Source organism: Momordica charantia (assembly GCF_013281855.1).
Source record: "Momordica charantia cultivar OHB3-1 chromosome 4 unlocalized genomic scaffold, Mcharantia_2.0 BLBB01000004.1, whole genome shotgun sequence".
In the NCBI taxonomy this organism is placed as follows: domain Eukaryota; kingdom Viridiplantae; phylum Streptophyta; class Magnoliopsida; order Cucurbitales; family Cucurbitaceae; genus Momordica; species Momordica charantia.
This window is the reverse complement of record NW_028275162.1, coordinates 7,024,419-7,096,507: the sequence shown is the minus strand read 5'-3', so window position 1 is coordinate 7,096,507 and position 72,089 is coordinate 7,024,419. Positions and strand designations below refer to the sequence as shown.

The window sequence follows — 72,089 nt, the reverse complement described above, 5'->3', positions numbered from 1 at the left end:
TTGACTCGCATTAATGATCGTATATCCATGGACACGAAAACATTCTGCAGTGAGAAGAGTGCAACTGCGGGTCTTTAGTGGAATGACCCGTAGTTAACGAATCTTGATTAACTCGGTCAATGAGTTTGACCGATTAATCTTGCATCGTTGGCGCTTCTGATCTGTAGGTCCATTAGATCCCCTTGCTAGCTCATAACGGGTAAAACGAGGATCAAGTTTTTGGAAGAATTTGAATTGTTCAAATTACTTAAGGGATTATATGTATATTGATACGTTATAATATATAGTTAATTATAAATTAAAACTATATATTATGAGAGAAATTATTTGAATGAGATTCAAATAAAATTAATATGAATATGATTCATATTAAAACTATAGGTTAAAAATAATGTGCTTAAGATGTACATTACAACTATAGGTTATGCGAGAGAAATGTTTTAGAATATGATTCTAATTTTATAATAAATAATTAAGTGTTAATTATTTATTTGATTTATATATATATTTATTTTAATTGGATTAATAATTAATTATATTTATTAATTAATTTGATTAATTAATAAATTAATATATAAATTAATAATTAACTCTGCCACGTCACTGCTTTTTGTTCTCCTTCCTTTTGCAGTTCTGCAAAACACAGAAGAACAGAACAGAAAGATAGAACTCCCACCCAACTCTCTCAATTTGATCTCTCTCAACTCTCCCTCACATTCCAAATCGGTGCTCCCACAAGCACGCTCTCGAGACCCAAGAGGATAGCGAGGAAAACACGGTGGTGGTGTTCGGGTGGAAACCGTTGAAGAAAAGTTCTTCAAAGGTATGGTTTTCCTCTGTATTTTCATCTTTACACATTTTGATTTTGTTTCCCAAATTTCACGAACAACGGTCCGCTTCCGCTCCGGGATTCACATCCCTTCAAGGCTATATATTATTTAAGTAAGAAGTTCACCAATTGCGAGACTAGATACTCTCAAGTATAAAAAACTTGTTGTGCTCTAGTTTGGGCTGCCCGACGTCTAAGACAATACATGTTGTATTATACCACATGGCTCATTTCAAAGATGGATCACATGAAGTACATTTTTTAAAAGCCGTCTCTCTCGGGTCGAATTGCAAGGTGGCAGGTTCTCTTGTCCAAATATGATATTGTCTATGTGACTCAAAAGGCCATTAAGGGGAGTGCTTTGGTCGACTACCTAGCTCAACAACCTATAAATGACTACGTACCGGTAAATTTCGACTTTCCAGATGAGTATATCTCCACCATAACCGCAAGTGAGGAAAGTTTAGACCCACAAACTTGGACCATGATGTTTGATGGTGCCTCTAACGAGTTAGGTCATGGGATAGGGGCTATTTTGATATCACCCAAAGGGGAACTATACCCTCTTACCGCCAGTTTATGTTTTGACTGCACGCATAATATGGCCAAGTATGAAGCATGCTTGATGGGCGTCCAAGCTGCTATTGATATGAAGGTTAAGAAACTTAAAGTTTTTGGGGATTCTATGCTAGTAATTCATCAGCTAAGAGGAGAATGGGAAACAAGAGACGTTAAGTTATTGCCTTACAAACAACTCATAACAGAATTGTCACAAGAATTTGGTGAAATCTCATTTGATTATTTGCCAAGAGAAAATAATCAAGTAGTAGATGCATTGGCCACATTAGCAGTGATGTTCAATTTAGAACTCAATACAGATGTCCGTCCGATTAAAGTTGGGAGGAGAGATGCCCCAGCTTTTTGTATGAGCATTGAGGAAGAACCCGACGGTAACCCCTGGTTTTATGACATCAAGCAGTATATCAAGAGTAAAGAATACCCACCAAATGCTTCAGAAAATGATAAGTCACCCTCCGCAAGTTAGCAATGAAGTTTTTCTTAAACGGAGAGATACTGTACAAGAGAGACCATGACATGGTTCTCCTAAGGTGCGTCGAAGGAAGAGATGCCAATAGGATTATGGAGGAAATTCATGAAGGAGTTTGTGGCACTCATGCAAATTGACACATGATGGCTAGACAAATTTTAAGAGTTGGCTATTACTGGCTGACTATAGACACAAATTGTATTAAATATGCAAGAAAATATCACAAATGTCAAATTTACTCGGACAAGACTCATGCTCCTGCTTCTCATTTGCATACTTTGACAGCTCCTTGGCCTTTTTCTATGTAGGGTGATTACGCTTGTTTACATGCGTAAAAATAAGGTTTTAGATGCTGTTTTTACTATGTTTTAACTTTGTTTCGGACTTTTTCTCGGTCGTTTGAGTTCCAATTCATGCAAAATTCATATATGATAGTTTGTGGTTGACTTATATTGTATTTATGACATTTTAGGACCATTTGGGAGTGCAAATTAATCGAAAGAAGTAAAAAGACGGAAAAAACTTCATTGGAGGCGCCAGGCGCCTGGTAGGCTGCAGAAATCCTGGTTTTCTTCCAACTTTGCCCTTAATGAAACGCGTCTTCCAATGCGTTTTGGTGGTTCCAACCGATGCATACGTGTAAAATAAGTGTTCCACTATCAGTTTGAGCATGATTTGGTCAGTCAAAGGAGTTGGAAATGGGTGATCCACCAGCGTTTTAGGACCTACCTAACCAATTCTCCACAACTATAAATTCCAGCAGCTTCTCCACCAATTTCATCAAGTCTTGCTTTCTTCTCTTGATCATTCTTAGTGTTTCTTTGTTGCTTTCTAAGTACTTTTGAGTTGCTTTCATTAGTTGCTTTTAGTTTTTAAATCCCGAGCACTTTACATTCCTTTATTGAGCTTTGTTTTGTTTCCGTTGTTACTTAGTTATTTTCTACCTATTCAAATTTATAAAAATTCAGCACTTAGCTTATCTTTACTTAGCCTTTACTTTATTTTTAGTTAAGAAAATTGTGTTTTTGGAGAAAAGAGCACGTGACACTCCCCCTTGCTTGAAAGAGAAGGGCGAAGCTCTCAATCCCAAGCAAAACTCTCCGTTAGTTAACTTTTGTTTTTCACACATGCATTTCAATTTCAACCATTTTACTTGCTGTATTTTCTTCAATATGTCTTTCTAAATTCCCGTCTCTAGCCCGGGCTTTTATTTCTAAAAAGGGTTGCTAAGAAGTGTTTTTGCTTTCCACTCATTGCTCAACATGTTTTCCCAAAAAGTTAGGATTTAGAGAAGGCCACTGTAAGTCTTAACAAGTCAATACTGAAAAGGTTGCTTATTTGCATTGTTGAGTGGTTAAACCGAGGAGAGGAGCGCCTTAGACATAAGGGTTCTGGTTAAGTAGCCTAGACATAGGACCTTAACCCGAGGTTGCGACTATTTCCATCCTAAAACTAAGATATCTCTCATAATAGACATATTAGGGAATGTCTTAGGACTTTGAACTTGCTTAGACATAAGTCAAGTGAAAAGCGTAGTCGTTGGTTCCTAAAGTAAAATGCATATCGTCCTTAGCGTATCCTTGATTCTTTGTTGGCTAACTTGAAGTAATTCGGGCTAGGTTTTACCATTATAAGACCAAATCCCAAATCCAAAACCATTATTTGTGACCACTTCCCATTTTACAAGAATCACTCATTTCAACGTTCACTATTTATTAAAACTTTAGAGTTTGGAAATTATTTAGAAGTCCTTGAGGATCGATACTTGGATACTCCATCCATTTTATATTACTCTGATAGGTGTGCGCTTGCATCTATAGAATTGTTATCACGCTTAGTGCGTGCGTTCAGCATAACCTCAGTCATGGGGCATGGATGTGATAGGACCTATCGAACCTAAAGCATCAAATGGGCACCGATTCATTTTGGTAGCCATAAATTATTTTACTAAATGGGTAGAAGCAGCTTCTTACTGAGATGTGACAAAAGGAGTTGTAGTCAAATTCATCAAGAAGGAAATTATTTGTCGTTATGGTCTTCCTGAAACCATAATTTCCGATAATGCAAGGAATTTGAACAACAAATTGATGAGTGAGTTCTGTGAGCAGTTTAAAATCAAACATCTCAACTCAACCCCTTATCGACCTAAGATGAATGGTGCAGTGGAAGCCGTCAACAAAAACATAAAAAATAGTTGAAAAGATGACTGTAACTTACAGAGACTGGCATGAAATGCTTCCGTTTGCCTTACATGGTTACCGCACCTCAATCCGTACTTCAACTGGGGCAACGCCATTTTCTTTAGTTTATGGTATGAAAGTTGTTCTCCCTATTGAAGTAGAAATTCCATCATTGAGAGTTATCATGGAAGCTAAGTTACAAGAGGCTGAGTGGGTCCAAAGGCGTTATGAGCAGCTGAATTTTGTCGAAGAAAAGAGGTTGACGGCATTATGCAGAGGACAACTTTACTAAAGAAGAATGATGAAAGCCTATGACAAGAAGGTGCGCCCAAGAAGGTTTAGAGAAGGAGATTTAGTTCTAAAAAGAATTCTCCCATTACAGAAATATCATCGAGGCAAGTGGACCCCGAATTATGAAGGACCATTTATGGTGAAAAAAGCTTTCTCTCGAGGAGCACTAGTTCGAGCTAACATGGATGGCAGCGAGTTTTTAAATCCAATCAATTCAGATCATGTTCGAAAGTATTATGCATAACTTCCCGTGTATCTCGAAAATTTCACATTGATATAAGTATTTCACTTGAAAGGCATTTTGTGTATTCATTTTCTATTATAGCCTACAAATTTGAACCACATTTTTTAGATGTGTGTCCTTTGTCATAACTGGAAATCTTATTTATAAAGTCTGGTCTCCATTCATCTCTTTCTATTTACAAAGGACGATAGCTTTTATATTCACTTCTCTAAGGCTTTGTGTTACTCGAAGCATAAGGGCACAGGAAACCAAAAAATAGGAACATTTGTTCTCTGGAACATTGGGGCAAATATGACATTACAAAGTTATCAGGGGCAAATTCGTCGTACCATTTGTTCTGGTTACTCTCGATCCAGTTAAAAGAATTTTTGAAGGAAAGCGAAATGCAGTGATCGGGCTATCTGAACAATCCCAAGTTTTTATAAAAGCAAGTGCTTTCACTCTATTTTTGCATTCAAGACAAATTTTCCTGTTATCATCATGTGTCAAACGCACATTTCATGCATCGTTTCATGCGTCATTTCATGCATTTGCCTTGGAAAAGTCTCCAAAAAGCCCTATGGCAGAGAATTTCATGACGACTCATTTTTGCTCAAGCAAGCTTGTTTAGTTTTTGTTGGTTAAATCGAACTCGATAGATCATGGTCGAAGCCTGTGTCAAGCAGGTCCGCTGCTTTTTTTTTTTTTTTTAATCTCGCCTTCCCAATACTCTGTTTTTTGTCTTTGTCTACATTTTTCTGAAATGATACACAAAGGGGGCAAGCTGTAGACACCGTATTTTGTCTGGCTCGCTTTCGTTTTTTTTAAAAAAATTATTACTGATTTATTTATTATTTTATTATGTTTCTTGATTTAGTTTAAAATAACATAATTTACTTTATTATAAAATTTAATGTAAAGTTTTAACTAAATCAAATTAACTTTTAAAATTAGATTTTATTTGAAAATAATTGGTTTTTTTTAATTGATTTTAAGATTTAAAAAAACAGTTTTTTTCTCCCCTTTGATTTTTTCCTTCATACGTGTATCCCCTCCCCTTCTCCTCCTTCCTCTTTTTCTCTCTTCTCTTGCCCCTTTTTCTTTTTTATCGTTATTTTTAGGTGTATTTAGGGAGGACTGCAGTGGGGAGGAGAAGGCAGACAGAACACCCATACAGAAAGACGAAGAAAAATTCACTTCCTTCTTTCTCTCTACCATCACCTTCTCTTCTTCTTCACCCAGACCGGTGACCCCGACGATACACAGACTGCACACGTCCCCCAGTGATCACAAGTTCAGATAACTTGCACCACAGTAGTCCGGCGCAAAGCTCTATAATCCCGATGGACAACAATAATATAACGAACAACTTCTACAACCGACGCACGGATCACCGACAACCTGACTCCGACCTCGAGTGCTCCTTCACGGTTTCAGATCCGCGGGCACACCAAGGATTTCCTCACTGCAGTACGTGATATAGAAAACAAATTGTTTTAGAAATGATTTGATTTGTTTTAATAAATTTGTTTTAAATTTGATATATATATATATATATATATATATTAAAATAAATTTGTTTAAATATGATTTTGATTATTTTTAAAATAAGTTTGTTTTAAGTATGATTTGATTTTTTTTTAAAAAAAACAAGTTTGTTTTAAATGTTTTTTTTTAGTTTTAAGGAAGTTTGTTAGAGGAATTTCAAATCTATAACAAAATAAATTTATTTTATTATTATTATTATTATTATTATTATTATTATTATTATTATTATTTCGGTTTTAGTTTTATTATTTTTTTTAAACAATTTTTTTAAAATAAAGATTTGTATGATAAGAATTAAAGCTAAGTAATATGATGTGGTGTTGGCATAGCGGTAGGTAACTTATGAGTAATTCACATGTCTTAGGTTTGAGTCTTTGTTTGTCTAAATTAATTTTTTTTATATCATTATTTTTACAAAACAGCTATTTTAGATAAAATGTTTTTTTAAAATAAAAAAAACTTTCGTTTTTATAGGATTTCAAATCTTAAAACATTTATATAAAATATTAAATAAAATCTTAAGATATTGACACATTGGTAAGAAGTTTGCACATTGGTAGGAGATGACGTCGGCCGCTCCGCGTCTCGTTGACATTGCGACGATATCAATATATCGAAAAATATCAAGCAATGATAAGCTTTACAATCTCTTTCTATCTCTCAGTTCCACTATCTCCATCCATTGCTCTTTACCTATCTCTCTACTTTAATGACTGATCTTCCCATATGTAGTTTCTTTTAATTATTAGTTGTTGTTTTAGGGGCCGTTTGTTTCGTAGGAATCTGAGATTCCAATGAGATGGGCATCCAGATTCCCATGTTTGTTTGATAGGAATGTTGGATACCCGGACATCTAAGATATTAAAAATAAATTGTTCAGATACCCATCCAGATTTCGGGTATCTGAACAATTTTATACGTCCTCATGTAACATGGATTTTTAAGATTCCTGTGTTGAAGGCATCTTCTTTTGACAATTTTGTCTCTCATCATTTTTGTTTTATAATATTTTTCATCAATAATATTTATTTCTCATTTATTTTATTTTATTTTAAAAATAAATGATAAATGTATGCACTAATTCATTGATGAATGTCTAAATACAATTTTATTTATATTCTAGATTTAGATCTAAAATAAACCTTAGTCAATATAATAATATCTTAATTTATTTTTAATTCAAATCTAGGGTGTAATCTTTTGTTTATTTTACTATTCCAATAGTCACCAAACATAAACTAAAATTGGCATAAAATATAATATTAAATTAATAAAAGTAATTTTTTATATGAATTCAAATAATATTAAATTTAACATATAAATTATATGATGACCGGTAAGGACATTTTTGAAACATAACATAAAATTTACAATATTCTCACGAATAAATCCTGCAAAACAAACGTGGCTATCAAAATATTTTCAAACATCCTCGTAAATTTTCCTACAAAATAAACGTGACTATCTAAAAATTTCGGACATCTAAAATTTCGGGCATATAAGATTCTAGGCATCTGAAGATGTCGAGCATCTACGTTCCAAAAAACAAACGGCCCCTTAGTTTATTGCAATATTATGGAGTTGAGTGTGACTTAACCAAGTTTCGTATTAAGTTTGCGATATTGATTTATTTAATACAATTTTAATTTTATTTAATGATTAAATTTCTTAACAATAATTTGTCATATACATATATATATATATATATATATATATATATATATATATATCAAGATTTGATATATACCATTAAATTTCTTAAAAATGATTTATATAATAATTAAATTATAATTATAGTCTAATTAATTAACTCAAAACATTTTCATTAATTTCCATGTTTTCCATGATGTTTCCAATTTTTTTTATTTCGTTGAAATCAACATTTCTATACAAATATTACTTAGTATTTTTAGATATGATAATTAAAAATAGACCATTATAACCTTAGCCTAAGTCACAATTAAAAGTTTGATTTATTAATTCAAATAATTTCTACGATGTCCATAATTTTTTTTGAAAGTTTCGTTAACATCGATATTTTTATCGATATTTCCATAAAATGAAAACCTCAACACTACCTGACATCAATATTTCAAACTTTAGTTGTGTGATCGTTTATTCCATCCCCTGCCATTTATTTATACCATAGTCATTGGTTAATTAAACTTAAAAGATTAAATTCATAACTAATGTCATAGTTGATATTAGTCACGTCTTACATTTTTAAAGGAGATAATTAATTATACCATGAAACGTTGGCCATTTGGATTTGTTTGTTGTTTTCCGATTCACTCAATCAATTTAATCAAGTGAAAATATGCATATACCAGATTTGTTTTTTAAAATTATTTTTAAATTTTGTATTTCATTTTTATGTTTTCAATATCTTCTTATTTTGAATTTGAAACTTTAAAATCGAAGAATTATATTAAAAATATTAAAAATATATTATTTGATATTAGACACTCATATCATTTTTTTAAACCAAACTTATATATTTTTGTTAAAATTAAAACATAGGTAAAATATAATATATTATACAAATATAATATTATTAATTAATTAATAATATTTTAGATTGAAGTAAATGTGAGTTGGTAAACCATAGTTTACAGATATATTATTAAACAAATTTTTAAATTGAGATTCTTCAAATTTGCTATCAAACAGTATCCGAAAACATGGTTCAAATTTTTAAATTGAAATTCAATTTTCAAACTTGCTACCAAACACAATTTGAAAATATTGAAAACATGCAATAATTTCTATTTTCATATCAACAACCAAACGCGCCATTCTTTTTTTTCTTTTCTTTTTTTCTTTTTAAAAATATGACATTGTAAAATTCAAATTTTTTTTAGTAAAATATGTGGGGTTGAGAATTCGAACTCAGTATCTTTTAATTGTAATAGATATATTAATCAGTTGAGCTATATTTAGGTTGGTCACAAGTTCAAACTTACCGTTTTTGGTATTGACAAAAATCAAGTATGTTTATCGAAAGACGGGAACTGAAAAGTTTGCACGTGTCACAATGGATATCCAAAATGTAAGCCATGCATAGGCATGGGAGGAGAGGAAAACAAAGTTGGTAGATCCTTCTAAATTCCAGCTAATCATCATAACTTAAGTTGAAAATATATGGAAGGTGGAAGAATTTTTGTTGAATACTCAACTGTGAAATTTGAATGAATACCCCTGTATTTTTAAATCTTAAATTACAAATTTAGCTTTATGCTGTAAAAAGTTTCAAATTAGGTCCATTTTAGATTGATTTGACTGAAATAATTATTTGATATATGGTGGCAAAAGAGAGCAGGCTAATTGATGAAATAAATATGAGCAACTTAAAAATTTTTTGAGGGAATGAACGAGTTGAATATATTTCAAACTAATATTTTTGGGTCCATTTGCTCTTGATTATTTTTTCCCAACCTATTTTTTTATTTGTATCAATATCATGTCAAATTATTATTGGTTAGTCTATATCGACAATGTCACGTCAATGTTTGAGTGACGATGTTAAAAGTGAAGTTATTAGAATTCAAAAACGTAATTAAAATCTTTTTGGAGTTATCAAATAGATTATAGAGGTCATCTTCAAAGATATTAAACCTTTAAGAAAACATTAATTCAAGATGGGTCTTAGAAAAGAAAAAGAAAAAATAGAATATTTTTATGATTCTAAACTTGGCACGGTTAAGAATCTCACATCGAAAATATAAGAGACCTAACAAAGATTTATAATAGATATGAGCTAATTTTCTCATTGTTAATTGGTTTTGAGATGGAACACTATGAATAATTATGAATAATTATATCTGAACAAAATCGATAAGTCAAAAGAACCACGATCTAAATCCAAACTACAGAATGTTGATGAATTTCCTTCTCAAAATCAATTGAATGTCTAGTTTAAGTTTGACGGATGAATGAAAAACGGTGGCAAAAATAAAGAAGCTCCGCGTGAAGGGCACTATAATAGGGACAGATGGCGGTTTGACCACTTCAACTTTAGATCTTAGAATAGAACCAAAGAAGAGTTCAATTTCAATTTTCTTTGTGTTGGTTTGGTTGCGTCTTTGTTAAGACAACGATCCCTTAAAACAAGCACGCACCACCCCACGGATTCAAATTCCACTTTTTTCTTTTCTATTTTTTCACACAAAATGCCATTTTCCCATGCCCATCCCATTCAAAAATACATACTACATTTAATGGATCGACAAATAAATGAGGTACCAAATGTATTTGTAAATTATAAAAACTAAATCGCTACTTGACGAGGATTTAATTTTCATTCTAGAGACTAAATTATTATGAATTTCAAATACAAGGATAAAATTGTTACGTACAAGTTTAAAAGCTAAATTGTTATCAATTTAAAAGTATTAGATTAAGACTTTATGAACTAAAGTTTCGAGACTAATTGTAACTTCAATAAAAGTATAGGGACTAAAAGTGTTTTTTAACCGTAAATATATAGTGTAGTCCTTCATGGTTATGAATATTTTTTTTGGCAATTTAATCTCTTATATTTTAATATTTTTCAATTATATTTTCTATGTACTCTCAACGGGCAACTTTGGTGGCAAGGACTTGAGGTCTCTTAGTCATATCGATTTAAAAGTCTCAAATCCGAATCGTCTGGTAAACTTAATATAAAATATTTTTTTTTTTAAACAATAAGAAACTCTTAATGTCTTTTAAATCTAGGCCTTGAGGTGCCCCTAAATATAGGGGAGCAAAACTCTATGCTTCAGTTATTAAAAAATATTATATTTTGTCGGTTAAATTTGGATGAATGTCACTTATATCTTAATTCTAAATGGATTGGTGTAAATTTTGGTTTTTCTTCCATTAATCGACTTAATACTTTTTTTAAAAGTATTTGGTAACTCAATAAAAAGAATCACATATTACTTACCACCAACCAATTTTAACGAATAAGAAATATATAATTAAAAATATTAAAATATAAAAGATTAAATTAAAAAAAATTTTAGGGATTAAAGGAAATTTTTAAATCATAGAGATTGAATGGAGAAACGGCTCAAACATGTATTTGTCCTTATATTTTCACTAAAGGCCAAGGGAGAAAAAGCCAAGTCCACCACTTTTCTAATTTATTCAATTCACAGTCATTGAATTTCTCAAAACTTTTTATTTGGTTGGCCGGATAGAAACAAAATATAAAAAAAGAAAAAATAACTATAAATATAGGAAAAAAGAAAAAAATAAGTTGGTCATTGTGAGAGGAAAAAACCAATATTTAATTTAATTGTTTAATTTCATAAAATGAAAACAAAACCAAAATATTGTATTTGTGATTATTTTAGAAAAACACATATATGTAAATATTTTATAAAATATAGCTACCCATTTTGAATTTCCTTTTCTTTTTTTTTTTTTTTCAATGGGCTCCTTTGATTATTTTAGCCTATGAATTTCTCTTCTCTCTCTCTTTTTTTTTTTTTTCAGTTTGGACTTTCTTACTTTGAAATATGAATTAAATTTCAATGTATATAGCTTAAAATATAAATTCATGGGAGTCTATAAAAGTATGCTTGAATGGAACTACATATAAATGGAGAAAAATAAAAGAACAAGTTCATAATGCGAGAATATTTTATTTTTTTTAGAATAGGAAGTTCGGAAAACAATACAACAAAAATTAGTTAGCAAATAAATAAATCTCCTTTAAATTATGGATGGAGATAGTAAATACATTCGTCTTAGGAAAATACTAAGGCCACGTTTACTTAATCACAATCGTAGTAGAAAGCAATCGGAATCGTAATGTTATTTCATTGACGTTGTTTATTAGAAATTTTCTAGAATTGTAATCAGAATTCATTTGATGTTGTTTACTAAAACTGTCTGGAATGAGAATCGGAATCAAATATATGACAATTACTAATATACCCCTTTTTCCCTTTTAGTCAATTACAAATATATTATTGTGCTAATCTTTTTTAAATTACAATAATAATAAATTTTAAGTTAATTTATTATTATGTTATTGATAGTAAATATTTCTTGTTATAACAATTCATCTAATATTAATACATAATGAATAATTAAAATAAAATTACATCAAATAAAATATTTTTTACTAGAACAACCAAACTTTAATAAAACATATTATTAAGTTGTATTATTCTAATATTTAAAAGTAATAATGTCTATTTAAAGAATTTATTGATATTAATTAATATTAATATTGTATAATAAAATCACTAATAAAAATGGGAGTATAAATGGAGAAGAAATTATAAAAGTATAAAAAACCAATTAAAAGTTACGTGGATCTAATCCATAGATGAGAGAGAAACGATAAAAGTGGTTCATTAATTATAATATACATGTGGGGTCAACGGAATAAGAAATGAGAATGAGATTGATGAGGTTGTAGGAGTGTAACGGGATTACAAAGTTTGAGGTGGATCCACCATTTGATTACATTCCTACAATTTAGTAAACACCAAGGGAATCAAAATTTTCATTATTATTCATTCATTAGGATTGCGGGTAAATAAACGGGGTCTAAGTTCATTAACACAACTATATATTTATATATATGTTGATGGATAAGTTTGGCTTAACAAAACTACCAAATTCGCATAAATCTTCTAGCATGAAAAAGATTTGACGAAATATGCTCGACGTAAAGAATTACACATTGGTATGGTGTTAGTTACACATACTTCGATACTTAAGTCAAATTGGATTTATGTGAAACGTAGCAAGAAGAGCGTACCTTAATTATGAGTCTTCATCCTTTATTTTATAGAGTAAAAATCATACGGTTATGATGATATCCTCTTATTTTTTAAACTCCTTAAATCTCAGGATTTCGAATTTCACAACCGTTCTATTAGCTATCGAGGGAGTGTCTAAATTCAAGGCATCATTACACTATTTTTATTTGAACCTCGACTTAGTTAGTGTACTGTGGGCCATGACCCAAAGGCTGACTAGACTAGTCCATGGGCTAGTCGACCCATAGGTTTGTTGACTTTCAATTGTGGATGGTTGGCCTCAACTAGTCGCACATCGATCTTAGTCTGTTCTCTCAATCTCTTTATTTCATCCCCTAACAATATACACTCAACAAAATAAAGCGAAAATGAAATGAAGAAGAAATAATTTTTTAAAAATATATGGATACGAAAGAAGCCTCTATTTCTCATTTTTCTTTTTCTTTGTTGATATTTTAGAAGTGACACAGCTAGGTTAATGTATTTTTATTTTAATTATTAATTGACTAAACAAAAGGGAAAAACCTCAAAATTATTGCCCATCTTATATCACATCACTTGATTAGAAAGCTTTAATAAGTTAGTTGGATTTGTCTTGTGCAAATATAGCCATGGGAGCTCATCTTGATTTTACAAGAAGGTAACGACGGAGAAATATATTTTTATATATTTTTAAATATCAATGTCAATGAATATCTATGAAAAAATTATAAAAATAACCGATTACAACAAATATTTAAATTAACAAATAAACATTTCACCTTTTTAAATATGTTAAAAATTATTAATATTAATATATAATTACTTGTGTGTGTGTATATATATATATTGGTTAAAAAACACATTTAGTCCTGTACTTTAAAATTGGTTACGATTTAATCTTTGCCGTTAAAAACTAGGTTAAAATTTAACGGAATGCTGATGTGGCTGCTATTTAAGACTGACGTGTACACATTAAAATCCATCTGGCGAGTTGGTTCAACATTAGTTCGGTTCGGTTCACATTTAAAACGGTTTAGGGCTTTAAAAATAGAAAAATGAGATCTTTAGAAACATCTCCCAAGATTTCGTTTTTCCTTCCTCAATCTCTGGCTTTAAGATCCTTGGACGTCGATTTTGAAGAGTTTTGGAATTCTTTGCAGCGAGAATCCGAGCTCTTCCCCCTCTTCTATGGCGTCGAGGAATCGGACTTTGCTTTTTTTTAGGAAATACAAGGACGTCTTGAGAAGTGTGATGGCTCCTACCGATGTGAGCATGCGGCGTCTTCGTCCAGTCGAGGCGTGTGTTGATGGAGCCGCCTCCTCAGCGAGGTCCGGGAAGGCGTCTGAGAAGTCCTAAACCGTTTTAAATGTGAGTTGAACCGAATCGATGTTGAACCAACTCGTCAGATGGATTTTAATTTGTACACCTCAGTCCTAAATCGTAGCCCATGTCAGTTAAATCTTAACCTATTTTTTAACGACAATGACTAAATCGTAACCAATTTTAAAGTACAGAGACTAAATCGTTACTTTTGAAATTCAGAGACCAAATCGTAACTTTAATGAAAGTACAGGCACCAAATGTGTTTTTTAACCTATATTTCTTTTCTTTTTCTTTTTTCTTTTTTTTTCTTTTTGCAGTACTATGAATCAATTGATTCGCCTCTTATGTTATGTTGTTCACCCGTATATTCTATTTCTTCTTCTCTTTTTCATTTTCTTGTTTTTTTTTCCAACCCCAAGAGGGACATTACAAAAACCTTGAAAATAAATTTAAGTGTTCTTGTTGATGAGTTTACTATAAATAGTTTGTTTATGATATAATCACAAGTATTTTTATTTTTATCTCTTAAGAAAAATGGAAAACAACAAAAAAAAGAGTGAAGGTTACAATAGTCAATAGGGGCCATAGATATCTATAGTTTTAAAATAATATATATATATATATATATATATATATATATATATATATATATTTCGATCAATTAGCTCGAATCTTTAATCAATTCAATTAATTTTTAGGTTTAGGTTTAAGTTAAACCTTACAAATTCAATTTCAGCCTCTCTTTTTTTCGTAAACTAATAAATCAAATAGCATAATTTATATTAACATTTTTGAATGAATACTCCACGAAGTCTAAATAAAGGAGGTAGGAGCTATTAAAAGAAACGGAAACTAAACATTATCTGAATTAATTAAGAATTGGAAGAATTGGAAGTTCGAGTTTCCTATTATTTGCCTAGAAAATAGAATTTAAGGACTAATAGTCCAAATTCATCAATATTAAATTTTCACGAAATGGTTATGAGATGAGGTGCATGTGCCTCCACCATGTTCTCATAACATGAAATAATAGTTTTTCTGTCAAAGAAAGCTTTTTATCTTTTGATATTTTCAGTGAATTATTTTATTTTAAATTTCACATATGTTAAAGAAACAAAGCATTGAGGTTTCATAATCATTTTGTTTGTAGGTTTTTTTTTTCCAAAATAAAATTAATTTGTTACTAATAATTTCTTTTTGAAAAAAAAAAAGGTTGAGATACATTTGATAATTATTTATACATTTTGAAGCATTTTTTTAACGTTTGAAATATTTATATGATTTTAAATTATTGAGAATATTCTCAAAACAATTATCAAGACACACGCTACCATAGTACTCAAAAAGAGAATAAAAAAAAGGACACACACTACCACTAAGTGAAGTTATTATTACAAAACAAGAAAATGTGATGATAGTTTTCATTTTATAATATAAAATGAAGTTTAGAAATACTACTTCCACCCAGTTTTATTATTGCATTTAAAAAATATTTTCAAAATTTAAGCTAATTTTAAAAAACTTATTTTTCAAAACTTATTTTTTATTTTAAAATTTGACTAATAATTTAAATGTGTATTTTTAAAGAAGGTGAAAATATATTAAAGAAATGGCAAGAAATCAAATATAATTAAAAAAATAAAGATGCCTAAAAAAGTAATTAGTTTTTCTTTTAATTTTTAAAACATAGATTAAGAAAGTTTTTGGAAACTGTGAAATAACTTATGGCTAAATCATACTTTATTTACACCAATAAACCTGCTTGCAATCAAAATACTCATCTCGTAAATATCAACTAATTAATAATTTTAATCTTCGAGTGTTAGTGCCGTGACAAAAGGTCGTTGCAAGATCTAGGTTCGAGCCATTCTATGTCCAGAAGTAAAAAAAAAAAAACTAATTAATAATTTTAAGATCATAATTAATTGATAATTTTAAGATCATCCGAAGAAGTATTTATTAACAATATAGAGTTTCAGTCAAATTTTATCTTCATCTTTGTTGGCATTATTTTTGGATTTCCTACCTAATTTTCTTAAGCTTTAATTATTCATTTTTAGTAATTTTGTCTAATGGATTTATTTGAAATTTGTGATATATTTGATGGAGAGATTTGAGGGATTGATTGCTTTCCTTATCTCCTTGACTTTGGCTTTGATGATTTGACTAGTCTTAATTTTGATTGTTTAATGGAATATTTTCCATAACATATTTTATTCTTTAAATATTGAAAGGTGGTTTAAAAAAAGATATAGATACAACAGTATTTTTCTTACTTATGGATTGATCCAATTGTGTCTTTCAAAACCGAAAACAAATTATTTGTTCTCTTTTAGTTATAATATATTGAGAACGTACTTCGATGAAGACGACGAGCTTCATAAACAGTTGTTGAACACACTGAATCTGACACAAGGGACCTTGTAAACGTAGATCGTAAAGGAATTGGAGCAAGGAACTACGACATAAAAATAAAGAAGGGAGTTCTTTTAAATTTATGCATAAGACAATATGTATTGTGTACTAATCTTTTGATAATCTATTTTAAATCTCTGGGCGTTGCCTCGTGGAGTAGGTTGTGAAATCGAACCACATTAAAAATGTCGTGTGTTCATCCACCATTTTAGCTTCGCATATTTTTAGCATTTTTACAAGTCAAATTAATTTTTATTTATACAATAGAAAAGTAAATTTTACGTTATCATCCCATCAAGTCATTAAATAACTTGGATAATCGTTTCATTAATTAAATATTTTATAGTGATATTCTACTTTACACATCAGCAAGTGCCACCCGTAGATTCAATCATCTCCCATAAATATGAAAAAATATAAAACAAATAATATTCAACAATAATTTCAAGTCATCATAAGCGAGTTGAAAGTAATTTGAAAAGAATATATGAAAACTAGAGAATGGAAAAATAAAATAAAATGAAATAGAGTCCGACAAGGATGATTAGAGGACACATGTAATTCCACAGTTTATATTATAATTATAATAATTAAAATGAAAAAATGAAAAAAAAAGGAGGACAAAAAGAGGACAAAAATTCCAAATCGCTGTTTGTCGTACAAATATTTCATCCTAAATAAAATCTCTCAGATTCCAATAATTCCCTTTTTTTTTCCCTCTTTTTCCTTTTTTTTTAATCCCTTTTTCTTTTTAGTCCCATTTCCCATGTTATCGGTATGGATGCACCGTCCTTTCCTTCCCCAATAATTTCTAACATAACATCTTTTTAAAAGAAAAAAATAGTGATAATTTTATTATCAATATTTTAAAAGTTGGTGTTGACGAAAATATCGATGTCTCAATATTATGAAAATGTCAATGAAAATATTGATGTAGATGAATATTTCTAAATAAAATATCACAAAATCAAGAAATTTTAAAATATATTTAAACTAAGTATTTCATCGCATTACTACTATTTGTCTATATTAATAATATTTTATTGAGGTTAAATCCAACATAGTTCAAGTGGTTAAGTCACCTATCTTTTTAACTAATAAGTCATGAGTTCGAACTCGTATCCCACATATTTTATAAAAAAAAAAAGGAGATATTTTGTTGAGATTTTTTATATTGTGCATTTTTTTTACAAAAGACTGAAACTCCAATTTATTTTTAAGTTGATATCGAACCTATTGATATATGAAAATGTCGAAATATTGATAGGAATTGAATACCCTCATTTTGACGGACTATTGCACAAATTTTTAAGTTTAGCAGTGGTTTAAAACTATTAAGGTTGACTTGGCATTAACCGGACTCTGGTCTTCGGCCTCCAACTATCTTTCTTTCTTTAGCTAAGGACAAGCAGCAGGGAACTATGACCAATAGAGTCAGACACTTAGCTACATCCGCACGCAAAAGGAATGTGGTTCTGGTTGAGGCTTTCTTTCCTTTATTAGTAAAGGGGGCGCGGGACGTTCGCGGAGTCCGTGCCTTACGTACCACCCACGGGACTGGTCGTTCTTGGGCGGATCCCGCTCCTAAACATAAGGGATAGGGGGAAGGTGGCCGGGCCTATCATATCAAAAGGGTTGTCGAAAGAGAACCCATTGGGTATGGATTTTGTATTGATTTGTAATTTCTATGTTCTTTAACTTGAATTTCTAGGTGGAAAATTTAAGAGAAAGAAGATTGAAAAGAGAAGTATAAATTTAAATATAAAGTTAGCAAATTTGGCAAGTAAAAGTCGCTTTTATGTTGAAAACATGATCCTTTATATGGGTGGACTGAAAATGACACAAGTTAGAAAAAAGCCTTGCTAGATCAAAATATCTCTCTCTCTCTCTCTCTCTTTTTTTCTTTAAAGAGAGAAAATAAAAGCATGAATTAAATTGAAACAAATCATGTGTTATCATAAATTCTAATTTCATAACCAAACATTTACCTAGCTTAATGTAGTTAAACTTCTCAAGATGAGTTGGACATAATTTTTAAAAAAGTTCAAAATTTTTTTTAGCTAACTAAATTTGTAGATAAAGGCATTAGATTAGAACCTTTTTTAAAAATGATTATCTAAAAGCACTTTACTTAAAACCCTTATTTTCCAAAGGTGTTTTTCATTCTCAATTTTTAGGGTGAGTTTGAGTTATCTTCTAATCACTTTTTTTCTAAACTATTTTTTCTTAAAACATGTTTTATGAAAATATTTTTAATTACAATACTTAGGTGTTTGGTTACATTTTCTTTAAAAATGATTTTAATCACAAATTTATTTGGTTGTACTCACCTCTACAAGTTTCTAATTACCATAAAATTATTCTAAATTTGAAGAATTGATAACTATCAATAACAGAGGTGATTATTTTAGCTAAAATTTAGCTTGGAAATAGAAGTTTTTAAAAATGATTTAGATATGATTTATAAGTGTCCTGTTAAATTGAATATAAGTTGTGTTGAGCATATTTTGTGTTGTATTTGGAAAATTTTAAGGAGTTTCACTCATTTGTAACGACTTGTTACGGCAAAGGCGATGTTGGAGCATCAGAGTTTCCCACTTAAACTGAGTTGAAAAGTGACAACAAGATTTAACCCGAAGAAAAATAACCCAAAACACATGATTTTTAGTGTGATCCATATTCTACTCATTTGTTGCCCTATAATTTATGAGAGATACAAATACATCGTCTCACATCATCAATCCCAAAGAGGAAGTCTCAATCACAAAAAGAAAGAAAATACCCACATGTTGAGGTATCGTTGGGGTTATTTCAAATTTGAGGATTTTAAATAATGGAAATGATTTCAAATTTCTAATTGTGTTTGGAACCAAATGGAATTCAAAGGATTAAAAGTAAAATTTCTTGTTTGATGTTCACGAGAAATAAAAAGAAAGTATAACATTTTACTATTATGCCCTTATAATTTAGTATGATATTATATTAATAATTTTAATAACGAAATAGTAATGTGAACCACATATAAAAATGAAATCATTTAATCAAATCAAGATACTAAATTAAACCTTACCCATGATAAAAAAAAAAAACTTGTAAACAAATATTTTTAAAAGAAAAAAAAACTTAAAATCGAAAATAAATATGTTTACTTTTTTTCTTCTAATGCAACCTCTTATTTGCTTTAAATTTTAAAAAAATCAAGAAGAAGAATACAAGAAGGGAACTTTTATAAAGTACAAAAATGATTTTAAAAAAACTATAGATAATTTTTAAATGTATCAAAAATGGTGAATAATTCAAAAAATTATTTGTAGAAGAGAAACAAGAAAAAAAGAAATAAAAAGTAGCTTACTTTAATGAATATTTGCTTATGAAGCCTCTTAAATGTAGGGTGAATTTGGAATTAAATACTTTTTAATTTCAAATCCTTCATCCGAGCTATTTATAATGGAAATTTTTTGGATTTAAAACGTGATTTCAAATCCATTGTGATTTCAAATCACCTTTTTACTTTCCCAAACAAACACATGTTTCAAAATCATTTCTGATTTACAAATCACTGCAAATCCTAACTCCAAACAGAGGGTTAAAGAAGTTAATCCGAGCACACTTTTAATCCAATATATTATAAACTACTTTGTTTATCCACAAATATGACTTTTTTGGTCCTTGAGAGAGGGAAAATTTTATTTAATCCTTTTAATAAATTATTAAAATCCTCTTTTATATATGGGCCCTAAAATTATCATAACTCCCAATAAAATAGATTGGATTAATGTTATATGAAATGAGAGAGGAAATGATATGACAACTTAAGTTCTTTTCAAATCAAAGTTTTGATGCATCCTAATTTTCTAGTTAAAGTGAAATCATGGTTTTCTCCAACCTTGTTAAGAGCTACCAAAAGCCAAATGTTTCATCTGATACCTTTTTAAAGAGCTTAAGATATAAGCTTTATGAATTTGTTGGTGAATCTAATTTTGTAGATTTTTTTTTTTTAGTTAAAAAAGATGGGGTTGTGAGATTTAACCTAAATCTTAGAAAAGATTTGAATTAACATTTTATCCACTCAACTATGCTTTCGACATATTTGATGGTATTTTCATATTTTTATTACCTATCTTTTAAGAAAGAAAAATAAAAATTTATTTTATCACGGTTTCTTATTTCTAATTTTTTCTATTTATTGAAATAAAAGTGTGATTGAAGAAAATTTTCTTGTTTCTTCTCCTTTAAAAGGATAAATCTATTCAATATATGAAAAGGATGTTGGGATTTTGTCCTTTTAATTTAATCATTTTCATATTTATAATTTATTTTTAATTATAATTAATAAGGAATTTCAAAACTTTCGTAACTTTTTATTTTTTCTAAAGAAGTTTTTTCTTACTCTTTCTTCCAACTTTTTTTTTTCATTAAAACTTGAGCTTCTTTTCTCTCTCGATGTGTTTTTCTCCTTTAGTCATTCTTTTGTGTTTTCTTATATTTTGTTAGATTATTTGACCGAACATTCAGCTTGTAGTTTTTTTTTTCCAATGTAATGTTAATAATTGTTATTTTAAAGAATACTTAGTTACCTACAACATATAAGTAATTTATTCCAAGTTGACATACTTGCTTTTTTTTCTTTTCTTTTTGTCATTTTCTTTTTCAATGACTCAAATAAGAAATCAAGACAACATTTTATTAACTTTTATGCATTGTTATGCCTAGAAAAAAAAAATGATGAAAAATCTATGAATATGTATTTTTTAGAAAACTAAATTTAGGTAATTGAAGAATAATATTTTTAGTCACACTAACCGGATTAGTGTGCTATTGAGACGTCGATTTTATGAGATAAACATGGAAAATACAAAAAGAAAAAAATCTTGGTGAGGTAAGCATTAAGAGATAAAAAAGCCAAATTATATTAAAAAATTTTAACTACTTAATTAATTTTTATATTTTCAGACATTGAAATAAACCACACGTATTTCTTACTAGTTCTAATAAAATAGAAGTTAGACCTACAAATAAACTTTAGTTAAAATTAATGGGCTAAATTACAAAATATATACTCCTAAACTTTGTGTTTGTTAAAATACCCTTATTCTTTTCAAAAGTTTCAATACCACCATTGACCTTTTATAAATGTTTCAAAAATACCTTTTGAACAAATTTTCTAATTTGTAAACATCTTTAACAAAGACGATTGTCCATTGGTGATTATATCTTCAAATCATTATATATTAGAAGTTTTGTAGATTCCCTTGTAGAGGTTAGTACCCTTACATATCTGTTGATTGATTGTTTCATTCTTACATTATAAATGATCTGGAAATAATCTTTCGCAAGCAATGGCAAATCTGTAGTTTTTTTTTTCCTAATAATCCTTTTCTACTTTTCTCTTATTTATTATGTAACCATATAATATAATTTATTATTATTAAAATTTTTATCTTATTATATATATATATATTTATCTTAGTTTCAATTTTCCTGGTTGATCAGAAAGAGGATGTCAAAAAGCAACAAAGTTGCTTAAGTGAACTTTTCCCAAAATGTTGCCTTTTGAACTTTTTAAGCAAACTTGGATCGTCTTAAATAGTTATACTTTTTTGCTTTTAATAAAGTTGTTGCTACAAAAATTTTAGAATACAACGTTAATGGACAATTCTCTTCATTTACGGTCTAACATCTTGATAAGATTTCGAATACAGAACCTCGTGCTTTGATACCATTTTAAATATGATTAAATCACCAATGAACTAAAAGTTTAAGTTTATGGATTAAGATAAATTTAGTCATTTATAAGAGATATAACCTTCCCAAATATGAAATTTTGATAATACGAGGGATTAACACTGTTAAGTTGTAGTATATTATAGGTCAAAATATTACAGTGAAGCCTCTCCTAATCTTAATTGTCGTTCTTCTTGGTAGAAAGAGTTTAGTGGATCAAAATCTCTAATAAAATCAAAATCTTCTTGCACAATTTCTACAACTTACTTCATACGACCAAAAAAAAAAAAAAAACTTTATAAAGAGATATTCGCTTAATAAGCCTACTATTTTGGGGACATATTCAAATAGAATTGTAAATATATGTACCTATTTATTTGAATGCCCCCAAAATACACATTCAAGTAGAATTGTTTACACATGATGGAATTCATAGTTTCTCAACTGTGGAAAATGCAAAATGTGCATTTTAAATTTTTTTTTTTTTACGAATAAATCTTGAAGTGATTTGCTTTTAAGTGTTAGTTTGTGCTTAGACAATAATATGGTATCGGTATCCACCTTATGTTAGATAAAAAATATATATAGGCGGATCCTCGTGTAAGTTCTGCAAGGAGGACCTATTTGATTTTCTTCATTCTCAAGTTAGAGCAAATAAGTAAGTAAGAATAACAAAACATAATAAGAGATAACAATAGAAAAGCTTTAATACTAGATTTTTATACTGGTTCATCCCAATCTTGGAATTAAGTCAAGTCTTTTTGCAAAAGTAAATTCTATTATATCCAGAATATTGCAACAAACCCTTCTTTCTCTCTACATAGCTCTCTCAAGATATCAACTACAATGACTACATTGTTTTTAAGTACTTCAATAATGACTACCTAGGTTACACAATTAAAATGTCCTCACTAAACCTAGATACAAATTCCTCTATCTACACACAGCTCACAACCACTAAATTCTCTTTTGACTTCTGTACAAATAGAACGTTAACAAAAAGGCTATCTTTATAGGAATCAATATTCTAATCCACATGCGAATTTGCAGTAGTAGCGTTGAAAATCATTTTCCTCGTAGGACATAGATCTACTTGCTCTACATTCTTATTTTGACTCTATATTCCTAACAACTTCTTGACAATACGAATAATTCTCACAATCATAATGTCTGCATCGACATTGATTTTAACAAAAATAGTTGATTACCTAATTTGAAGGTTGTTCTAAAGTTCATATCCTTGAAACCCCCTTTATCAACAACTTTAGAACGTTCTTTGATGCATCTAAGGTCCTCTAAATGGAAAGATAGGAATTGGTTCGATCACAATGGATACGAATGGCAGTTGTATTTTTTCTAGTACAACAAGTGAGGTATGAGATTCAAATTCATAACCTCTTGATCAGAGACAGATGCAATTACTACTAAGCTAACATCATGTTGGCAGATGATAGATGTATTGTTACAAGGAATTTTGTACTTTTAATGCTAAAGTTAAGGTAGTCGAGGAAAACATGTTTAATGTGTGAAGAAGTTCTTCTAAGACTGGATTTAAGTCCAACTAAAGTAGGATCAATTTTTGTCCAACGTCCATTTCTTTCTTTGACATCATCCATACTAAAGAATCATGTAATTTTACTGCCCATAATCTAGCCAACAAAGCCCTTGACAAAGACCCTTCTATTGGTCAACATCCTCCCCTAGTCGAAGATTATTGAAACCCTAAGATTTATTTATAAATTTCAAAAAAAAAAAAAAGAAAAATCTACAACAGTTTTGTTTAACGTATCAAACAAGAGAGTAGTCAAAATAAGCTAAAAATATTTATCCAATATCCCAACGTTATAATAAAATAACCAAAAATAATAAATTGATAATTTGTACATACGGAATGAACGAAACGAACGATCTGGGGAAGGATATTTGATATTTCTTTGATTTTGAAAAAAAAAAGGGCGAACTGGGTCCCACTGTCTGAAAGTAAATTTATTTTAATAATAATATCATAAATGTGCTTCTCTCTCTCCTCCATCGCCGAGCTTCCCCGAGGTTACGTCATTCACATTCACAAAGCTGACTGCGAAAGTCTTTTCTTTGCTTTGCTCGCTTTCTTTCTACCTTCTCCCCCTTCCATTTCCCTCTCTTCACTTTCCCTTTCACCCCATTTCTCTCTCTCTGATTCACTTCCCTCCCATGGCGGACCGTGGATCTTACGGCTTGGCTCCTCGTCTAGGTCAGATTCGAATTCTCCCGTTCTCTCTGATTTCTGATTGGTTCTCTCTGTAATTCGAGCTGTCCTGTTACTTCTCCGATTGTATTATTGTTTATTTTCCTCGATTTGATGTGGGTATTTGATTGGGTGGGAGGAGTGGGGGGTTTTGTTTGTTTTTGCTTGGTCGAGGGCTTTCTAGGGAACTACTGTTGAATGGAGGGTGCGAGGAATGTGATTCCGGGTTCTGGGTTTGTTTGAGTAGTTACTGAATGCTTCAAATCTCGAGTTGTATTGTTGTGTTCTGTTGAAAAAGTGATTCAGTTCTTGATTCTACTGAGGATGATGCTTGCACCAGCTTTCCTTGGCTTTAGTTGCATCTAAATGAGCTTCTTCTTGTTCTTGTTTTTGTTCTTTTTTTTTCGTGTAATGATTTGTTGATATTTGAAAGTTCAATGGGTACTCTATTTTTCATTATCATGCAGGCGGAATCCTATTTGGTTTAAAGCATATGCTCTGTCTCTTGTGAGAAAGAGCTTAGGGGATCATATATTTAACCGATCTTGTTAGCTAATTTATTGACTCAAATTATTTTGGATACTAGATTCGAGGGCAATGCTAAAGTTATTGACTTATTGGGGTAGATTTAAAATTTCCAAGTTACAAAAGGGCTCTTCAATAGGCATTAATCTAAAGGGGAATGGTTACACAATGTTGTAGCTAGATATGTTCGCCTAGAAACCAACACATAAACTATGACCACATAGAGTATAGACATTTCTATCATGAGCATACAAAATCATGAAGTTCCTTTCTTTCCGCGTTCCTCAACAAGTACCAAGAACTGCATTCTTAACTTTGCCAATAAAGGGTTATTGGTGTGATGTTGAACAAAATATGGAAATTGTACTCCCATCATTTGGAATAAGGAATCTGAGTACCTGCCACCAAATACAAGTAAAAAAAATTTCAAGGTTTTCTCCATTTCTCACTGAGGATGCATCATTGAAGTGAAAAAGCTGGGTTGAAGTCCCTTTTCTAAATTCTATCACAATTATTCACTATTGTAAGGACTTAAGCTTTCCGCAAGACGTGGGATAGCATGGTAGCATTCCAAGGGGTCTTTACGAGCATTTTGAGAGATTTTCTTCTATTTAGAGGTTCAAGCTAAAATTAAAAAACCCGATTGAATTGGTCCGTTTGAAGTATACTTGTTGATAAGTTCAGTTTTCTAAAATATAAAATAAAAAAATTGGTTGGCGTTTGATTTGGATGGAATTTTTCAGTTTCAATTGATATGATTTTGGCTGTCTGGTGACCAATTTTTTTTCGTTTGGATTGGATAGTTGATTTGGTTCTCAGAAAAGGAAATTGATTTTTGCCAAAACCCTTATTGAACCGACCCTCTTACACTCCTAGTTCTATTACTTTCTAACCACACATTTGAAATATAAGATTGCCAGCAAGTTTTCTGGCTCAATGCAGCTAAATTTGTGCTAGAAAGTTTTGCTTGAATGGAACAAGAGATTTTGTATGAAAATGTTTGCATCACACTTATTCGGTTGAAGCTCTCTACTATTTTGATCATTCTCCTTAACAGTTTGGAGATATCTTTGTAAACTCCTTGGGATTTTAGTTTCAAAGATAACTTGTCTTCCTTATCATGGTTGTATCTCTTATTCTTATAAATATGTTTTGTTCCTTAAGCCCTTCCCCACCACACAGAGAGAAAATCTTTGCCTTAAAAGGCTTAAATACTTAAAAAGAGGCCAATGACCTATCTTTTCTTTTTAAAAAGGAAACAGAGCTTTTCATTAAATACTTAAAGGCCATGAACAAAACTGAAGACCATATATTCCTAAGAATCACAGACAGAACAATGGACACATGAATTTCTTAGAAAGTAGGACATGGACACATTGGGGATCATTGGTTTTAAAAAATATTAGATTATGTGTATAGATTGATATATGTTATGTTAGCCGACTATAAATGATCAAGAAGAATTAGTAGAATGCTATAAGATAACTATTACTTTTTTCAATGGAAAAAATATCGAACCTTGCAATTGCAGCAGGTTTAGGGCGGCAGAAAACTGGATGATGCACTTCTCTTTCTCTCACTATCATGTTTTCTCTCTTCACTATCACGATGCCTTTTACTGTTTATTTATTTATTTATTTTTTAAAATTTATCTTAAGGGTTTCACGCTTTCAGCTGGATTTCAGGTTGGGCACAATGGGCTGTTGGGATGTTTTTTATTTAATTTTTCCATCCCATGTCCAAGGCATGTTCGATGGTAGAAATAATAATAAACTAATGGAACACGGCATTTGGCATGTTGGACATGTGTTTGAAGCGTGTCTGATCCTGGCAAATTCATGTTCAACTTGGACACTCTACCTAAATCAAAGTTTGCTTCCTAGAATTTTCATTTTTTGTTCTTTGGCTTCTCACTTTTGGCGGTCTCTCAACACTTTCAGCTGGCTTATTGCTCCTCCTAGGAACATCATTAACATTCGATTTATTAGTTCAGTGATCACCATTTCAAGTTGAAGCTAACTAGCTAAGTTACTTTGAATAAATTTTTTTTTTTTTTTGGATATTCGTGTGTCCGGGCCAGCTTGCGCGCATCTCGACTATTCACGGGACAACCGCCCGACCGTACTACATTTGGTTGACAAGGAAACTTGTAGGATATTAAATCCTAGGTAGGTGGCCACCATGGTTTGAACTCATTCCCTCTAAGTCCTTTGCTATTTGCATTGGCTCTCATTGACCACTTGAGCCATCCCATGATGGTTCTTTGAATAAATTTAATAAGAGCATTTCTTTGAATTTTTTTATTAGAATTAAATATTAACCGTTTTAGGAGAAGTAAGATTGCATGTTTATATGTGTAGGCATATGAATAACATATTTTGAGAGAAATATTTAAACCTACTTGTTATTGTTGTATGTGTCCTTGTTTTGTGAAAATGAATGTTCATTTCTTGTTAGGTTATGTCCTCATCCTTGCTTTTAGCTATATACTTCTTGTTCTTGAAGCTCCAAACTGGTCAAACGATTGCTCACAGCAGTGAAATCTCAACCCTATTGCCTGATATTGAACAGTTTTATCAGGCAATAAAGCATAGTTGTAATACCCACTATTTCCCACCATTCTCACATGTCACTTGCAACTGAGTGCATGTAGTTTTGACTTTATTTATTTATTTTTTTCTGGGTTCGTGAAATGCACCACTGCTTTACCTGAATATTCAATTTCAGTGGTGGTTAACTTCTTTCATGGCTGACATCTGTTCATATTCATGCAGATATTGATCAGTTATTGATAGAAGCAAAACATCGATGGTTACGTCCAGCTGAAATTTGTGAAATACTCCGTAACTATCCTAAGTTTCATATTGCTTCAGAACCTCCAGAGAGACCACCAAGTATGACTTTCACAATCATTACAAAAAAATAATTTAAATCATATGAACTTTGTTGCTGAGCTGCTTGAGGGTTCCTTAATCACCGTCATATGTTAAGTTCCTTAGTATTATTTTTTATTTTTCTTTGAGATGAGAAACTGAAATTCAAGATAATTGAAGGTTCGTTCTTACCAGGAATATTGCCAATGCAATAAGTAATTTGAGTACGGAATAAAATGATTACTTGATTACGGAGAAACAATTAACCAAAATCTGAGTTGAATAACCTGAAAATGGAGATATAAGAATGGTGATTGATGTAACAAAACAAGATCCTATTTCATGTCACCCCGCATTTGATGTCTACATCTAAACAGAAACTGTGAATTTTTTTTCTGCCATGTTGAAAAATTTTCTATAAGTCACACCAAGCAAAACTCTGCACATTTTATTATTATTCGTGTCGCGAGTACAATGGACATTTCATCATGAATGCATCTATTATTGTATTGAATCTTAATAGTTAATGTACAAATTATACTTAATCTTTGATGTAGTGTATAGGGAGTCTGTAGTACAGTCTTAATTAGTGTTGATTTTGCTCCTTTTTTTATGTTTTAAATTGTTACTTATGTCATATATTTTTATCAAATTATTGAAAATTCATGAGTTCGCTATCCTTCAGATCCTCCTCCCATAAGACAAGAATATTTATTTTAAGCAACTGTCTATAGTGACGCCAATTGTACTTGCAAAGCATATTTGTACTGGGAAAACCCTAAAGATTGCTAGTCTATACTAAGTCGCTAAAGCCAATCAGAAATAGTAGAAAGCCAATCCAAGGTGAGTGCCTCTTTGTAATTGCTCGCAGTAGGTGCCTCCAGGTGCAGTGGTTCACTTCCCCTTGCTTGTTACCATAGGTAGTTGCTCAATGTCACCCTGAAACCATATGCCAAAGTACCAGGAGTGTGTGCCTTCCCAACCATATAATTAGAATATTATTTTAAAATAAATGCGACAAGATTGAGACTTTTTAAAAATCGTTTCATTTCGCCTGCAAATGTGTCTATGGTATCAAAGTAAAAAATGGTATGGTTAGGTCTTATGCTGAGAAATGGAACTCAAATCTTTCTTTTCCATCTCTTCTTCTCTTTTATCTCGTCAACTTGAAATGGTTTGACTAGTATTGCTCTGTTTATCACTAACACTAACATTATTTAGGTATTATTATTGTCGTTAACATGTATTTATATCTTCCAGGTGGGTCTCTTTTTCTTTTTGATCGGAAGGTCTTGAGGTATTTTAGAAAGGATGGACATAAATGGAGGAAGAAGAAAGATGGCAAGACTGTAAAGGAAGCTCATGAGAAGCTGAAGGTAACTTACAGCACCACTTTCTAATCTGAATTTCGGGTGTTTTTCTCCAATCGTCATTATTTGAGTTTCTCAAGAATATGCTATTTAGTTATTTGCTATCTATTATTTATCTTCAGTCTGATTTTCTCTTTTCTATAGAACTCAAGGACATAGTTGTACAACCTATGGAACAGATCTTTTTCAAGTAGTTTGATTCTCTCTTTTCATAGATATTTTGTCTTTCCTTTTGTTTCTTATTTTTAAGAATTTTTCTTTATTACTTTTTTAATAGAAAACATGTATTTTACTATATAGTCTTGGAGGTAACTTTCTCAATGTTATCAGGTTGGAAGCATTGACGTACTGCACTGCTATTATGCCCATGGAGAAGAAAATGAGAATTTTCAAAGGCGCAGTTATTGGATGCTTGAAGAGTGAGTATGATGTAGTTGTAAACTTGTAAATTTATAATAGCCTTCCTCGTTACATTCTCTTTGCAATCTGCTCTATGCTTGATTCTCATCTTCTTTAGATTAATTCTCAATTAATTTTTTTTTCCAAAATGTTTTTGAAGAGTTTTTGTTCAGTTTTTATTATGTGGCCATCATTCTGCATTCATATAAGGACTATCAGGAAAGTGCTCTCCTGTTTTCTGGGGGATAAAAGACAAGGACAGTATATTCAAAAGAGGTGAAACCAAGAGGGCACCAACCCAAGGACGGGGTCGAGGTCACCCCTTTCCAAAAACTAGACGACAAAAGTTTTCCAATCGTTCACAATCATGCTATAATTATTAAAAAAATTATTGTGATATTTAGTCCACCAAGAAGCTATGTGCTGTACATTCAAACCAAAGGAATCCCCTAGAGACTTTTTATCTTCAAAATGCCTACTATTCCTTTCTTTCCATATAAGTCAAAGCAGGGCCCTAACTGCATAATTGCATAGAACAAAGGATTTACCTCTGAGATGCACACCTCCAAAACATTCCAGAACAAATCATCTATTTTTTGTGGGAGACAAAGAGAAAGACCCAATTCCGATGGTACAAAAGACCACACTCTGTCTGCAAAAGGACAATGAATGAAAATATGATTCACCAATTTTGCACAACAGTGCTCAACCCACAAACTGAAGGGGAAGAGCCCAATGAGGGAATCTCCATTGTAATCTATCGGATGTATTCAGACTTCTGTAAAACAAACACCAGAGAAAAAACTTAACTTTCTTGGGCACTTTGAAATTCCAGACCGGAGATTTCAGCTTGGGTGAGGGAGTGGTCAGAAGTACAGGAAAGTGCTCTTCTTTGGGATAAGATACAGTACTATCAACAGGAACAAATCTTACAGTAAGACCCAAATTCTCAATTGTCATAAAAAGGATAATATTAAATGGAAAAATTTAGCTGTCAAAACCCACAGTTGGACATTGCAATACACTAACCTCCCTTTTTGGGTTGGAACTGTGTTTACATGTAGTTCCAAACTTCCACTCTTTCTTCTTCTTTGTTGATCCTTCAATAACAACTTACCAGCTCATACCATTTCTGCATTCTTTCTTGCTATTCCTGAATTTTGTCATGAAAATATGTCCACCATATTGGTAAATTAAATGTCTCCTATTCTCTTCCATCTAAGCTTTGCGACAAATTTAATATACTATTACATTTACATGCCTCTTGCTTGGAATTGTGGTCGGGTACTGTTGACATTGTTTTTCCCTTTAAATTTGGGTCATCAAATTTTCATCATATGATTTAAACTTTAGATTTTTAGATCCTGGTTTTTGTTAATACGGTCTTTTTGAAGTTCTTGCATTGATGAAAATATGCCATTTATTTTTTGGCCAGTTAAAACAGTAATTGAAGTCTATCTCGAACCTCTCGACTACATTTCTTCTTGATGTGAAAGTTAGTTTCTATATTTTATGCAGTTCTCTGGAAGATGCTTATACTTATTTTGGTCTCATTTTTCTTGAATGAGACTGATCTCTAAAGTGTTTTCACTAGCTTATTGCTTGTTGCAGGCATCTGATGCATATAGTTTTTGTTCACTATTTGGAAGTTAAGGTAATCCAGTGCTTTACTTCTTCTTTCTTTATCATTGTTCTCATTGTCCACATTGTTAATTGTTATTGTTTAAAATTATCTTCATTTCTATCAGAAATTATTTTTTCCTTCTCTGGGTAATAATATTGTTGACTTCATTAGTGATGCATAGGATACGAAAGCTAGATGGCCACATGTAATAAATTAGACTTCATTAATGATGCATATACACAAATATAAACTTTTCATTGATCATTTCATCAAAAGAAGAAAAAAATATATCAATTTCATAATTTTTTTTGGTATAAGAAACCTGTATATTAAATATATATATATATATATATATATATATATATATATAGAATACAACCTAAGGGCTGAGTAAGATCTGGGAAAGAGAGAACCCCCACCCTCAAAAGACTAAAGAAGATCTTTCCATTTGCTTATAATCATGAAAAGGCTGGAGTTACAATAGAATTTCCTATAATTAAGACACTATCAAGAAGAGGTGAGTTGTACACTTCAACAAATAATTTTCAAAAAATAAAGACTTATCTTCAAGGGTACGATGATTCCTTCCCAACCAAATATGTCAGAGGAGAGCTCTAGCAGCGAAACTTAACTTTTAGGGGTAACAACCAACCTGCCAAAACTTCTAACAGCCAGTTGTCTAGTTGTTTGGGGAAGCAAGTGGAGATACCAAAAGGGTCCATCAGAATAGAAAGAACCACCCCCGGGTTGAATAGGTGAAGTGGACAAAAATATGATCTATGGATTCAGAGCTTTTACTGCATAACTACACACTGAGGGAGACAAAACCATTGACTACATCTTATCTAACAAAAAACCACTGCCTACATTTCTTTTGGAGGATGTCTTGGGTATTTAAACTTCTATGAGCCAAAGACCACAACAAAAACTTTGACCTTTTCCGGAATTCTAAACTTCCAAAGGGAGAATGAGGGAACATTTCAATGTAGATGTCGATTCTGAAAGTTTCAAAAATTCTGATTTGGTAGAAAACACACCCCTTTTTTCCACCGACCAATAAGCTCTATCATCCCCTTCCCTTAAGCGCACCACGTGTAGCAAATGAATTAAGCCTAGCAGCTTTCCATCTCTCAGTTGAAGAGGACCTTTTTGCAGGCCTTCTTGCCAACACTGAGCCATTTGTAGCCTTGTTTTTTCATAGAAATGCTATATATATCCAAAAAGTAGCTTGGAGAGAGTTCTCTCCTATCCATCTATCTGTCCAGTCCAGAACTTGATTCTACCCCACCATTTTGAGCTTTAAAATCCAGAAACCGGAAGAAGAGGCCGTTTTTTTTGGCAATATTGAACCATGGCCTCCCTTTGGTTTTGCCTTTGGGGAGTGGAGTAGACCAACCATGAGGATTTTTTTATTTTTTATTTTTTAGATAAGAAACAAATTCATGGAGAAAAGAGACAAAAGAACAGCCTAAGGACAATTCCTCCATAGAGCTTCCTTCTCTTGGGTAAATCTCCAAAGCCATTTAAGGGGTAGGCCAATTATTCTTTTGTTGGAAGGCCCCGATTCCTAGCCCACCCTACTGCAAAGGAAGGGAGGTTTTCCCCCAATTTAATAAGTGGTTGCTGTAACCTTTGGGGTTCCCTCCATTCCAGAAAAAATCTCTTACCAGCTTCTCGATTTCATTTGTTACTCCTTTAGAACGATTTGTAATTTATCCTTTAGGATTTCCTATATAAAAAGTTCTGTTAGATTCCTATAGCACTCTAGTAGAGACCAGATAGAGACAGTAGTTTTGGTTTGTGTTGACTATTGAAATATGAGTTTTCCTGTCCCATAGGTTTTTTTTCTCTCTCTTCGTGATTCTCTCTAAATCTTCGTTTGATTCCTCCTATCTCTTCCCTTTCCCTGATCGTCAGTGTTCTCTCCCTAATTTTCTAATTATCCCGTTTCTTTTGTGCATTGCATTGATAATTGCTTTATGATTTATTAAGTAAAAGTTCGAAGTTCAAAGTGAATTGATCAAAATTCTAAGAATTAAGTGAATCGGGTTTTTTAGGTTAAACATAGCCTTGAATAATAAAGCAGTATACTGAGTATTTTACAGGTGCACTGCAGTGAGGCTACTACAGTGAGGCTTCCTCACTGAGGCCTGTGCCTTAAAATTATATATTTTACTGAAATTTGAAAATAAATTGACTAAAAGCACCCATATCTTTATCCAATTCCTTAAAAAGGTGCTAATTTCTTTTATTATTCATTATTTCATATGATTCTTTCATTTCTGATAATGTTATTTCTTACATGCGTAAAGATTTTATTTATTCTTTTTAATTGTGCACTTTACAAAAAAATCTTTTGTGTGTGTCAGAGGGCTATTGCGTCTGTGTACTTGCTCTTTAGAAACATGGATATTAATATTTATATAATGCCAGTGGATTTTTTGCTGCACATTTTTTATATGTTTATTTTTATTTTTATAATGACTTAATTATCATTTAATTTTTCTAATATTCTATGGATTTTAGATAATTAATATTTAATTTGAATATTCAACTCAGATGATAAATTTTGATATCAGGGTAATAGAACCAGTATTGGAGCTGTTGTTGAGACTGATGAGGTTTCATCAAGTTCGCAGAAGAGCAGTCCTAGGAGTTCTAGCTATTCCAGCAGTCTTAATCAAGCAACTTCTGAAAATGCAGATTCTCCTAGTCCAACGAGTACTTTGACGTCATTTTGTGAAGATGCTGATACTGGTATTTTCCTTCTTCATGGTAGTTTTATTTATTAATTTTAATTTTAATTTTAATTTTTATAACTTAACTGCACAAAAAGGACGACAACCTAAGGGCGAGGGGAGGAAACCCCTCCCACAAGAAAAACTAATTACAAAAAGGTCTTCCAGTTGTCAATAATCATGGAAAGGCCATAATTACAAAAACAGTGTATCTAGTACTCCACCAAGAAGCCAAGTACCGGATACTATCCACAAAAGAATACTCCAAACTGTGGTTATCCTATAGAACTCATTGATTTTGTTCCTTCCACGTTGTCCATAAAACAGCCTTTGTCGCACAACACCACAGAACCTTGGCTTTGCCTTTGAAGCCCAGGCTCGCTAGCGATTCCATCATTCACTCATCCACCTTCTTCGGGAGGCACAAAGAAACACCAAACTCCTTAAAAACAAAAGACCATGCCTTAAAGGTAAAGGGGCAATGAGGAAGCAAATGATCAAAATGATCAAAAGAATCTTCTCCTCTTTTGCAAAGACAACAGATAGAAGGAGACACCATCCAGTGGGGAAATATTCTCTGAAGCCTCTCTGACATGTTGAAACCTGTGTGTAAAGAAGACCAGATGAAAAATTTCACTCTCTTGGGAACAAGAGCCTTCCACACAAGCCTCCGCCAATGTAGTTTTCTTGTTTATTGCTTGCAGTCCAGATTTTTTCTGTTTTCACGTAGAATCTCTAGGCTATGAGATTTATTCTATTCAGTGGATGAAAGATGTTAAGAGCATACTTTGATCTCAGTTATCAATGTTTTTTACTCTATATTTATAATGGAGGTTGCTACTTAAATTTGCATTTTTTGTGCAGAAGATACTTACCAAGCGACTTCAAGATTGCACTCATTTCCCACATCACCAAAAATGGGAAATGGTCTCCTGTTGCACAAAAAAGATGCTGCTCTATCAAATTTGTATTTTCCACATTCTCCATCTGGTAATCCTCGTTTGATAATTTTTTTCCCCAACTTTCATTACAACATTTAACATATATAATATATTCTTCATGTGCTCCCTGTTAAAAACTTCGATATTACCTAACAATAAATGATGACTTATGTAATGCTCCAGGTAATGTTGAAGGTTGGTCATCAGTTCCCGATATGGAATTTGTATCACAAGTTCAGAAAGATGGACTTGGGGGTACTGATAGCGGTACTTGTGTGATTGGTTCTCAGCAGACACTAAGCTCTGCCTCGTGGGAAGAGATCTTCCAACAATGTTCAACTGGATTTCAAACTGTACCTTCTCATGTTTTAGCCTCTTCAATTGATCCTCTGTCTTCTGGAATTGCACTTGGACAAGAGAATTCTATTCCTGGCAAGGCTTTAGCCAGTAATAGTGTTATTAAAGAGGACTTTGGGAGCTCTCTGACGATGTCATCAAACTGGCAGGTATTTAGAAGTTTTTTCACTTCCGTTTTTTTGTTCTTACAATCCTATTTTTAAATATGAGTAAATAAAGTCTCTTCGGAGACATCTGATAAAATTGGAGCGATACAGAGAAGATTAGCATGACCCCTGCGCAAGGATGACACTCACAAATCGAGAAATAATCCAAATTAAAAAAAAAATCTGAGTAAATAAAATTTTCAATCTACTGGGATTGGTTGGGCATGAATAGACTAGATTGGGTTGGTGAAGTTTAGTTTGTGAAGAATTTACCAGCCTGGCAATGTACGACACAGGAATGAGTGATACTTTTCTTTGATATTGAGAAGTTACAAAGAGAATTACGAAGCAAATAGTTCCAAGAATTTACTATGACGGAGACCCGTGTCTGTCTTATTGAGAAAACATTTCCAACGAGAGAACTAAGCCCTGAAAATTCAAGATAACCCATAAATATAAGCCATGAAATCCGACATGCCCTTTTCAAAAATCAATAAACTCCCTTTAGGAGTAAGACAAAATAACAACCACACCCAAAAATACAATTCTAGAAAACAATATCCCTTTCTAAACAAGTTTAACTTAAAAATGCTGCCCAACAAGAATTAATACAAAAGAAGAATAAAATACGAAAGAAGAATAGTTGCTAAAAATATTTGAAAAGAGCACCACTTTATGTTTGATGAGATCATGCCTTTCCTCTCAACAAACTTGCTTGCCCTTCTTTTCTGTCCATAGCCTCTCAACAAACTTGCTTGCCCTTCTTTTCTGTCCATAGCCTCTCAACAAACTTTGACAATATTTATCCATAATAGTTTTGCCCTCCTCTTTAACCAATGACCACGGGGTAGATAGAAAATATTGTTTAGCATCATAGAAAGAATCTATGAGCATCCAAAGCTCGGAAGCATAGCTTTCCATATTATTCTGCTGTAGGAACAATTGAAGAACATATGATAATGATCCTCCCTGGCTTTTAAGCATAACATACAACAGTTAGGGTTAAATGTCCGATATGTACATCTTTTTTTTACTCTGTCGGCTGTGTTTAGCTTTCCATGTGGACTAGCCAAATCAAAATATTTTCTTTTCTGGGTCTTGTTGACTACCACAAAGCATTTACAAAGAGTTTAGGTAATGTAGGATCAGCAACTAGCTCTTTAAGGGCTGTACTTGCACGTTATTTTTTTTGGATAGGAGTACTTACACATAATTTAGTGACTGTATTAGTGTTAAAGAGTGTTATGACTGTACTTACACATTAATAGATCCCTGTAATTGCACAGTACTTATCAGTGGCACTTATCTATTCTGTTTCCCCTCTCGATAATCAACCTCCCCACTTAAAGGATAAAAACATAATTAATTATTTTTTTTTATATTTAAAATACCGTTGAAGACGATGAATCATTGACAATCCCATGGCTTATTCACGATATAAACCTTATGAATGATTTGTATCACGCTCAAACTTTTAGGTTGCTTCCGAAGTTCCAATCATTTTCAAGGTCTTTGCTTGTATGAGGTGGTAACTGGAAGGTTAGAGTCTTTAGGTATAATGTTCTTGACACATTTTTTTCTTCTTTTCAAAAATGTTCTAAACACATGAACATCTTTGATTACCTCACCTTTTACTTTGAATGGAGGTTCTGCTATTCAATCATGTTCTTGCTCATTCATTGAGTTATTGGACATTCTTCATTACAAATGAATATAGTTTCTTTGATAATAAATTTTTTTGGACTCTGGTTTAAAATTTTGAGTTGCTCATAGTTGTTTATAACCTTTTATGGATTCAACTACAGGTTCCTTTTGAAGACAGTACTCTATCCTTTTCAAAAGGGCACGTTAACCAGTTTCCAGATTTGTATTCAGTTTATGACATAGATAGCAGATCAACTGAGCAGAAATCTCAAAATGCAACTTTTGGAAGTAGTCATGAGATGTTTTGTGCTCATCCTGGCATCAACAATGAGGAGCTTTTGTCAAACGATGTCCCATTACAGTTCAAAGGAGAATCTTACTCTGCAATGAGGTTAAGTTCTGAGAATGATAGGTCTAACGAAGGTACCATCAGCTATTCTTTGACTTTGAAACAGTCATTAATAGATGGAGAGGAGAGTTTGAAGAAAGTCGACAGCTTCTCACGGTGGATAACTAGAGAGCTTGTGGAAGTTGATGATCTGCACATGCATCCATCATCTGGCTTGTCTTGGAGCACTGTAGAATGTGGTGATATCGTCGATGATTCATCATTAAGTCCTTCTCTTTCTGAAGACCAGCTTTTCAGTATAACTGACTTTTCTCCAAAGTGGACATTTGCAGATCTAGAAACTGAGGTAAACAATTATTTTTATTTTATTTTATTTTTTTATGAAAAGAGGTAAAGAAACGTTAGATAGAACTGGAAAAAAGTTATTTGGATCAAGCCTGAGAAGCAACCCAACAAAGCCTTTGAAAATTCATTCGTTTACCGTCTCCATTTTTCTACAGTTTCTTATTTACTTTTGTCATTTACTTTTCTCTGACTGTTTATTTCCTCTTTTCTATGCTTCACATATATTTCAGACATGTGAGACATTAAATATTTTGTTCAAAAAACTAAATTATCTTTGTTTTCTTTAAAACTGAGCAGGTTGTGATTATAGGAAAATTTCTGGGGAACAACCATAGCACAAAATGTTACTGGTCATGTATGTTTGGGGAAGTCGAGGTTCCTGCAGAGGTTTTGGCTGATGGAATCCTATGCTGCCATGCACCACCACATAGTGTTGGGCAAGTTCCTTTTTATGTTACATGTTCCAACAGATTAGCTTGCAGTGAGGTGCGTGAATTCGATTACTTAGCAGGCTCTGCCAAAGATGTAGATGTTACCGATGTGTATGCTGCTGCTACAGAAGAATTATTTATGCATTTGCGATTTGAGAGGTTACTGTCCCTTAGATCTTCAGATCCTCCCAATAACCTCTCTGAAGGTACCTTGGAGAAACGAAACTTAATCAGAAAGCTTATCTTATTGAAAGAAGAAGAAGATTGTTATGGGGAAGAGCTAAATTCTCAGAATGACCGAGTTCAGCATCAAAGCAAGGATTCTCTTTTTGGAAAGTTGATGAGAGAAAAGCTGTACTCATGGCTTATCCGTAAAGTAATTGAAGATAGCAAAGGTCCTAATATATTGGATGATAAGGGGCAGGGGGTACTGCATCTAGCAGCAGCCCTTGGTTATGATTGGGCAATTAGACCAGTTGTTGCTGCAGGAGTGAGTATAAATTTTCGAGATGTTAATGGATGGACTGCTGTACATTGGGCAGCATTCTGTGGCAGGCAAGGACCTTGAAACTCACGAATGAAAACCCTTTCTTTCATGCTAATCAGACATTGAAAAAGCTCAAAAGAATGCTTGGTGCTTATTTCTTCAATATCAAAAACCTTTTTTTTTTCTCTTAAATCATCTTTAAAAAGTTCCTAAAAATACAAAATAAAAGTGCTGACTGGGATCAAACAGTGCAAGCTTCATGCTAGGCATGCATTTAGGTACAAATACATACAGGAGGATTGGTGAAGATGCAAGTAAGAACCTAAAAGATGCAAGTTCTCTCTGTTTCTTATCAAAAAAAGTACTGGGGTATAATGATGATAATTGTTTTAGTGTAAAAAGAAAAATTATGAGATATCTGAGTATAAAGAATGTAACAAGTCACATAATGCTTAATAGGGGGAAAAGTATTTTTTTTTTTTTGTCCTCCTAATTCCTTCATCATTAATGACACTGTTAATCTGAATTTTAAGTAGTCTTCCATACTGATGCTCCGTTTCATGCAGGGAGCAAACAGTTGCAATCCTTATATCTTTGGGTGCTGCTCCTGGATTGCTGACAGATCCATCTCCAGAATATCCTTTGTGCAGAACGCCTGCAGACCTTGCTTCTACTAATGGACACAAAGGAATCGCTGGTTTTCTAGCGGAGTTATCTTTGACCAGCCACCTCTCATCCCTAACAATGGCAGATACCAAAGAAGATGGTGTGCTAGCTGGTTCAACAAGGATGGCAACACCGTTAAGTGATGGTTTTATGCCTGGAGATTTGTCCTTGAAGGATTCACTGACTGCTGTCTGTAATGCTACTCAAGCTGCTGGCCGCATACATCAGATGTTTAGATTGCAGTCATTTCAGAGGAAAAAGTTATCGGAGAGTGGCCCTGATGAATTTGGTTACTCAGATGATAGTGCTATTTCATTGGTCACTGCCAGGGCACGTAAGTCTGGACTAAGTAACAGCCCAGCCCATGCTGCTGCAGTTCACATACAGAAAAAGTTCCGTGGTTGGAGAATGAGAAAAGAATTCTTGCTAATACGTCAAAGAATAGTTAAAATTCAGGTATACACTCGCTTATGCACAATAAATAAGCTCCATACGTTGACGCGTCAGTGTTGTGAATGTTTAACTGAATGAGAATAGGAAAACTTCTAATGAGTACAGCAGTTTAATCCAAAAGCTCCTTGTACTTGCAAGTATGATTGTTCTGTGAAACCCCAAGTATTAGGCATACTGGTTATGCAGATTTTGATTTGAACTAATAGCCCGTTATTTTGTATTAAGCACAAAAAGTTGCTTTCTGATTCTGAAAATTTACTTGGCAGGAACAGTTTTAAGAAAATAGAAAAACAAGGCAAATTTTATACTATTTTTATGCCTTTTCTTTTCTGTTGTTTCAGTAACAATTAATAAGTTTTCAGTATGAGTACCCTTGGTTTATGATATTTTTGGTGTGAAAATTTAACAAAAACGATGTAAAGAAAAATTTCCAGAAGTTTTGATAAAATAAAAATACTGGAAATTTGTTTTCAAACTTATGCTAAAATATAGCTTTTTGTAAACAACCTTCAGAAAATATATGGAGAAAACTGGTTTTTTGAGTTTGAACCTATGTGTGCAATGTTCTTTCCAAGCGCCTTTTTTTTACTTTCTTGAATTATGATTAGGGTCTGCAACATGAATCATAAAACTAACTTCTACTTTTCATGATTGCAAGGCTCATGTAAGAGGACACCAGGTGAGGAAGCAATATAGAAAGATTGTTTGGTCGGTAGGATTATTAGACAAGATTATTTTGAGATGGAGACGGAAGGGGAGTGGCTTGAGAGGGTTCCGACCTGATACAGTTGCCAAGGATCCGCCCCCACAGATGGAACCACCTAAAGAGGATGATTATGATTTTCTGAAGGAAGGAAGGAGGCAGACTGAGGAAAGATTGCAAAAAGCACTTACTAGAGTTAAGTCCATGGCTCAGTATCCTGAGGGACGAGACCAATACCGCAGGCTACTTACCGTGGTTCAAAAGTGCCGAGAAACCAAGGTATTGATATCTATCATTTTTCATCCACCGCCTGTCTTGTTTTGCCATAGAATCTAGTATTCTTCTGGATCCACTTTCTCTATATGGGTGAACTTCATATCTTTAACTTTCATGGTTGATTTTGACCCCTATTAATATGTTGAATTGGGTGTTCTATGAAGTACGAACTCGGTTTTAATCAAGTTTGTAGCTATATAATCATCGTTTTGCCTATTAGTGACGCCAACATGTCGGGTGACACTTTGCTAAACTCTCTGTTTTACATCTGAAATTTTGTGCATATGAGATATCTATTCGATATCTTGAAACTTATTCTAGCCATTTTAACTTCAATAGTACTATTCTCAAGGTTATGAGGTCGTCTTTAGTTCTAAATTGGTAGAAGTTAAAAGAGCTAGTACTTCGGTTAAGGAAGTTATTTCTTCTACTAATAATATCTGCAACCAAATTGACAATTGTGTATTGATGACTTGATCTATTGTTTGCAAATATTTATCAGGTGAGTAATATGGCTATTACTAGTAGTTCAGAAGAGATAATAGAAGGCGATGACATGATTGATCTCGACACACTGCTGGATGACGATACCTTGATGTCTATGACATTTGATTGAGAAACTGTTGTGTAATCAATCAGCCTACTGTTCTGATGCTCCTAACTTCAGCTTTTGCTTGTAAATACATCTAACTAATGTATCAGATTCAGATCTTTATATTATGAACAATCAATGTTGGCTGCCTACCGAAAGGGTATCGATTTTATAGGTTGCTGATAGGCTTACCTGATGTTGTAATTTATGAAGGAGAACCAGATTGTGTCAATTGATTAAATTTGAACCAAATTACTAGAGAAGTTGTATATGGAAAGAACACTTATTACTGCTAAAATTTGTATGTTGTAGTGTTATAAGCTTTGAAGTTTGATCATATTGGGTATTTCGTTTTATATTTCTACTCTACTTTGAACTGTCTGTTGGTCTTTTTTTTCTTTTTTTTTTTTCTTTTGTTTGTCAGCAGTTAGGGATGGCCCATCCCCACCCCATTGGGGACTTTTTCCCCGTCCCCAAAATTTTGGGGCGGGGATTCACCGATCAGGGACGGGTTCCCCGAGGAACCCATCTCCATTATAAATATATTTTTTTTATTTTTTAATTAATTTTTTTATTATTAGTATAAAAAGTGAAAAAAAAGTGGCTAAATTGAATATTAGCTTGAGTTTTTTTAATTAAAAAGTATTTATAAAATTAATATATATTAATATTATTATATAAAAAATAGAAAAATAATAAAAATTTAAATGGGGATGGGGCGGGGGGACCGATCCCCGTCCCCGTCGGGGAACCTGATTGGGATCCCCGGTTTGACACGTCCCCGGTCAAATCAGAAAATCCTCGATCCGATCGTGTTGGGTACCCACGGGAATCGGGTCCTACGGATATTTTTGCCATCCCTATTAACAGTAGAACTATATTCACTTTAGCCTTTGTTCACCAAAAAAAACTTTTGAGTTAATAGTTCATATGAACATCAACCCTAACTAATTTTCATTTATATATCTCTAAGTTTGTAATAATTCTTAAATTATGTCAAAAGAAAGGAACTCTTATTACCTAAGTTCAACCTCGTGTCATACTGCATTTGTTCTACTACAAATAAATTATTGCAAAATAACTATATTTTTATATTTTAAAAATATACTAATAATTGTTATAAATTACATGATGATAATTTTATCTTTATATAAAAAATTTATTGCCTTGGAATTTTTTTTGGTTTTAGAAAAAAAAATTGATATTTCTTTTACAATAAGTTCAAATTTATTTTGATTTAAAGTATATCAATAATGCTATTAAAAATATATTAGGTTAAAAAAGATTTTTGGTTCCTACACTTTCATTGGTAATAACAATTTAATTCTTGTACTTCTAAATTTGTTACAGTTTTGTCCCTTAACTTTAGTGTGTAGCAATTTATTTCCTATACTATGAAAAATCTTATCAAGATTAAATATTGATTTTAACTACTCAATAAAGACTTATATCTCTTTTTTAGCCGCTCAATTTCAAAATATTGAAGTAAATTGCAAGAAGATTTATATAACTATGTTTTTGATATGATCAAAACGAGCATAGCTAAACAGTAATTGTCATATATCTCTAACCAACAGGTTATGAGTTTGATACTCCACCCTACATGTTGTACTAAAAAATTCTTTCAACTAAACGAGGAAAAAAGAAAGTTTGAAATGTTTATACCTATTAACAAAATGGAGGAGACCAAAGATGTTGCCCGTGAAAGTAATTATTTTGTAGCTGCAATCCTGATCCATTCTCTTAGTGCGCATGAACTTGAAAAGTTCTTTCTCACCTTAAGACACTCCTTTGATCCTCTTTTTCCCCCCAAAGTGAATCTTATGCATTTAGTACCAACATAATTTACATGGCTCGTGTTACATTTGTCCACCTATTTAAGTTTGAGGTTCCATTAACAAATATGACATGAACTTTGATAGAAAACAAATGTAACATGATTATGCACACGTTAAATTATAAGTTTAGTATATCTATTTAATTTTTAAACTTACAAAAAGTTATGCTGAGGTCCAGAACTTTCATTTATGTTTCTAATAATTCTCTACTATTGACGACAATATTACTCAAATGATGACGTGACATGTTGACTGAATTAACAAGTGATGATTCACTACACAGAAATAGTGATGATTTAACTCTACGCAAGAGTAGTAATGATTTAACACATGACACAAAGGAGTAGATTAGGTGAATAAAAGAAATATGAGGAAAGAAAAAAAATCTTATGGATGCAAGAGAGCAAAATACATTTTGAATTGAATTTTCAATTTTGAATACTTTTCTACTGCACAACATTGAATTTTTGGCACATGTCAAAAACTACAATAACTACATTGAATTTTTGAATACTTTTCCCTCTATCTACAATATCTACAATTCTCTCTTACGTGTCAAAAACTTAGTGGTGGGTAGCAGGAGATCCATGTTGCCTAGTTAGTAAAGAGTATTTGTCCTTAAAATTTTTTAGCCCATTGCTTTTATTTTACTTACTGAGTTGGTTTAGTCATTTATGTCAGTCCCATTGTGCAAAATTGTTACTTGTTAGTCTAATTAACCAGCAACATCAACATTTAAGTAACAATACTTGTTAGTCTAATTAACTAGCAACATCAACATTTAACAATATCATGGACTTCACAAAATTAAAATCAAAAGCTTAATGACATAATCAAAACTTTTTAATGTTTAAACACCAACCATCAAGATTCAAGAACTAAATTTAACAAATAAATTATAACTTTAGCATATGGGTTTCGATGATTATATTTATTTAGTCCTTGTTTCACTGTTTAAACAGGCACTTGGGAGGAGTTAGCTCTCCTGCCACACCATTGTCACTCACTACTCCCCTCATCTAACCTATTTTTCTCTCACTACCAATCTATCTGCTTATACCCTTAATTTCATGAATAAAATATGACCAATTAGTTGACTAACAAAACTACTTATCTTGGCAAGAAAAGATCTGCTCAGGCTTCAACTTTTCACTCACCTGAATCCAATAACTGATCTAATCCAAACTGAATAAATTTGATTTGATAGAGCCAATAGGTTCAACTGATTTGGCCAAAAAAAAATCGAGTCGAACTGATTTACTCCCCTACTTTTGACTAGATAATGGTCTAAACTCGATTCATCTTTATTATTATTATTTTTTTTTTATATCCGCAAGTACCTAAACCAGCTTACGCGCACATCGACTAATCTCACAAGACAACTGCCTAATCCTATAACATTTAGTGTCAGGAAATACATATGAATTACTAATTCCTAAAATAGGTGGTCGTCATGGAATTTGAATCCATTCTCTCTTAATTAACTCGATTCATCCTTATTCAGATTTCAATCCTATTATGAAAACTAAAGTCAACAAACTTTCTGAAAAGGAGAAACCTGTGGAACCAATGAACGTAACTAAATAACAAAAGTTAACAAACTTTCTGAAAAGGAGAAACCTGTGGAACCAATGAACTTAACTAAATAACAGAATAGTTGGAGTTTTATAGATCCATTTCTCCACCTCGTCTATATCAATACATGAATATCCTATACTGAACACTTTTACACTGAGATGAACTAAGTGTATCCTGGAATTTCTTCCAAACATTTACGCCAACAATTCTCAACCTTCTCCGTAGTACTCCCTTCAATTCTCTACATTCAGCAGCCTAAATGGTCTGTAAACAAGTTCAGGAAAAGGTAAAAAAAAAAAAAAAGGGTTTCACAAGAACACTGAACAAGCACCCAAAATTTCTATTGAATTTCTCACAGTTCAAGGGAGAAGAATTCCACATGGTCATGTGCCAAAATAAGGTTTGACTACAGAAAAGTTGAATAATATATACTGACAAAATTTGCAGCAGCAGCCAGCAGCTCTCACTGGCTTCTAACTCTACTCTTTGCTTCTATCAGCTTGGCCTTTGTTTTTTCCCCATTTTACCTTTTTGGTCATTTCATTAGGGTTTTCTTTTTTGTTTTCTGTATGAGAATTGGGTCCTCAACTGATCAGTTTTCTTAATCTCTTTTCAGCAAGATTCGCAACTTTATTCTGCGGTTCGAGGACAAGAGCATGCTTGAAATCTGCAAAAATATGAGAAAGGAAAGCAAATATTTCTTAACCATGCACTGAAACACGCTTTCGATAACAAGGAAAAAACACTTCCATAAGAATGCACAAAACCTACGGAACATGAAATGCCCTCATGACCATTTTACATTAACTATGAACACGACATCACCTGGTTTCTTTTACGAGGGAGACTTGGGTTAATTATTAAAATCTCTCTCCAGAAAGCTTGTGAATATGTTTCACTTGAGCATCCAAAATTTTCAGGGTTCTAAACTCTAAAGAATACCCATAAGTTCTGCTAGATGCACAGATCAATCTAATATTATTAAAATATAAATTTGCTCTTAAAATTTTAATACACTAAAAAATCTTAATCTATTGAGCAATGTGTGTAGATTTAATTCTTTTAGGAAAATGCAATAGTTCAATAAGGCATGCAATGAAAGAGCAGCACTAGAACACCTGGACAATGAAGCTTCAGATTACAATATGTTTCAAGTTCTACCATGAAAAAAATCATAATTCTCACCTTTGATTGCTTCTTTACAAAGAAAAAGAGATTCTCTGGCAGTTCCCCGTCTGAGATATGCCTTCACATTCTGCATAATGCAATAAATGTTAAGAATATCATCTTTTTAGCAGATTCTCTAGCACCAAAGATGAAATTGAAAGTAGGCATCTTATAAACACCCAGCCCAGCATGTGTAACAGAGTATTCCAATTCACCTAAAATGGATAAATATTTAATATGCTCCTGCTCCACCAAAGACTTGGCACTTGGTTTATGTACAATAAATATCTTCATAGGAAGCTATCCTCGTGAATAAATCTTTTTAGAAAATAAAATTTAATAATAATTAAGAGAGAGCAGCAGCAGCAAGTACAGCAACAGTAAAAATCTTGCTGGAAGTTTTAGTCCCCATCTACAGCTTGGTGGATGGATGTAGCAACAAACATTAAATTGGATGTGTTAGTCACATTTGTCCCATTTAGAGTGGTGGTGAATTTTGAAGGGAGTGGACTATGGCTAGGTATAACACCTCCCCTTAAATGTCTACAACAGAGTTTTGCAACTGTCCTTCCCTTATCCTCAACCTTTAAGAGCCCTTTTTGTAATGTTTTCCTTGGTGTCTTGATTTTTGCCTTTGCTGTTTTTTGTTTTGGCTCCTTCTATGTTGGACTGTTTTTCTGAATAGCCCCTGTATATTCTTTATTTCGCTCTAAAACAACAGTTTCTCAAAAAATAAGAATGAATTCCCAGCGTTACCTTCTTGTCAAGTAATATTGCTTTGCTGCAGTCATCTTCGGCTTGTTGAAAGCTACACATGCATTGGAATTCAAGTAATAGATGAAGTTAGTACGTACCACGTAAAATTTGGAAATAACTGATTGAAATCTTTGAGGTAACATACCAGCCTAACTCTAAGTAAGCAGCAGCTCGGTTGCTATAGTAAGTCGCAATTGTCCCATTTAATTTGATAGCTTCCGTGTAATAATTAACAGCTTTATTCCACTGTCTTCCTTTAAAAGCTGCATTACCCTGGAAATCATTTCTTTCCTTTTTAGTAAACCGTTCAAACTGAAAAAATGATAGCCACCAACAAAGAAACTAAGTTGCAATGAGTAAAACTAGTAAACTCCAGATGTTTCTGAACCAACGATGTCAAAGCACACAAAGTTGGCGATATCATGCATAACTTTCATGTCAAATCTCCTGCAACTACATAATGTTTGGGCAATATTTTTTATACTAAAGCTCAAAAGCTCGAGTTAGTAGTCAACAAATAAAAATAAAGTTCATAACGACAAAATCAGTATAATGCGTAGGGGATGACAACTTGAAGTGGGAATGTGAAAATTGAAATACCAGTTAGAAAGAGTAGACATATAAGGTGGAAAAAACTTTTTCATTCTATTCGAAGTCAAGGGTTAAGAACAAGTGCAAAGACAGGATGGAGAAAAATATTTGAAATAATCCTTTTCGAAATCTATAATCTGAGCCATCATTGAGAAAAATCTAGGCCTTCACACATTCTGTTCAAGGATCCCCAAGGAAATTACTACACTTCTATTACTCATCTAATATTACATCACATTTATTTTCCCGCATCCAGTCACTCAATTTTTACAAGCAGAGGGGGACAAATAACTTTATCATTTTACTTAAACCCTAAAACGATATCGAAAAACAATCTTTCTAGTTTGTGGACAAGAAGAAACCGCTGTACATTAAATTACATTATCATGTTAGTATTGAGATAACTGACATAAAGTATTAAAGTCATTGTATTAGCAATTGTGGCAAACCTTCTCTTTCAATAGTTCAGAAGCATCCATGTCACCGTTGGTATCAGCAAATGGCAATAAATTGGAAGCAATGCCAACTTGCTCTTGAAGAGCTGAGTACATATCCAAGACAGTGTCCAGAAGAAACTTATCGGCACCATGAAATGATAAAAGTGAAATGGAGATGGGACAATCATCGTGCCTTCCTAATGGAACGGCAACCTGGCAATATGATGTTATAACATTAACATGTTACTCTGAGCCTTCTAGACAGAAAATAACTGAAACTTGATTCTATTAACTTACTTCACAGCAACCAGACATGCTTGAAATGCTTGTTAATGCAAATATCCTATCACGAAACTCAGAAGAAATTCCCTTCTTTGAACTAAATTTTTGTGGGGGATCTGCAATTGTGGGAATGACTAATATCCCATCATCCTAGAGTGAAAAAGAAAAGAATAACAACAAATAATTAGCAGGAAAAACATAAAGAAATAATTAGAGTAAGAATTAGTGACCAATACAACTATTCCCAAGTCATTCTAAGAGTAAAACCATACAGTTGATAAATAATAATAGCACTTTTTCTTTTTTGAAACAAGAAATCCTTTTCATTGATATACATAAAAGCATTATCAAAGACAAATGATGATAGTATGATAGCTCCAAGCTAAGTATTCAGAAATCTAAATCATCAGGATTTTTGTAAGTTGTAACCTTCCTTCCCACTGCCAAATATGATTATTATGAGTTTATTTGTCCACTTCCCTAATCTTTCAACACTTCTTCTCATCATGCCTTGTCGTGTCCACTCAAATTTCCTTTGTCCCTTAAAATGGTGAAATGGTTAAACGACTCCGAACAGTAATGGAAAAATAGTTCCTAGGCTACAAGGAGGTCTGAATAACAGTTTAACCCTGGAGAACAAAATCAAGGTGGAGAGTATTCAACTGGAAAGTTTTTGGAATATAACAGAGCTTTAATCTGAATATTGCATACGAATAATGTAAAACATACATAAGAGGCTGAAGATATTGCCTGAAAAAATCTACCAAACATGTCCTCTCTCCCCTGCTCTCTCCTCTTCAGTCACCTCACCCTTGCTTGCTGCTTCACTTTCCATGGCCAGGCTTATGTCTGTCGTTCCAGCTAAGCATGGAAAGTTGTCAAACTTCTCATACGATTTAAGGAAAGAGTTTTCATATGCTCTTGTGGGAACAGACTAAGCAGCTACTTAAGGAGAATGGTACATTCAACATGTATGCAGTTATAGTGCTTAGGGAAGCTGAAGGTGGTTGGGCGAAGTATCTCCTAACTTGCTTCAGAACCCCCTCAAAACATTAAACCTTTAGAAAATTAAGAGGGAAATTGGTTCTGGTTCCTTTTGCGTACTAAAAGAGGTTGACTCACAGAAGGAATGTACTAAAAGAAGTTGACTCACAGAGGGAATGGCCTTACAAAATTTGTTCATTTCAAAGAGGGCAGCAGTGATTTCGACGTGCACCCGAGCGCTCGCCTTAGGCGAGAGGCGACGCGATTTCGCCCAGCTGCGCCTTGCAAGGTGCCCAGGCGAGGGCCTTCAATCGAGCGCTCACCTTGTGCGCCTCTCACCTGAGGCAAGGCGATCGCCTCGTTGAAGCGAGGTGGTCTGCCTCTTTTTTTTTTTTTTTTTTAAATAGGTTTAGAAACATATTCTATTTCTCTCTGCCTCATAAAAGAAATACCCAAACCTTAATTTCTCACTCTCTGCCTCTCGACTTTCACCCACCTGCAGTCTCAAACCATCGACGCGCCGCCGCCTCCTCCTCTGACGTTCACTCTCGCTCGAAGGTTTCTTTCTTTTTTTTTATTCTTTTATCTTATGTATTCCTTTTCATCTCTTTCATTTCACGCCTATGCCAATGGTGGCTAGTGATGATGATAATGACACCGAAGAAGAAGAATTAGAAAAAGAAAGATTGTGAGGATGTCCAAGATGAAGAGAATTTAGATTTAGATGAGGATGATGATCTTTTATCACTTACATTTACTTTTGTTCGATTCCAAACACCAGTATTTCTTAATGTTGCTTGTCTTTGTTGGGAACTAATAGAATTTGGTTGTTTTATGTATCTTGTTGACATTTACTATGACACTATTTTGGTATTGATTTTTTAAACTATGTTTACTATATAAATCTATGCACTATATATATAATTTTTATTTATTTATCAAGGTGTGTTTCGCTTCAGTCGGACGTCGCCTTTTTATCGCCTCTCGCCTCAAGGCGATCAAAGGGCTTGTCGCCTTGAGGTGTGCCTTGCGCCTCGAAAACACTAGAGGGCAGAAAATATTGGGTGGCTGCTGTTTCATGGTATGCTCCGAGACAAACTTTGCAAAGTTCGTTGTGAAGACCCAGCAGTTTAGATTCAAACTGAATGGAGGGGGTCCCTGATAGGATTGACCTTTGGGGTAATTGGGGATATTATTAGAGTATTAAGGATATATTAGTAATGAGTAGGAAAGTTATTAGTAGGGTTCTATTATAAATAGAGTGAGGGGGTAAGGATGAAGGTAGATAATTGGTTAGTATGATTTAGATTTGAGTAAGGATACTCAAGACAGAGTAGGTCCAAGTTCCTCTGATTACTGGGGAGTATTGTAGTTATTATATCTTTAATATTTCATTATCTTATTAGTCGTTTGGGTTCTATCAGTCCTTTAGGCCACAACAAAGTTTGGTGGCCTCAAACTTTCTAAAGATTTCAACATAGAAATGTGGTAAGATACAGTAATAATTCCTGAACCATACCTTTTTTTTTTTTTTTGGAACAAACAGTCTATCTTAGATAAAGAGGTTCTCAAAGGAGCCTTCTTTATATCTTTAAACTTATAATAGAAAGATGGGTCATCCTTATGGTTTACAGTCCCTCTCTTCCCATGATCAAAAGTAGTCAGGGACAAAAGAATAACGTTCCAGGAAAGAGAACATGCAAACATGATTAAGTAATTTTTACTAATTGTTCTCTTACTGTATTCTCAAGGATCTACTATTTTTTTTTCCAGAACAATTTTTGTTCAAGGCTGGTGAACAATAACTCAAATCCAAAAAAACATCATATCTTAAAAGCAAATCTGATTGGTATTTGAAAATGATTCTACAACAGATTTCTATAACAAATTTCAAGAACTGTTATAGAGGGTAATTTCCAAACAGCCACATATACTGATGCAAAATGGAAGCATCGATTACTAATAAAAGATTCAGTATAGCCATTGTATATCCTTCGGAATTTGATCACAAACAGCCCCATAACTTATAAAGCAAAATTATTGGATTTGCTGCAGAACACACATACTAACAAATACTCATCTCAATATACAAACAATAAATTGGATATACCTTTAATAAACTTTGAAGTGCAATTCTCATCTCTGTTCTGACTTTATATAGAGTTTTCATATCATCAAAAGATGTGTTAATCGCTGCAAGAACATCTTCAGACGCATTAGATCCTAACTTGGGTTTGACTGACTTAATCCATTCTTCATGATTTAGTTTAAATTCACATCTGAAAAGCATACGTCACATCACATTGATTAGTAAAGCCATTTACAGTCCTGAAAGAAAACAACAAGTTGAAGATGGTACATATTTCCAAACATACAACATTAGAAGCTGAGATATACCAGAACATGCATTTTAACTTCAACCATTGTAGAGCAATTACAGTTCAACAATCAACAGTGAAAGATAAGGTCCATCATTGAGGAAGGCTCAACAATCCTCCAGGTTAGGAGTATGAAATAGACATTTTCCAGGGCACTGACAACATTCCAACACATGACAAGACTTGTACACCAAAAATGAGATGTCCACATTTTTACCATTTAGTATTGAACTTCCCAACACATGTGACACAGCATCAACAATCAACACAACAGCCATACCTTAAGAATATGGAGAAGCCTAATAGTTTTAATGGTTAATTCGACTTTGCTAAATTTAAGGCCTCTCAATAGTAACCTCTCTCTCTCCCCTCTCCCTACTTCGCCGCTGGCTCCCACCATGGTAGCTGTCCACCTCTTTATTCACCATGGCCCAAAAAGCTCACCCTTGCTCTATTGTCATTGAAAGAAAATGCCTCACCATCGACATTGACCACAGATCCAGAGGTACGAAGTTCTGCATCTCTTAAACACCAAAGACAAGGTCTTTTTCCTTTCCCTCCACTGGTCTTCCCTAAAATGGATTGAATCAACTTTCTCCTCCCTCATTGATGTCCCTCTCAATCAAAAGTTCTTCAGAGAAGCCAGCTTTGAAGAACAAACAATCTAGATTGAGAAGACATCCAACAGGAAAGGTATCATAGCAGAGGTTGCGAGGCTGGACAATAATGGAGGCTTAAACAAGATTTTGATCCCCATATATGAAGAAAGGGAAGGAAAGCCTTTTATACCCTGCTGAACTCCCCCCAAATTTTGATCCCCATATGTGAAGAAAGAAAGGGATAGAAAGCATTTTATACCTGGTGAACTCCCCCCTTACTCCTTCGACAAAGGTCCCCACCATATCTCTAGCCATTGCCTCTTCGACCCCCACCGGAGCTAGCCCCCAAGGACCAGCAATCAAAACCTCCTCAAGGGACCAGCAATCAAAACCTCCTCAAGTGTGAAAGCAAGGAACAGGGCATTATACTCTGCAACATCAAAGGTTGGTACAAGGTTGGCAAGTATCAGCTCAAATTGATTCAGTGGAACAGTGACCCCCAGCTTCACCCACCTGTAATTCCATCTTACGGGGGCTGGATAAAAATCTTAAACCTCCCTTTCGATCACTGAGATTAAACAACCCTGAAATTTATCGACGATGCGGGTGGTAGCTAGCTTGAAACGACTAAGAAGACCTTATCACCCCTTGACCTCTTCAAGGCTTCCATTAAAATAAAGGCCAACCCTTTTGGTTTCATTCCAGCTGAAATCTGGGTCCACATCAGCCCTTCGACCAGCATCAAGGTCACTATCGACCCTTTCTATAATTTAGATCAGCACATGGGTTTCTCGGCCGAAATCCATGGAATTCTCCCGCAGGTTTTTCCGGCACCGATCACCATCCAACGACATCATTATCCGAGGCGCAGGTACTGGGTATGTACCCTAGAGACGCATCCCCTGCTGCGACCTACACAGCCCTTACAAAAAGTCACCAGCCTGTACCTTCCTCTAATCCTTTACCTGACAATCTATGTCCCTACCTAGCCCGCATATTGACCCATCAACATCAAACCCCCTACCTACCCACCCATTACAGTCCCAGTGCCTTTTACTCATCAGACATCTGCGCCCCCCCCCCCCCCTAACTACAAACCAAGGGGCCTGTCTCAGAGGACTTTTCACCATCACGATTGGCATTATCCACCGTTGACCCTCCCCTCATTTCACAAACATCCCCTAACTCCAGACCTTACCCAAATCTCTATCCTTCTCACACATATCTCAAATCCCTCTCCATCCTTCTGTCAACTCTAACCCGTCTGTCGGAGTACTCCCCCCCCCCCCCCCCCTTCTCACCTCTTAGACAACCCTAAACAAAAAATAGTCGTTAACATTCGGAAGAAGGGATCCATCTTTGTGGGAACTAAATTCGTCACAAACCAACAAGAGCTTCTCTCTGATTCTGATTTATGACTTTCCAGCCCCCTACCTCTCTCCTCTAAAAGCCTCACCCTTTTCTACCCTTCCCCCTCCTCTTGACCTCCCCATTTGCCCTTAGGACCCCACACTTTTCTCCCGGTTGGAATTGACACCCCAACTTCATTCCCCCATGCTTTTCGACCCCACCATTCATCCCTTCCTTACCTTTGTCCCATGGATCTTTTCCATGGGGGCTGGGAATTACAGCCATGCCCGCCAAAGCCACAAAAAAGATGCTTGCCACCAAAAAATCAAATAGAGGTCTCATCTAGGAGATAATCGACCTCACCTCTTTTGTCAATTATGGAAAACCTCAGAGTTCACGTACTAATAGTGGATCAAACCCCTCTAAATGATTATTCTTTCATGGAACATCAGGGGATTGGGCTCTTGGCATAAACAAGCCCTTGTCAAGGACCTCATCATCAGACACTGTCCCACTATTGTCATCTTGCAAGAAACTAAGCTGGAACAAATGGACCGCCTTGATATCAAATCTCTATGGTGTTCGAGGAACATCGGATGGACTACTTTGGACTCGAGTGGTTCATCAGGGGCCATCCTTATAATGTGGAATGACCCATCCTTCCATATTTCTCACATTACAAAAGGTGTTTTCTATCTAACCCTTCTCATCTCTCTATCTGATTGATCCAATTTTTGGCTTAAGGAGTATATGGCCCCACTAAGACAGAGGAAAAGCCCTCCTTCTGGGATGAATTGATGGATATTTCTGGGCTCTGCTCTGATCAGTGTATGTCTGTGGGGGTGACTTTAATGCCATTAGGTGGACAAAAGAAAAATCAATCATTCGTAGACCTACCAGGAATATGCAGTGCTTCAATGACTTCATTGACAATGTCGGTCTCATTGAAATTCCCCTTCCCAACAGGCTATACACATGGTCGGACTTTAGAGAAGCCCCCACCCACACTCTTATTTGATTGGTTCTTAGCTATCGAGGCTTTCCTCTAGACGTACCAGAATGCCTTTATCAAGCGCTTAAACCGACCAACATCAAACCACTACCCTCTTCACCTATCCTTTGGCATGAATAAATGGGGCACCACTCCTTTCCGTCTCGAGAATTCATGGTTGCAGCACCAATCATTCTCCCCACTAGTTGGTTATTGGTGGTTAAACACGCCCTTTAGAGGTTTGTCGGGACATGGCTTTACTCAAAAACTGAAAGGGTTGAAAACAGTCGTCAAGACTTGGAGTAAATCAACTTTTGGGAGCACCACACTCCATAAAAACCAGCTCCTCGCTGAGCTCTCCTTGGTCAGCTCCTCACCAATAGCTTTTGCCGGTACCGACCACACAAAGAAGATCCATCAAAACATAGCTTCTGTCCATAACAACCAATGAGGAAATCATGTGGAGACAGCGTTGTAAATCAACTTGGTTACGGGAAGGAGACCTGAATATCTCCTTCTTTCATCACATCATGGCTGCTAAAAGAAGGAAGAACACTATAACAGAGATTCTCTCACAAGATGGTAAGAGCTTAACCTCTAAAAAAGATATTGAGAAAGAATTCATTACTTTCTTTACGGGTCTGTACACAAAAAAAGAAGGAAGCAAATTCATCCCTACACCACTTGATTGGAGTCCTGTGACTCCCTTACAGAGTGCAGATTTGGAAAAGCCCTTCTTGGAGGAGGAAATATGGAGTGCTGTCAAAGATTTAAAATCTCTCAAAACACCCGACCCAAACGGTTTCACTGCGGAATTCTACAAAAAAATTTGGAACACCATCCAACACGACATGTTCTTCCAGTTGGCATTCATTAGTCCGCTTGGGTAGGAGCACCTGGTTGATCATGGCGAACAATGCAGCTTGCGTTGCGGGAGATGCCCGCTTCTCGCCCGAAAGAACACAAGGGTCGAACACCTGGTCAACGATCCAGTACAGTAGGTAGTAGGCGTTTTCGTTTTGGCTCCCGAGCAAGAACGAGAAATAGGCGATGCCAGCATTGGATTAATTCCTTCGATGCTTGCTCAGAGCGGGGTCGACTCAATATCGAGAGACTCAGCCACCGAGGACTTTATCGCACCTTTATGTCTCCATCTCTCGAGTCAAGTGCCCGTGGAGACTTTGACCGAATGAATAGGGATCAATTTCCTTATAACACTTCTCCTTCCGACCTTCCAGCACCGAGCAGTGACAAACTGTGCGGAAGTAGATGGACCTGCCTGAGCTGGTGGAGGTGTTGTTGCGAACTGTCCGAGCTCCTGCAAGAGGATTAGCTCAAGGAAAAACACTTGAAGTAACAGCCATCAGCTGTCAGCTTGTTGGGACCAAATGATACAATGCGAGCAAAAGTTCCTAGATTCATGGAAGCACAAAAATCAAACCTTATTATAGTTGTAAGAAAGATTGAGATTCACTGCCTAAAAATCGTTTCGATATCAAGGAAGCACGTGCTACTGCTACTACTTTTGCACCTGCTTCTCCTATTATAGATGAATGAACTCCTACGCCCGAAACTCCTCTTTACCACATTTCTTCCTCTTTTGCAAGAGTATGTTCACTGCTCCTGCACCTCTCAATTTAGGGGCTTCCCCCCTTATCCCTCACCCTGCCCTTTCATTTCTGGTTGAGGGTGTTCCAAGATTTTTTTAAGAATGGCATCATCAATGCAAGCCTCAATGAAACCTATATTTGCCTCATCCTCAAGAAAATCGACGCCCAAAAAGTAGGTGATTTCAGACCCATTAGTCTCATCGCATGCATGTATAAGATCATTGCTAGGGTCTTATCTGAGAGACTTAAACCCCTCCTGCCCTCCATCATTACAAAAGAGAAATCAGCCTTTGTGGCGGATCGTCAAACCCTTGATGCCTCCCTCGTAGCCAACGAAATCATTGATGAATGGAAAAGAAAGAAGAAAAAGAGGTGGTCATCAAACTCGATATAGAAAAAGCCTTTGACAAAGTTGATTGGGACTTTCTTGATGAAGTCTTAATGCATAAAGGTTTCGGTCACACATGGATAAAATGGATTCGTGGGTGTATTTCTTCATCAAACTTTTCCATTATTATCAATGGTCGTCCTAGAGGTGAAGTATTGGCTTCTCGAGGCCTCCAACAAGGTGAGCCTCTATCCCCTTCCTCTTCATTTTGATTGTGGATGTCCTCAGCAGACTCCTCTCTCATGCTGCCAACCGTGGCTTTATCAAAGGCTTTGAGGTAAGAAGAATGTCGGTAATTATTCACCACCTTCAATTTGCCGATGACACCATCATTTTCTCCACCTATGATGATAAATCTCTCATTGATTTGACATTGTCCACCTGCTTGAAAATGCTTCTAGACTTAATGTGAATCTTCAAAAATCTGAAATTATGGTCATCAACATAGGGGACGAAGAAGTGGCTGTTTTATCCCAAACATTTGCTTGTAAAATTGGATCTTGGCCATCATCATACCTTGGGCTGCCTTTGAATGGAAAGCATCGTTCCATCTTCTTCTAGGATCTGGTGGTTGAGAAGGTTAAAAAAGGCTTTATTCATGGAAAAACTCTCACATCTCCAAGGATGGTAGTCTTACCCTCACACCCCTCCAACCTGCCCACCTATTATTTATTTTTATTCTCCTTGCCCACCAAGGTTGTTGAATCTCTCGATGGTATCACCAGAAATTTTCTTTGGAAGGGTACTAACGACCAAAAACGGCAGGACATCACTCAACAACCACCTAAAGAAAGTGGTCTCGGTTTAGTAAAGATGAAGACCAGAAACAAGGCCCTTTTAGCGAAATGGACTTGGTGATACATTCATGAAAAATCAGCCCTTTAGAGGAGAGTTATAGCAGCAAAGTACGGTATTTCATCATGGAAGATCATCCGTGGTAGATTAACTCTCCCCTCTGCAAAAGGCCCATGGAAGTCTATCCTCAGATACCAAAGTTTGATTCTTGATTGATTGCGCTACAAGGTTGGTAATGGACAGCACACTGCTTTCTGTAAAAACCATTGGTTAAATGAGGAGATTTTATCACATGAATTCCCCCTTCTGTTCAATCTGACCCTTAAAAAGGATGCTACTGTGAAGGACTTCTGGTGTGAAGAATCCGGATGTTGGAACATTCGATTAAGAAGGAATCTGAGAGAGGCAGAAATTGAAGAATAGGCATCATAATCACAACCCCTGTCTGCTATAAGGCTTTCTAAATCCACCGATTCCTTTAAATGGAAGCTTGAAGCCAATGGTCTTTTTACAACAAGATCCCTCATCAAGGACCTCTCCCAAATCGTGTCAGAACATGATTTCCCCCCTTTATATAGCCATTTGGAGGGGCCCATATCCAAAAAAGATCAAATTATTGATGTGGGAATTGAGCCATAGAGCCATAAACACTAACGACAAGCTTCACAGCAATACCTCTTTGTCTTCTGCAGCTACGCTTATAGGTTCTGGGGATACCTTCTTTCGGCCTTTGGATGGACTACTACTCTACCGAGCGACCCCCTACTGTTAGATGCAACTTTGGTGGGTCATCTTTTCAAAAAGGAAAATAAGATTCTATGGGAAAGCTTTGTCCGCGCTTTCCTCTGGATCCCTTGACAAACAAGAAACTTCTGCATAGGATCTATCGTTTGATCGGTTTCGAGAAACAATAGCATTTTTGTCCATTTCTTGATGTAAATGCCATCCGTCTTTTCATCATTATAGCTTTTCCTCTATGATTTCTAGTTGGAATAGCTTTTTGTAATCCCTGCATTGGGACCAATCTTTTGTAATTTCATATCATCAATGAAATTGTTTCTTTCAACTAAAAAAAAAAGAAGTTTTAATAGTTAAAAATAAAGGAGTAACATGGTTCATCTTATTGCAGCTCTCTCTCACCCTCTCTAGAGAAAGTGATCATGGTCCAAAGGGCTCTTACGTCCCCTTCTCTTCAACTTAATTCAGCTACGGCAAACTTGATTTGGAATTTTAGAGTCCCAAAGAAGGTAAAATTCTTCATTTGGACTTTGTTCTATGGAGGGATAGAGAAACTTCAGAGGAAACTCCCTCAATGGACTCTTTCTCCTACACAATGTGTATGAGCAATAATGAAACAATCGACCACCTCTTTCTCCACAACCCTTTTGTTTTCAAAGCTTGGGGGTTTATAGCTTCTTTGCTAGATTTCTCTCTTTGCATTCCTAGAAGAAAAGAATTGAGGATTTCATTACTGAAGGTTATGGAGGAAGGCAGCTCAAGGGCAAAGCGTGGGTTCTTTGAAATTGTGCGGCCTGAACTCTTTTATGGTCGATATGGAAGGAACAGAATAGTCTGCTTTTTGAAGATAAGTTGATTTTGGGTGAATATTAAGCATCTAGCTTCTTGGTAGGCTTTACTACACAAGAAAGTTTTTTGTAACTATGATCTTCTTTTGCTTACACAAGATTAGAAAGCGGTGATTGTTTAGAGCTTTGGGGAGGGTTAGCTCTACCCTCCACCTTTTGTTTGTATCCCCTTTCGGGGCCTTCTTGATATGAATACACATATTTTGTTTCTTATCAAAAATAAAAAATAAAAAATCACGGTCGATCAAAAGAAAAGGTTTAAATGAAATATCCCAGGGTTCCTCAAATCATATGTGTTATTGAGCATTGGAATCATGCTCAAATACATTAATTAAAAGTGATATCAAATGGAGGACAAACATGGAAGAAAAAAAGCAAAGAAAATTGTAGTTATGTATAGGTAAGAAAATAAATGAAAGAAAAGGTTAAAATGAAAATTAAACAAATTAGGGCAAATACACTTTTGGTTCCTAAGGTTGGTGCTAATTAGTCTATGAGACTTTGAAAGTAGTTTTAAATGGTCTCTGAACTCATTTGACTGTTAGTTGACTAATAAAAATATGATGTAGTAGTCAATTTGTTGAATATACTTTGCCGATTTGTCATAATCTAATCATTTAATATTATTTTTTATGACTTGACGATGATGTGGTCTTTCTCTCTCTCCTTCCTCAACTCTTCTCTTCCTCCTTCAACAAACCTTGCGATCACTTCCCTTATCGTCAGTCGTTGTCATTGTCGCCCTTCTCCTCTCTCGTCGCTCTCATTAATCTGTCATCATCACCGACGTTTCTCTAGATCTAGAACAAACTTACTTTGTTCCTTCGCTCCAAATCTGAACAAAGGTTGTTTCTTTATTAGTCTTAAACATGATTAGATCACCAATGAACCCAACAGCTTAAACTTATGCGTTAGGATAAATTTAATCATTTATAAGACATCTAACAATTTGAACGAGGGAACAAACTTTTGTTCCAATTCCAAATCCGAAATGAACTAGGAACGAAGGATGTTCCTTTGTTCTAGATTTGGAACGAATATGGAATGTTGACGATCAAATGAGCTCAGGAACCATTTAGAACCATCTTCCATGAAGGAGGGGGCGATGGCTGGTAAGGAGGAAAAGGCAATTGGCAAGAAGGGAGGTGGCATAAGCGAGCTCTGCTGAAGGACGAGATCTAAAGGCAGTTGGCTGGGAGAGGATGGTGATGACGACAACGACGGCTATGGCGACGATTGCTGGAAAATATGGATGAAGATGAAGATAAAGAATGAGAACGGAAGAGAGGGGAGGAAAAATGCCACATCAGGAGAAAAATAATAATATAAAATTATTATTTTTTGCCAAATCTTTTTTTGAAGAAACAATTTCATTGATCATATGAAATTACAATAACACGAGGGCGAAAATTCCTATCCAAGGGAGTTACAAAAAACCTCTCCAATTGGATATAATGTCACCTTAGCAAAGTCCAATCACCAAGTCTTTTTTTTTTTTTTTTTTGTATGAAACAAGATATTTCATTGATGAGTCCAATCACCAAGTTAAGTGTCATATTATCTTTCTGTTGGTCAACTAACAATCATATAAACTCATACAACCATTTAGAACCATTTTCCAAACCTCAAAAATTAAAGTTTTCCTCTTAAAACTTCAAAAGCCAAATAAACACCAACCTCAAATCTCATTTGCAAAAAATGTAATTTGTCGAGGTGCATTGTGTCCAATGTCTGTGTCCATTTTTTAAAATTTTGGTATAACAAACTTATAAAAAAAACATAAAGGTGTAACACATTTGTGTCTATACTTCTTAATCCATATTCCATAGATTACCTCGAGGATTTTATACATAAGCAGATAGGTAGGGTGCAAAATTAGGCAGTCACGATCATCTTTGCATACCTCTGTAATAAAATCATAACAGATGAGAGAGCTTTCAAGATAGAAATTCCATTTTGCAAGTTTGGTGATTGTTTATTGAACCCTTTTAGACTGGCTACATTGGAAGCCAAGTACTGACCGAAGTTCATGTGCTTAGGAGACTGATCTGCAGAAGCAAAGAGCTGCATTAACATTCCAAAGACGTTTTGCATTGTTTTTTTAATTTCAAGGGATCATTTAAAAAAAAAAAAACTTTGAAGCATTTGATCTGAACGCAGCAATAGGAAATATGTGGATTAGTTCTGAAACTTACAGCCAGATAGACTTTCGATTGCTTTTTTAACAACATGAACAGTCTTCTGCAAAGGAACCTTGGAAAGCTGAAAGAGATCATCAGCAAAAACAAGGCGACGCATCCTTCTAGGTTCTATTGAATTCAGCTTAAGTAGAACATGTCCAACACGATGCAGAATGGAAGCATCACGAGCAAACCATCCTTAACAATGCCACACAAGAAAAACTTTAATGAATATCCATATTATAAAATGAAGAAAGAGGTCAAAACAATGATATACAAATGATATGACATCTTACCAATAGTATCCAAACTCTGGGAATTAGACAAAACTCTATTCATCGGTACAACTCCATGTGAGGGGCGAAATGCAAGTATACCACAAAATGAAGCTGGAATTCTGATGCAACCAACTGTATCAGTGCCTGAAATTTAAAAACATTATAGAAATAAGAAATTACATCATTATGAGATCAAATAGCATCTTGCTAGACTTGGAGCCTCCCCCAAATCTTCGAAGAAAAGTGGCATTTCCATAAAAGGAGATTCAAATCTTCCAATGGTCTTTCACGTCAAGTGCACCATTGAGGCCTTAACAATATAGCTTCCCAGGTTCCAATATATTGATTGTTTATTATAATGGACCAAGTTTTAACATAGAGTTGCTAAGATGACCTCACAAAACAATAAAACAAATGCCAAATGACTCAAATATCCCATCTAAGCATCGAACGATCAAAAGTACTTTACACAAGTGATCCTCCGAAATAGCGAAAAAATCCAATATTTGCTTATTCTCCCAAAGGTTTAGCAATACAGCACGCGAACAAATAACAATTACACTAACCAAGTGCGAAGTCAACAAGCTCTCCTGCAACAGCCACAGCGGACCCACTAGAAGAACCTCCAGGAACACACGATGCCAATTTTGGATTGGTAGGAGTTCCATAGTGCTTGTTCTCCCCAGTAATCCTAAATTAACAGACAAACAACTCAACAACATTTCCAATAAATAATCTCTGAGAATATGAACAGAGGCTTACCCAAAACCCAGTTCATCCATAACAGTCTTCCCAGCGCAAGCAGCTCCATTCTTGAGCAGAAGAGTCAGCACCCCATCTGTCTTCTCAGCAGCATCATGAGTTCTCCTCCAGTCCGGATTGCCGAACCCCGTCACGTAGTCCTTCACATCGAACCTGCAGCACCCCACAAAACAAATACTTGAGAACAAAAACCCCATGAGCGTACATGATTCTCAATCTTATTGTTTGAAGCAAATATCAGAGAGCAAGGGAGAGTACGAACACATCCTTGATGGCGAAAGTCAGGCCGGCGAGGGGTTGTCTGGCGGCGGGAGGCGGAGGCTGAGGGAAAGGCTGAAGCTCAAACTGCTGGAGGAAAGCACCGAAGTCCGCTCTCTGCAAAAGTCTGGCATTCTTTCGTCTCCTCCGAGTCTCTGCAAAAATTACAATTCCGGCTACACCGACCCCGATCACGATCCAAAGTTTGGGGTTGGAGGCATTGGATTTGAAGAGCTTGAGGGGCTTTGACATGAATCAAATTCGGAAGAAACTGGGCTATTGACAATGAACTGTTGGAACTCAGAAGAAATGGAGGGGTTTTAGGAAGGTTTAGCAAATGCAAACGATCATAAAAATGATGGAATATATAAAAGCAGGGAAATTTGCGAGGGGTTTGGTTTGGGCATTTCGGAGGATGGTAATCTAATGGTTTCGGAGAGCGTGGCTCCTACGCGCTTTTGTTCACAATCTCCAATACGAGTGGGCTATGCCTCAAGGCAATTTCTACCCTCCTCTTTTATTAAAATATTGTTTTAGTCCTAAGTTTTTTCAAGGGAAAAATGTCATTTTTAACCTTGAGGTGTATTAATTTCACCCCATTACCCCTTAAAAAACTTTTTTATAGGTAGATATCGGAGGTTTGCTCCTCTATATTTAGAGGCATCGTGCCCACTTTAAGGTTCGAACTTTAGAAATATCGAGAGTTTTATGTATTAAACTTGTCAAGAGGTTGGAACTTGATACCTCAAACTCTTGCTAACCATAAATTTAAAATAAAGTGTTGTAATCTTTACCCTAAATTTTAAAAGGTAAGGTAATTTCTACCATCTGATAATTTTTGGGTTTTTCTGAAATTATTTATATGTATCAATGAATTATAAAAATTGATAGAATTTAAAAAAAATGAGAGTAGAGCTTTTTTTCCTTTTTTTTTTTTTTGAAGTCTAAGCGAAGTTATTTAACGATGGATTGTGTATAAATCAAACTTTATATATATATATTTTTATTGATGTACGAAAAGAGGGAAAGAAAGCCCAATACCCAAAAGAATTACATGATCCAATTGTTAAATAAAGAAATCAGACTAAATGAACCAAAAAGATGTGATAATTTACACCAAGATATGACAAAGAATAGTCTCCAAGGGGCGACCCTCTTGGCCAAGGACTTGAAGTCTCTTGGTCATACTGTTTTAGATATCTCAAGTTCGAATCTTCGAGTGAGCTTAATACAAGAAACTCTTGTTGTCTTCGAGATCCAAGTCTTGGGGCAAAAGACAATCATTGTGTCCAGGACTCTTGGTTGTCAAATATGTGTGTGTGTTGGGGTGGGGGGCAAGGAAAGTTATAAATAAAATGTTTATTGTTCAAAAACTTGATTTTCATTAAATTTTTTCATTTTGAAGTTTTTTACATTATTTTTTGTAAAAATTAGTGTGTGAATAGCATAAATGTGATGAAACTAGGGAGTAAAATTGCAACGGTTATCTAAGTTTAGGGTTCAATGTGATGAAATTAAAAGTTTATGGTGAAAATTGATACAACTTTTCAAGTTTATAGAGGTAAATTACAAGTTTAGTTCACAAACTTTTTAGGTTTAATGTCGAGGTAGGAGCATGATTAGTCAAATCGTCCACAAGTACGTAAACTGCTTGGATAGAAGTTATAGATTATCCCTTGGTAGGAGTAATTCTTTCTTGGACGTTTAACGAGACTTTCCAAATTTTAAAAAGCATCTAATAGGTGATTGAACTTTCAATTTTGTGTTCAATAGGTCCTTAACCTATTAGATAATTTTTAAGTTCACGAATCATTTAGACATAAAATTAAATGTTGTGTTTAATAGAATCCTAATTTTTTACTTTGTGCCTAATAGTTCGTCTACTGTCGTAACGCCATCGCGTCGATAAGGGTTTGGAGTTGCCACCAATCATCTACGAGGTGTGATTGGTCACCTAAAAAAATAAAGACAAGGTCTGCGAAAACAGATTGTTGGTTCGGGAGTCGACTGAGCGTAGGGAATGTGTTAGTACCCTACGACAACGGTACCGAGTTTTTGAAATAATTATTTAGAAAAAAAATAATCAATAAAAAACAATTTTAATTTTAAGAAACATCAAGACTTAAACTTGCGACATGAGTGTTAACACTAAAACATCACCAATGTACCACCACTTTGAGATATAAGCTATGATCCTTTTTAAAATAGATATTTTGTATTTTTTAATTTTGTTTAAAAAAAACTCTAAATGAAATCTTTTATTTAAAATAATTATTTAGTAAAAACGATAGCATTCAAAGACTCGAACTTGGGTAATGTACATTAAAAATGAAACCTTTTATCACTATGCCAACCTCTTAAGATATAAAGATTGTATTTTTTTACACAAACAAAAGTTTTAATTTATTTTTTTAAACCTAAAAAAAAACTACAAATTTTGTTAAATTAAAACAAAAAAATAAATAGTTTTTTTTTATTTGTTTCGACATTAACGAGATTATTTAAAAGAAAAAACTTTTATTTAAAAATAAAGTCAAATTTACTTTACTGTTTAAATGGAAAAAAATATTCTAAAACAACTTTTCAAAAGATTTTCTTTAAATACTTTTTTTTAAATCAATTTTTTAAAAAAACCTGCAGATCTAACAAAAAAAACTCTTCCATATAGAAAAACTACAAAAAATAAAGGAAAAAAAAAACAAAACTCACTTAAAAAAAATTAAAAGACTCTTTAAAAAACAAAATTTTAAGAGGAAAAAAAACAAAATTAAAAAAAAATATTGCAGAAAAAGACTCTTATTTTTTAAAATAAAAAATAAATAAAACAAATTTGACAAAAAAAAAATTAAACCTTGTTAAAAGATTTTCCTTTTAAAGAAAAACTAATTTTTAAATTTTGAATTAAAAAAATCCAATTTATTTTTTTAAACAATATTTATTTCATAAAAAACTCCTTTTTTTCAACTTATTTTAACCAAAATTTTAAAATAAAATCTCTTATTTAAACAAAATTAGAGAAAGAAAAACCTTTTTATTTTTAAAATATCAAAATCTTTATTTTCTTTTCAAAACTTATTTAAATTTTTTTTTATCTTAAAAAAATGATTTCTTATTAAAAATAAAGGTTCTTTCCAACTTATTTACTCACTTAAATCGGGAGGGAGGTCACCGGAGTGTATGCGTCACCGAAGGTCGTTGGAGTTCGTGATTGGATGTTCTACCATTCGCTTGTGTCGTAGGAGGTCGTGGGTATCAAGGAGAAAAGGTGGTGGGATAAGAAAGGAGAAGAAATGGAGTGGTGGTTACGAGTTTTACAGAGGCAGAGAAAAAGAAAATGTGAGGGTGTGAATTTCTAACTCTCTACCCTGCAGTCAAAAGAAGAGAGAAAAAAGGAGGGAGAAGAAGAAGAGAAGGATGACACGAGTTCGGTTATGACGAAGGAAAAACGGGAGGAGAAACCAAATTTTTATTTTTAACCAAAACAGAATCTATTTTTTTAATTAAAAATACCTTTATTTAAAACAAAATTCTTTATTTAAAATCAAATCTTTTTATTTCTTTTATTTTAATAATAAATCAAATTCTTTAAAACAAAATCTATTTTTTTTAATTTAATTTTAACTTTAGCTTATAACCAATAATAAAGTAATCTTATACTATTTTAAACCAAAAAAGTAAAACTTAATAAAACAAAAATTAAATAGTAAAAATTAAAATTAAAATGAAGCCAGACCAAATACGGTATCTACATCTACGTTAAGAACTATCGAAAAGAAATTGATTTAACTAAGTAGATGCAAAATTGGAAGTATACAGACCTTACTATACATCTTTTAAAGTCCAATGACCTAATAAATATAAGAGAAATTATTTTTAATTGTCATTTTAGAAACTATATTTCACCGCTTAAGTTTTCAAATTTTTAAATATTTGGATTCTCAGATTTTAAATTTTCATTAATTTCAAGATTGCTCTCCATTATTACTATTTTATTTGATTAAATTTGTTTTTTTTATTTAAATGATTAGATTTGATTTTTATCCTTCTTTTCCATATTTGGATTTCAAATCTTTGACCCAACCTAAAAAATCTCATATTTTTCTCCTATCACAATTAATACCAAATCCTTCCTTTTTGTAATCAAAATTAAAAAAATTCTACTCTCACCGAATTTGTTCTTTTTCAGAATTCTTTTTTCACGTTTTTTTTTGTAATAATATGATAAACTTATACTCCTCTAAATGGTTATATAATATATACTTTTTATTATTATATACTATTATGTTAAAGAATGTATTCCAACTACCATTGATATGAACCAAAATGTCTTAGTCCTCAAGGATTTAAAGGAAGACGTTGGAGAATCATATGTCAAGTTGACAACAAATTGAAGTTGCATTAAATGTACTCTGGTTTCATTATGGCCAACTCAAGTTGCATTGATGAAAGTAAAAGTTGAATTCAAGATGCATGAAATGAACAAGACTTTAAAGTGCTTCAAACTCCACTTCATTTACTCTTAGAGGGTTACAAACTCTTGGTTTTATGACGGAAGAGTTTGTTGGGTGTGTTGCCCTAAACTCGTAGTTTGTATTTTGTAAAAACAAATGTTTATTTAATAAAATTTTATTCAATAAATTTGTTGTTGAATTATAGCTTTGCATTGTCCAAAATCCAATAAACTAAACATCCAAGGTTATTTATGATGTAGTCAGGACAGTATATATACAGGGTATATAGTTGATATACGGGGTATATATTTGATATACCCCTGATATATGAATGGATAATGTCCCGTGAATAACTTAAAGGGTCTATAGTATATGGATAAGGCTGGGTACCTTATCCTGGCAACATTATAGATACGACCCACTCTGTAAAAGTTACAGACGACTTGATCCAGGTCGTTTGTGTGGAGACATGCGAGTGGGGTATCCTATACAATGAGTTTGTATAAGACCGGACCACGAAATAGGCAATCTTTAGATGTAACACCGTTAACTAATAGGTTGTTATTTCTTAGGATGACCAGACAACTCATTCTCAATCCTGAGTGAGTTATGGACTCCTGCCCGTGAGAGCTCGTCCTTTGATCTGTATGGGTGAGAGTGGCCCGAGTCGCCGACTCAACATTCCTACCATTTTAGGGACGAGACCGAGTGAGGAGTTGAGAACATAACTTCACAAGATAGAATTCACTCCCCCCCGACTTTAGGGGAGTAGATGAGTGTTCCCTTAAATGCTGACTCCGGGACTTGAACAAGGGGCCCCACCTTCTCATTGGCCGAGAGGGACTTCCGGTTATTGGTTGGACCATAACCGGGTTGTTCATTAGAGGAACAGTGGTGTTTAAGGAGTAAGATGTAACTCAGGGGTAAAACGGTAATTTGACCCAACTTGAGTTACGAGCACTCGTGAAGGATTGACTCGTCATTAATGGTCGTATATCCATGGACACGAAAACATTCTGCAGTGAGAAGAGTGCAACTGCGGGTCTTTAGTGGAATGACTTGTAGTTAACGAATCTAGATTAACTCGGTCAATGAGTTTGACCGATTAATCTTGCATCGTTGGAGCTTCGGATCTGTAGGTCCATTAGGTCCCCTTGCTAGCTCATAACGGGTAAAACGAGGATCAAGTTTTTGGAAGAATTTGAATTTTTCAAATTACTTAAGGGATTATATGTATATTGATACATTATAATATATAGTTAATTGTAAATTAAAACTATATATTATGAGAGATATTATTTGAATGAGATTCAAATAAAATATGAATAAGATTCATATCAAAACTATAGGTTAAAAATAATGTGCATAAGATGTACATTAAAACTATAGGTTATACGAGAGAAATGTTTTAGAATATGATTCTAATTTTATAATAAATAATTAAGTGTTAATTATTTTTGTATATATATATTTATTAATTATTAATTGGATTAATAATTAATTATATTTATTAATTAATTTGATTAATTAATTATATATATATATATTAATTATTATATATATATATTATATAATAATAATAATATTATTATTATTATTATTAAACTCCCCTGCAATATTGCAGGGGAGTGGGAGGTTGCTGTGACGTGGGGAGTTACCCCACGTCATTGTTCTTCTTCTCCAAGTGTTGGAGAAAACAGAACAAAACCAAGAAGAAACCCATCGACTCTCTCAAAATTCTCTCAATCTCTCCCTCTCGTTCCAAAGAAATTCTCCCACAAGAACGATCTCGTACTTAGAGGATAGCGAGGAAGGCTCGGTGGTGGTGTTCGTCGGAAATTTGTTGAAGAAACGTTCTTCAAAGGTATTGAGTTTCCTCTGTATTTTCCTCTTTCAATTTCGATTTTGTATCCCGAAAACCAGCAACGAAGATCCGCTTCCGCTCTGGGATTCACATCCCTTCAGAGTTTCATTCTCGGATTTACAGTACATTTAATTGTATTTTCAGTTTTAAACCTTTCATTTGCCACTTTTAAGTTATTTTTGAGTTAGTGGTGGTTATGGTATTGATGTACTAGGGATTTACAACCTTTATATAGCCTAGCTTAATCCGTTGTAAGGGAGAGATTTTGATGATTGAATGACACTTGCTATTTTGCTTCAAAAGCCTAGAGCTTGTTTTACTTTGCAATTCTTGAGTATTAGATTTGCATGCTAGGATCATTCAAATAGCATTGATCAAGCTATCTTGTGGAGTGGTTTGAATCTTGAGTTTAGAAATAAGTTTTCTCTACTCTTGATATTTATCATCAAGGTAAATTCGTTTTAATTTCTTCCTTGGGTTGACATCATCTTGATTTGAGGGTTTTAGCATTTGTGATCTCAGAGTTTGCACAACCATAAGAGTTCTTAGATCCAATTGGCTAGGGTTTTCTTATCAACCATTATATAATATATTTTTATCTCATAATTAATAGTATAATAAACATATACTATTTCAAAAGGTTATATAATGTATAACTTTTAGTTGTACGTTGTGGAATTAATTGAGGAGCCTTTAATATTCATGCTAATTATGGCAAACTAAGCAAATGGAAAAAAAGAGCTAGGAGGGGCCCACAGCAACCAATTCACTTTATTGATACAAATGATTTTACTCCAACTACCAAAAGGAAAATTGATTTACCTCCTCACCAACATGGCCTCAAAGAAACAGAAGAAGGCAGGGACTTGTGGTTTTGTTCCCACCGACTTGATATCGGCGAAGGTTGATATGTAGTCTCGTCGGGAGCCATGAAAACCCTTTGTTGGAATGTCCGTGGGTTGAGGGACCCCAGGGCATTCAGAGTTATATGTGACTTTATTCGTCACGAAAACCCTCAAGTTGTTTTTCTTATTTAAACGAAGTGTACTTCTTGGCAAACTAATAAATTGAAGCTTGCTCTTCATTTCAGTGGTTGCTTTACTGTTAATTGCACAGGTCTCAATGGCGAACTTTGTCTCCTTTGGAAAGATTCAATTGGTATTACCATTCGGTCCATTTCTACTCATCATATTGACACCTGTGTTCAATGGTCTTCTCTTACGTGGTGCTTTAAAGGCTTTTACGGTCAACCATATACTCATCAACGAGTTCAAACATGGGAACTTCTTAGGTGCATTTGTAATATGGATGACTCGCCTTGGCTTATGGGGGGTGATTTGAATGCAATTCTTTGGCAACATGAGAAATCTTGCCCCGGATTCACAGATAACTACTTAATTTCCAACTTTCGGGCAGCCTTGGATTTCTCATCATTTTTTTATATGGGCTATAATGGAGGCAAGTATACTTGGTTCAACAACAAGTTTGCAAATGTTCAACAGTGGAGGCGTTTAGACAGATTTTTATGTAACACTTCTTTCGCAGCTATGTTTCAGCATGCAGAGATTCACCACCTTCCTTGGTCTAAGTCGGATCATCGGGCAATTTCTTTGAATTTATCTCCAGCTCATCATTCCTAGAGACGTGTCTTTAGGCGCCTTTTCAGATCTGAGGAAGTTTGAACCCACCATGATAATTGTAGGGATATTATTTAGGAAGCTAGCCATTGGGCCATCTCGAGGCAGTCTTTCTTTGGCTTCCAATCTTTGCAGCACTACAAAGGCTGTTATCCGTTGGGGATCTTCCACTATCAATGTATTATTCTCCCAAATTAAGAAAACCAAAGCTTGCCTGGCTGATGCCTATAGTAAGCCTCATCTGATTCACTTTAACATCATTCATGCTTTAGAAAATGATTTGGCGAGCCTTCTAGAACAAGAAGAAATTTATTGGTAGCAGTGTTGTAGGGAAGATTGGCTCAAATGGGGAGATAGGAATACAAAGTGGTTTCATAAGAAGGCCACTCTCCGGAAACAATGCAACACAATTCTTGGGCATTTTCAAATCTGATGGTTCTTGGACATAGGACAATTTGGAAATTGACTCGTCCTTTGTCACTTATTTTCAGTCAATTTTCACCTCTTCCAAGCCAACTCACGCAACTATTGCTAATGTCCTTCAACATATTCTTACCAAGGTAACTCCGGCTATGAACTCCCAGCTTCTAGCTCTCTTCACGAGGACTGATATTGAGACAGCTATAAAACAAATGTTCGCGATCAAGGCTCCTGGCCCCGACGGTTTTCCAGCACTGTTTTATTAGAAATACTGGGAGATTGTCGGTTCTAAAATAGTGGAAGACTGTTTGAATATCTTTAACAATGGGGGCAACCTTCATGATTGGAATGCAACCAATATTGCCTTCATCCCCAAGGTCAAAAAGCCAAGGTACGTCTCTGATTATCGTCTAATCAGTCTTTGTAATGTCTCTTACGAGATCGTTACAAAAGTTCTGGCCAACAGACTTAAAAAGGTGCTTGATACTATTATTTCGCTTGCTCAGTCCGCTTTTTGTCCAACATAGGGCTATTAGTGATAATATCATTATAGGCCATGAATGTCTTCACTTTATTAAAAGCAAGAGGACTGGTAGGAAAGGGCTTGCTGCGCTAAAGCTGGACCTTAATAAGGCTTTTGATAGAGTGAAATAGACTTATTTAGAGCAGTTAATGCTCAAGTTCAGCTTTACTCTTAGTTGGATTTCCTTGATTATGAAATGTATAACTTCGACTCAATTCTCTATCCTTATAAATGGGAGTCCAATAGGATCAATTATTTGTACCAGAGGTATTCGCCAAGGTGACCCCCTCTCACTTTATCTATTTATGCTATGTGTAGAAGGCCTTTCTATGATGCTCTAGAGTGCAAACTCAAGAGGCCAACTCCATGGTGTTTCTTTTGATTCTGAAGTTGCCCCTGTTATTTCCCATTTACTATTTGTTGATGATAGCTTAATCTTCCTTAATGCCGCTGAACTTGAATGCCTATTTTTGAAGGAGTTGTTGGCCGCTTATGGGAATGCTTCAAGGTAATGTATCAACTTCTGTAAGTCCGCTATTTTGTTCTCCCCAAATGTCCATGTTGATAGGCAAGCCTACCTTCAATCCCTATTGGGGGTTGAGCTTGTATAGGACTTAGGGAACTACCTTGGTTTGCTTTCTGCCTTTTTGAGGAGGAAGGGAAATGACTGGAATTTTCTTAAAGATAGATCTAGAAGGTGATGCAGGGGTGGAAATACAAGTTCTTTTCCGCTGGAGGTAAGGAAATCCTTATCAAAAGCGTGGCCCAAGCAATCTCCTCTTATGCTATGAACGTGTTTCGGTTGCCTAAAGGTTTTTGTGATGATGTTGCTTGTATTTTTACTCGTTTTTTGTGGTGTCTACTAGTGAGCAAAAGATATTACACTGGATGAGTTGAGAGCGCCTATGTATGCCTA

The 72,089-nt window shown here is 34.0% G+C and overlaps 2 protein-coding genes, 1 non-coding gene and 1 pseudogene across 5 annotated transcripts; 3 read left to right on the top strand and 1 right to left on the bottom strand.

The window, feature by feature from the left end:
* The window catches only part of LOC111012182 (uncharacterized), a 10,562-nt pseudogene extending 5,970 nt beyond the window's left edge, over positions 1–4,592 (top strand).
* Positions 4,593–24,349: 19,757 nt separating this feature from the next.
* On the top strand, positions 24,350–41,807 carry LOC111012203 (calmodulin-binding transcription activator 2). Of its 3 annotated transcripts, none has more exons than XM_022286263.2 (13): positions 24,350–24,557; positions 27,851–27,970; positions 29,210–29,325; positions 29,650–29,738; positions 31,330–31,372; positions 33,922–34,099; positions 34,948–35,070; positions 35,205–35,527; positions 37,330–37,863; positions 38,160–38,848; positions 39,347–39,902; positions 40,558–40,881; positions 41,381–41,807. In XM_022286263.2, exons 1-13 carry the CDS (start codon positions 24,518–24,520, stop codon positions 41,492–41,494), a joined length of 3,249 nt encoding a protein of 1,082 aa, XP_022141955.1. In that variant the 5' UTR covers positions 24,350–24,517; the 3' UTR covers positions 41,495–41,807. The 3 variants fall into 3 exon arrangements, with proteins under 3 accessions (XP_022141955.1, XP_022141954.1, XP_022141956.1); XM_022286262.2 differs by having other exon boundaries at positions 34,945–35,070; XM_022286264.2 differs by lacking the exons at positions 24,350–24,557; positions 27,851–27,970; positions 29,210–29,325; positions 29,650–29,738 and adding an exon at positions 31,196–31,213 and having other exon boundaries at positions 34,945–35,070.
* LOC148211703 (U6 spliceosomal RNA) lies at positions 35,597–35,699 on the top strand. The gene has a single exon (XR_015790643.1). It is a non-coding gene; the product is annotated as a U6 spliceosomal RNA (small nuclear RNA).
* A 3,399-nt stretch (positions 41,808–45,206) lies between the features above and the next one.
* Positions 45,207–62,744, bottom strand: TOC64-V (translocon at the outer membrane of chloroplasts 64-V). The gene is made up of 13 exons (XM_022286265.2): positions 62,283–62,744; positions 62,021–62,173; positions 61,825–61,949; positions 61,277–61,402; positions 60,996–61,178; positions 60,704–60,848; positions 51,214–51,382; positions 48,135–48,269; positions 47,850–48,050; positions 46,955–47,082; positions 46,810–46,861; positions 46,072–46,141; positions 45,207–45,553 (listed from the first exon to the last, which is right to left on the bottom strand). Exons 1-13 carry the CDS (start codon positions 62,528–62,530, stop codon positions 45,471–45,473), a joined length of 1,818 nt encoding a protein of 605 aa, XP_022141957.1. The 5' UTR covers positions 62,531–62,744; the 3' UTR covers positions 45,207–45,470.
* Positions 62,745–72,089: the final 9,345 nt, after the last annotated feature.

Bases quoted from the DNA above. Each gene is read 5' to 3' on its own strand.
- LOC111012203 (XM_022286262.2), top strand. From the start codon at position 24,518: ATGGCGGACCGTGGATCTTACGGCTTGGCTCCTCGTCTAG. The intron at 29,326-29,649 runs GTAACTTACAGC...CAATGTTATCAG, and splicing joins AAGCTCATGAGAAGCTGAAG to GTTGGAAGCATTGACGTACT. The intron at 35,071-35,204 runs GTAATCCTCGTT...GTAATGCTCCAG, and splicing joins TTTTCCACATTCTCCATCTG to GTAATGTTGAAGGTTGGTCA.
- TOC64-V (XM_022286265.2), bottom strand. From the start codon at position 62,530: ATGTCAAAGCCCCTCAAGCTCTTCAAATCCAATGCCTCCAACCCCAAA. The intron at 48,051-48,134 runs GTAAGTTAATAG...TCATATTGCCAG, and splicing joins GCATGTCTGGTTGCTGTGAA to GTTGCCGTTCCATTAGGAAG. The intron at 46,862-46,954 runs GTATGTTACCTC...ATGCATGTGTAG, and splicing joins GCTTACTTAGAGTTAGGCTG to CTTTCAACAAGCCGAAGATG.